The 72,089-nt window shown below is 37.5% G+C and overlaps 1 long non-coding RNA gene across 2 annotated transcripts; it reads left to right on the plus strand.

Annotated features, from left to right (window-relative positions):
• Positions 1-12,636: 12,636 nt before the first annotated feature.
• On the plus strand, positions 12,637-38,639 carry LOC116229697 (uncharacterized). Of its 2 annotated transcripts, none has more exons than XR_016471094.1 (5): positions 12,637-12,709; positions 23,330-23,385; positions 23,956-23,999; positions 26,011-26,067; positions 37,821-38,639. It is a non-coding gene; the product is annotated as an uncharacterized LOC116229697 (long non-coding RNA). The 2 variants fall into 2 exon arrangements; XR_004167071.2 differs by lacking the exon at positions 37,821-38,639 and adding an exon at positions 33,179-33,483.
• The last annotated feature ends 33,450 nt before the right edge of the window (positions 38,640-72,089 follow it).

Here is a 72,089-nt window from a genome sequence, read left to right on the forward strand (position 1 = left end):
AGTTAGTGGGGTGGTGCAGTGCTTACTCACCTGTACAAGTAGATCTCATGTCACTAACAGGAAATGTAGATCAAGGTATACATATATTAAGAGTGATTTCAATATGTATCTGTTACACTAAAGAAAGCTGGACAGTCATGAAGGAATATCAGTGCCAGCATCCTGAGGAGAAGAATTCAGACGTGTTTTGTGTAGGGAAGATCTGGCATTTAATGACTCGGAATATTCTTACTTGAAGTGGAGCATCATTTATAGCCTCCCTTTCCCCCAAGCAGTGCAGTTATGGAAAGTACTGACATACAAGCTTATAGTGACCTGCCATTGCAGCAGGTATTTTGCTACTTCCAGTTGCTTATTAAAAGTTTTAGAAAAGCACTTTTGTTCTAGCTGCTGTTGCATCAAAAGATGTAATGCACCATGGCATTGCACTAAGTTGCCTAATAAGAAATGACAAAACTTGTCGTGTCAGGAATTTAACAAAGAATCACTTCTCTCTCCCATATTGTACCTGTTAAAAATATATACATTTCATTTTAAAGACTTCATGTTGTATAAAAATGTACAAGATTCTGCAATATCACTTTAGAGTTGCATTTCTATGTAAGTGGCAGTCAAAAATATACATGGAATATTTGACATAAAGGAAATGAAAACAGTTAATTGAATTTGCTATGCCTCTATTCCTTGCTGTACAAGTTTTCTATTTTTCTTCTTTATGCCAGCTTTCTGTCCTGATGGAGAAAAGACTGTTTTGAGAAACTAAAATGAAGATAAAGGTTTCTGACTGAGTGGCTTGCTTTCTATTAATTTAGCACAATTCATTAGCTTGGAGGGAAAAGGGGAGGTATAAATCAGACCTTGGTGCTTGGAAACTCAGGTACATTAAGAGGTCTGTTCTTTATGAAGAAAATCTGCTAAGAGTAAGAGTAAATTTTTATTTCCCTCTTTGTTATATTGGGAGTTACAAGAGCTGTACTTTGGGCTTTTTAACAGACTTCTCAGTATTTTTTGGTACTCTTTTTGCTACAAGCTTGCTAGGTTTTTGCTCTTATCTCATCACTCCTTCTGAGAAACTCTTAAATGCAGCCCTAAGCCTAGCAGATTTATGAAGGTATGACTCACATCTACTGTGAGAACGTCCTTTACCTGCTAGAAGCATCAGCTTTGTGTCACCAAGGAAACAACCCAACTCTCCAAGTCCTCAATTCCTTAGGACAACTTCTAATAAAAGAAGAAAGGCAATTCAAATCAATTTTGGAAATTATTTTGTCAAATCAGTACTTATTAGTTGAAGAACATTCTCTATGTAGAGCTATCATTGAGCTTTTTCAACCTGAATGTGAGAGTGCTCTGGTGGGATTCATTTCATGCAGCTTAAAATAGCTGAAATGTGCTGTAAAACTAGCTGCTCAGGCTCTATTTGTAATCACCTTCATCAGAGGAGGAGAATGATTCCACTCTTTTACATCTGGAGATATTGAAGCTATGCTGCCTGATGACAAGCTACTACTAACTATTGCAAAGAAGCCACCACAGAGCTCCAGTAACCAGTTACTAAACTTGCTGTTGAGTCTGCAGATTTGAGGATAAAAGATAAAGTATTGCCTTAAGGACCCACTTTTAATGATGAATAAACTGAGTTGGATATACCTTCCAAAGCATATGACAGATAGAACTCAAAGATGGCACGCATCAGCTTATTGTAACTGCATTTGTCTCTTTAAATGAGGTATTTTAATCAATTGCTGCAGTAGACAGCATAGAGTGTTACAAGCAATAAAACAGCTCAAAGTTGAAAGCTGGTCACAGCAAATGACAAGATGCGTCCAGTCTTCATATCAAGAGATGAGTAATCTGTGGCAGCAGAACAGGATTTAGTATAAACAGGATAATGCTAGGAGGTTTAAGAGCTCACATCATGGAGAAATACACATATCACAGCTGGTCATGACTGAAGTGAGTCAGGGAGTATATCTTATAGCTAGCTGTGAATCCCTAAGGACATGCATAAAACATTACAAGTCATGTAGAATTATGGACTGATAGTGGAAAGGGATTGTCTGATCCCATAAAATTCTGTCCTAACTCTGAGTCCAATCTTTTTACTCTTTGTTCTCTTTAATGATGGAAACTATGTTTCGGAACATTACCTCTCCCATTTCTGGGAGATGAATTGTCACTCAGACATGTGCTATGATTAGAAAGCTGAAAGTGTGTGTTGCAATATAAGAGGCAGCTGACACTGAATTTGTAGACGATGATCTACAGTTCACTGAAGCAGAATTTAAATGGTTCAGCACCATTGTGGCATTAAGATGACTTCCTTTGAGCAAGCACCCACAAAGCAACGGGAGGAGAAGGTTGTCTGCAAAAAGCAACAGATATCTAATGGAAATGGTAAAATTGGAAGAAAGTCCTACTACCTTGTTGGACCCCTTCTGTCTTTAGATACAGGAGATTGAAATCTGGCATAAACTGGCACATAGGTGCATGAGTAAGGTCTTCCTCAGAGGAACAGCTTCATTTAGCATGGATTCCTGGCCATCACAAGCGTGGCAGAAAATCCAGGTTTTCTGAGAGATTTAGTTTGGGACTAAAAAAGCAACAGAATTATGTACAGAAAGACCTAAACCATAAGGGACTCAGAACTGTAATGAACATAAATTTGACAGTGACTGTGAAGTCCTGTTGGACTGCTTGTACACCCAAATAGAGCTGATCTCAGGACTGGAATAAGTTTCAGCCTTCAGTTATTTTAAAGCAAATATGGGAAATGTACACAATGCAACTTTCAAATTCTAATCAAGAATGCAAATTCCAGATAAGTGTTCAAGTCGGATGTTACCTGAATTTTAAGTAGGATGCCTATCTATGATGTTGTAATTTCAAACTTCAAATAATGAATTAGTACAGAATAATTTTTGTTTAAACAAACACATGAAAATTGTCGACAGTTATGTAAATATAGGAAAGACATCACGGTGTGTATGCACTTATATTTGTATAAATGTCACAAATGGAATTGCACTGGAAAGTATTGGAATGGTCTCATGATAGTAATACGTGTCAGATAACACCACTAATAGGTTGTGATACTGAAAATCCAGTAGTGGATAATAGTATAATGATTTCTTTATTTTATCTGAATTTGTTCCCTCTCTGATCTTTTGTTTTCAGAGCATCAGAACTGCAAATATAACAGAAAACAAGGGGAGAAGATGACTGGGAATATGATGGTTGCTTTTTCTCCTTTTGATGTATACATGTACACACACAATTTTTCAGTCTTATTATAAACAATTTCTGATTCATGGCAGTATGGAACAGTTAACCTGTGACTATAATCTTTGACAAATATAAATGTGAATATAATCTTACTAAGCCGGGGTTTATTTCCTTCTGACTGTCACTCTGAATTCATACTTTTGGAGGAAAAAAATGAAAGATTCATAAGTAACCTTACTTTTATAAAAGGTCTTTTTGTTCCATTGGATAATACAGTTTACATGGTGGAAATATGACTATTTCACTACTAATTTTTTCATACAGTGTTCATTCGAGAATAAAGATGATTGCTGTAATAAATAGTGCTAAAATCATCATTCAATTCTCTCTTTCCAGGCCTGATATTAAATATTAACCATTTCCAAAGTTTGAAAACATCTTTATGTACCACAGTACTGTTACATGCAATTTAAAAAGGTTTCAATAAAATGTACCTGTGTTGTATGGTTGATCAACACCACTTTTAGTTTGCACTTTTAGTTTGGAGAGATGAGGAAAAAGATGTGTTTTAAGAAAAAAAGTAATGAAAGAATGTCTGTTTTGATGTTGTCTGTTTGTGAAAGCAGTTTCTAGCTGACATAAAACTGATAAAAGCTACCTTTAAAAAACAAAATGCATGGCTGTGTTTTGAAGATAACCTTCAATGTGGCTCTCAATTATGTTTTTGTTTTTCCTCAAATTTGATCTTTTTATAACTGAAATGGGAATTAACAGGTTATGTGTTATGTGTCAGCCATTTTTAGTATATGAATGAACTTGTGTAGATATAAAGTATGCACAAATATAAATATATGCATTATATAAACAGAGAAGTATAAATATATTTTAACAAACTGAGATTGAATAGGAACCTGTTCTTTAAATAGCCTTGTTACATCACGAGAGCTATTTTAAGAATTGTGTCACAAAATGACTTCTTCTGTGCCTGCTACATGCAATATGTGATGGATTACAGCTAACAATTAAACTAGGAGATAATAGGATTTTAGCATTTCTCAGCAAGTATTGGAGCAGAATCTGGACATCTTATCATGGAAAGGCTCCGCAGCTGATGTGCAAGGGATCCACATGAAGAGACCCAGAAGGAAAACCACTGGGTCTTGCACTGGGTCCAGATCTTCCAAGGCACACAGAGGCCAGGGCTTTGCACTACAAATGCAAATCTTACTGCGGCACGATTCTTTTGCTCTCACAAAAGAGAACTGTGCTTGCTGGTTCATTTTTGAGCTCCAGTTAAACAAGTTAATGACATGGAAAACCCATAAGATGCACAGTCCTATGGAGAGAGGGAGATGCTTCTGACTGCATGACTGTATTATCTTCTGATAACTGCCTTTTGGCTAGGTGATAAAATACATTTCTTCTGCTCAGTGAGCACACTGGCTCTCTAAGAGCAAGTATAACAATGGTGCAGAACATAAAATGCAGTGGGAAACTGCGAGGGTGCAGCAGTACAGCAACAAATATCATGGTGTGCTAGCAAGACTAGTTTGGAAAAAGTAGCATGGGAAACAATGCAAGAGCAAAATTTGTGTGCTTGTTCTCTGATGCTTGTGTTATTTCTTGAACTGGGAGGTTTACTTAGCAAAATCATCTGGTTTCAAAGCTTGCTGTCTCTCTGTTAGAGAATCATCAAAGAAATATCTGGTGCTATCTTCATATCATTTCATACTCTGAGATTTCTTTAGAACTAATTTCATGAAAATAAATATAGGTTGACTTTATTTCTGAAAGTGTATTGCCATGTCTTTGCAATAGGTAGCTGCTGATAACCATTTTTCCCATTAAATACTAGCTTTCGCCCACCACTTTATATTTAGGAGACAGAGACAGTAAAGGATGCTTTTCCTTGAATTTAATTCACATATATTATAAAACACTTTTTTTTTTTTTTAAAAAAAAAGGTGATGATATAATCTCTGTTTTACTTGACTGAGGAGAAAATGAAGGAAAAAGTAATAGCATGTAGTTCTGTAAATTTGTGTATTGGCATCTGCAAATAAAATTCTCTCATACAGCTCTCAAGGTATTCAATACACAATAACAATTATCTGATTTTTGTCTTTTTGTTTGGAAATTGCTTTTTGTTTTGGAAATAGTTGCTGGAAATGATATTTGTATTAATGAAACATACAACTTTTGTTATTAGTGCCCCTCCCTCACCCATTTTTATGTGTAAGTGGAAAATCTGGTGCATTATTTAGAAGTGGAATGTTGAACATCTCTACCATCTTTAGAAAGAGAATGTATGTTGGCACAGGTGAGTGAAAAACAGATATTAAGGGTTTTGAGAATGTATATTAAACATATTGTAGACTATAGAATGCAAGTCTTGAGATTGGGAAGAAATTTTTTTAAAGGGTGCAGGTCTGATTTGCTTGCTTTTTCTAGTATAAAAAAAACATTTAACAAGATACTCCAGAAGTGATCTGGAATGAGTGGTATTCATATTGTTTAAAAAATTGTTTAACAAAAAGAGAACTTAATGATCTTACAGGTAGAGAATATATTTAAATCACCTATTTGGGAGACATGTCAGTACTGATTCTGTAGGTGTTTGCATCTGATGTTGTGTGACTTATAGTAAAAGAGCACCAGAGGCCTGAAGGTAACTGGAACTCCTGTCTCTTCCATCTATCAGACATGTTAAAAGCTAAATTGGCATGGTTTGATTTGCAAAGCATGAGTGACTCCAAAACGTGTTAAGTCCTACATTCTCTAGTTCCTTACGAATGTTTGTACCTCAGTATCACGTATTGAAATTAAGACATCTTGTCTTTTGCATTCCTAAAGTCAAGTAACAATGCTTAAATTGTTGCTAGAATGGATAATTGAGGAATGTTTTAAGCTTAAATGAATTGTGCCTTATACAGCCAGGTCTACACACTGTATCAGAAACAATTTGAGTTTTTTAATCCGTGTCTTAAAAAGTGATGGGTGACCTTTTAGTGCAGGGAGATCAATTATGCCTTTCAGTAGAACTAGAAGTTAACCTAACTTCAAGTAAGAACGTTGAAATCTGTCAGAAAAAACTCAGGTGAATACACACAACAAGGAGAAGTATTTATAGGAAACAGAAACAGGTGTTTGCTGCTTACCATTAAAGTGTATCAGAAAGAAATAGCTGCAAAGCTGTCAGATTTCTGTCATGGTTCTCTGGTGCTTCTTTTCATGTTTTTGTTTTCTGTGGTCAACAGAGTTCATGAGAACCTGTTTTCATTTTCAGTTAAAATGGCTTCCAACCTCTGTTTAAAGAAAACCTTGGAAATATGAAAGGAGGACAACCTGTTAAGCAAGGCTCAGAAAAGCAGGAGGCAGGGGAGAGGCTTACATTTATTCTTCAGATGAAGACTCAAAGTCTCAAGTCTTTTAAAGGAATATTAGGATTCTTTCAGTTAATCAAAACAGGTTTTTTTTGTTTTTTTTGTTTTTTTTTTCCTCAATGTTTTTGCTTGGAAAAGCACATTCTGGTAGTAAATGATGCAGTGTGCAATTCTCCTGGCAGTTTTGGTCTGCATGAGAGAACATCACCTTTTCAAAAAGCAATGATGATCATGCAAGAGCACAGACTGATTTTAAAAGTAATAAGGTGTGCATGCAAAGCTCTTTTGTTATTCGCACTTCTATAGATCTAGTGGATATCAGTGTTGATTTACCTGTATAAAAACTATGATCTTTATTAAAAATGACTGTTTTACAAGTATAAGTGATCTTAAGAATGCAACCAAGTTTCAGCAGGCAAACTTTGACTTGTGTTGATTGCATTGTTTAGTTTCAGATTTTTAACAGTAGAAGGAAAAACTGTGATGCTTGTCACATGTTTATTTTGACACAACAGAAAGTTTTGCTTTCTTATATGAGGACATAAAGATTTATCTTCCTAGGAACCAGTGGGCTTCTACTAGCTGTAATACAAATGAATGGAAACCCCAGATGTGTTGTTTCTCTTTGCAATTCATTATGCTTCATTTTTGTGTGATCTTCTAGCAAATGCACTTTGGAATTACTTCATATCGTTAGTAAATCACTTCTTCCCAGCTGTATGTTTGCCAACTAGTTATTGCAACATAAACATGAAGCACAAAGTGCATTGGAATAGCTTGAGATGTCCTTTCTACTGAGGGATTCATTAACTCTAAACAGTAGATTTTCTGCAGATTTTAAGCATTTCATTCATAGATGTTCAGAGTTATTTGGTGTTGAATAATATCCTGCAATATCATGCTTGATATTGCAGGAAAAAAAAACCAACAAAAAAAAACAGGAGAGGGGAGCAAACTGTCTTACTGTACAATTATGCACTTGGATTTCCTGTGTAGTACCTTCCTGTACCCGAGATAAAGTAAATCTTAACCATATGTCTGAATGATTTTTCAGTAACGGAGAAAATAGGCTTGAAATTTTCAAGATCAGCAAGGACTTATTGAAGAGTTGTTCTAATGCCTGACTAGTGAAAGCTTTATCCCAAGGCATAAAATAGCTTCTTTTCCAGTGTTTGCAAGCTGAACGATATTGAATCAGCTGAGGAAAAGTATTTTTAATGACTATGGAAATGTAATTCATTTTGGCTAAAAGCTGGAAAGCTGCACAATATAACTCTAAAAAGTCAATTTTGTAGCAGGATAGAGATGCTTGATTTCATTTTCAGACCTTTTTTTTTTTTTTTTTTCCCCATTTACGTTTGATATGGCTTTTTTCTAAATGGAAAATCATCTATAGGCAAGAGGTGTCAAAATAAAGTATGATAACGTTTCTGTGTGCTCCTGTAATCATTTGAAGTTGATTATTTTAAAGAAAATAGGCTGAATTCTCTTACAAACTTCAGTGTCTGTTGTAAGCCTGGAAAGTTCCTGAGCCACCATGTCTTCTTTTCTCACGTCCTCAGTCTGGACTCTTTTCTTAAATGGTATTTATGAACACTGGAAAACTTTTCTTCCCTAAGAATCTGTATGAATTTTCATATCTTTTGATGATTTCTGCTGATAAATCAAGGGCTTCTATTTTAAGACTTTTTAAATGTGAAAACTCTATCTCCAATATCTTCGTTGTGTCCCATACTTCATTATGGATGTCTTGCTTGCAATCTGCATTTCTTAACTGATTATTTTACACACATAGCTGTACTAAAGGTTATAAACATGAGCAGAGTGTGAATATGTGAAATTCAAGTAGACCTAGATTAGCAAGAGATTTCTGTGTCTAATTGAAACAGGTATGTAAAAATCAACATAAAAATCATAGTTATCTAAACCTAGTACTGAATGCATTTGTGCTTATATCTCTCACATCCCTTGTTTGCTAGGTAATTTTGGAAGTGCCAAGGTCTTAATGCTGCTGACCTGCTCAATGCCGGGTCATTGAGGATATACCAAGATCAATGACATGAGGTACTTTTCGCAGCAAAACTTGCCGTGCTGTTTTAGGGATAACACCCTGGCTGCAGCTCTGGCAATTTAAGGTGCATGACTTTTCTGTTACAGATTTACCCTGCGACTCCACCTTGTGCTTGCAAGTAAACCACATGGACTCCAGCACTGGTGCTTTCCACACAGACTTACTTTTAGTGAATTCAAGACCAGAGCTGCATGCTGAGGTGCCATCCAGATCACCCTGATTAAAATGCGCATACGAAGCCCTCTGGCAGTTAGCTCTCCAGACACGCACAGTGCCTGTTTAGGGTCAACTGGCACAAATCTTATTGCTGGCAAAAGCTTTTATGTTCCTGTTTAGATATATATCTCTTCTCTGGATCATACAGAAGAGCTACTAGTGCCTAAAAATAACGCACTCACAATTTTCCAGTCATTTTGGGATCTCAGTTCCAAGAACTTTGCTCATTCAATTCTATTCAACTTATACGCCCTCACACAAACAGTAGTAATTATGGTACTTTAAGGATGTACAATGTCATTGTAATTTGTCAGTGGGGTGCTACCACTGACTGTTGTCAAGGGAAATTTATATTAGCAGCATTTTAAAGTACGATGTTTACTGGTTCCTTAGTGAACTGCAGCAAACTGCCACTGTACCTTGTATGCTGCTTAATAGAGAGCATAGCAATAGTGAGAGGCTTCACTGTACCATGAAAAAACAACACTGAAAACATGCTGTATCTCTTGCACCTTTTAGTCATTTTTCTTAATATTACAGGTGCTTGCATTTACAACATAAAAATGCAGTTTCTTAAGTTTAAATCACAGCTGTGTTGCATGTATCCATATTAACTTTACCTCCATCATTCTGAAGGCAGACACACACACACAAGTACTTAGAAGATATGTGTCAGGTGTTCATTTCACTCCAGAGGAAAAGGCTGTGACTGAGATCTAGGTGGTCAGACCTGCTGAGTGCTGCAGCCTGAAATAAGGGGAAGTACAGAGTCCTTTGCTTGAAGAAAATATACTCTCCAAAGCTAAGGGCTAGTTTCTAAGAAAATCAGTGAAAGTCTCCTTACTTTAATGGTCTGGATCAAATAATAGAAACTGCTGATGGTGTACATTTGCTATATAGCTTTCAAAGCAAACAACCTTTTTGCATTTAAAATTTGCAAATATTGCTGGGGAGACAATTTTCAATTCTTGTTCTGTTGGTATAGAATCATAAAGTCTTTGAAGTTGGAAGGGACTCTCACAGCACAGAGTAGAGGGGCAAAATCACTTCCCTGATCTGCTGACAACGCTTCTGTTGATGCAGCCCAGGATACAGTTGGCTTTCTGGACTGTGAGGGCACATTACTGGTTCATGTCCAGCTTCCCATTTGCTCTATCAAGTGGTGTTATTGTGCTCTTCATATCTGTTCTAGTTTTCAGGAAAATAAATGAGATGCATTACTTTCAGCTCAACATACAAATATTGGCTGATTAGAGACAGCAAAGGAGGAGGGTGAAACGTTGGGAATCAGTATTTAAGTACTGAGAATGAATAACAGCAGATACAAAAGTAAAGTATTCCATGGCAAAAACAGTCCATGAGAGTAGACTGGATGAAACTGAAGGCCATTCACCAATGAGGAAAACCCTAGATAAATCTATAAGTGAATCCCACATCACCCTGAATCCCATCACTGCAGACAGGTAATTGCTTGGAAAGTGGGAAAGTGGCAAAGTGAGGTTCATAAATTTTGGCTGCAAGAGCACTGTGCCTCCTTGTGGGATAATGTTAGAACTGATTTTGAGTTTGCTCCTATGTGTAAGGCCACAGGAGCTGTAGGGTGCTCCCAGTTGCAGAGCAACCTATTTTGTGCCCTGAGAGTCCATTGAACTGGCTGGTCAGCATCTCTTCTGTGAAAAAGAGAAGCATAGGCCTTACACTGATGTAACATTTCCATTGAAATATAAGAAACTCTGGAGTCAGGCTGAGAAAGGCAGGACACACAACAATTATTTTCAACTTAACAAGGTTTAAAAATAATGAAATTAGTGATTGAATACAAATGTAATAATTACAAAATGGAGATCTGTAGTACTGCATGTTCCTTGGAAAGGAAGATATGTATTAGCAGGATAATATGAGCTCTGTATTAGTAAGTCCCTGTAAGAAAGTCTGTCACTCAGTTTTCCATTTTTAAATTGGAAATGGATCACCTATAATTTACTTATTCTTTTAGTGTTGTGAACCATGTACAATTCTGAAAGCATCAGGTGCAAAGTGCTGGTTTGAAATAACATTAATATTGTGATACATGGTTAATATAATTTCAGTATTTATAGCATTTTCTTAGAATATTTTTCACAAAGGTTCAGCAGAATGCAATTATGTATAATGTGTGAGATGAAGTCATGAAGTACTATAACATTTAATGAAAATAAACGTAACAGGAAGTAGCAACTCTTTTTGAGGTGTTTTCAACTGTTGATACTAAACATGATTATTAAATTGTCAATAGCAAAGTCTATGGCAGCAGCATCTAAATTCATCTGTGAGTTATTATGTTTCTAGTTTTTTTTTTTTTCTCTCCTCAAAGGTATTTTGCTAACAGGAACCTAAGGCAGTCAAAACTCACTATTTACTTCTTCTCTCTTAGACATTCAATTTATAAGATTGGTTTAAAATATAATGAGATTTAAAAAATACAAGGAATATGTATTACTTTTTATGTACATTTTAGTTTTTGACCAGACAGATATTAAACATTCATTAAAGAAAAGCTGGAAAAAAAAACCTCAGATTTAGGAATTCAGGAACCAGAGAAGCAACTATGTGGCTTGCAATCTATCATTATTTAACACAATCTTCTGAACTGATGAACTTGATATCTGGCTGCACCAGTCAGCTAAAATATTGAGTGGAAGAAACCTGACTCTGTTGTAGTCCAGAAAAGTTTATGAAGCTTTAAGCACTAGTTTAAAAGACAAAACTGTTAAATATGTCAATTAATGAAAGTAAAATAATTCTTGGATACAGTGCCTTAGTGCTTAGCGCTTGTTTGGTTGTGCTTAGGCTGTGTGGTCACTAATGATGAGGCAAGCAAGTAGTGGCAGACAGTTGGAGAAACATTTGAAAGCATGCTGCTTAATGCAGGTTAAATTCTGTCTCAAGGTATGCAAGATCAGCTTGAGTCTCATTTATTTATTTGGCAACTTAATCTTCTGTAAGTGTTCTGCTTTTTCAAGGAGGATGCTATTGAGTTAGTAAATATTTATCAATGCTACAATCTTTTTAAAACTGCATCCTTATCTTCATTGTTTAAAGATAACACTTACTGGCCTGGAGGAGAGAGACATGAGGGAACTGATTGTGTTCTTTTATTTCTCCCAACAGTCAAGCAGGAATTATTTATAATATATTTCCTAGCTCTTGCTGTTACAGAGAGGTCTTTCAGCCTCCTGAAAATGATATTTGGATGTGTAATTAAATTTGGTGTAGCTACAATGTTCTCCCAAAGTTTGCAAAATAGTCCTTCAGCACCTTGATGCACATTATATAATATAGCTATTAAACATGAATTATCTTTTGGAGGAGAGGCAAAGATTAATGACTCAAACTAAAATGATGAATTAGTTGCGTGTGATGAGATGCAGTCTCACAGCAATGTAGGAAATAGAACCAGAAAAGACAAAAACTCTGAAATGAGATTAATAGAGCCACAAGCTTAAGTTTAAAACAAAACAAAAATAAGGAGAAAAAAAAAAAATACATCTACCTTTTCTGCACAGAGGTGAGAAAATAAATGCCTCTCTTGCACATATTAAATAGGCATATGTAAGGGAGCCCTTATGCCTGAACTGATGACTGGGCACCTGGTGAAGGGGTGGCTGGCCCACGAAGCACAGGTGCAAGGAATTCAACTGTGCTTCCCACATGAGCAGAAGGGCAGACCCTGGGCCCTCCTCTCCCTGGCTCATTTAAAGGCTCACCTCCAGAGGGAGAGCTTTTTCTGGATGAAGGCTCTTCCTGAGAGGGAGTGTTGTATATCAATGGTTGGGTGAGTCAATGTCTTTATGTATGTAACTATTGATATTTCTGATGATGTTTTGTATGGTGTTGCAAAGAAATTGCCGGAAGCAATTTCACTTTTTCTAAGGACCAAGAGCCTCTAATGAGCTCCTAGAGAAACCTGGCTGGTGATTATCCTCAGCATTTTTGTAGAAAGCCTACCTGCCACCTTGGCAAAACAGTCTTCGTGTGAAGAGAGCTTGCAAAAATTGTTCTGCAGAGTATTCCTGAGAATTCTCAAAATAAGAGTAGACAGATGTAAGCTTTCTTGGCATAGTTTACCTATAGGGCTGAATTAATTTACAGGTGTGGTGTGTGGAAGGCATTTTGCTCCCCAGTCACTGTGGTGATGTTTGTTGGTTTTTATTTTGTCTTCCTGTATAGATTTTCAGTCCTCTTTCTGAGATAACTGGAGCACTTGTTCAATGGAGTCCTATCCTTCTGGGCAGTGCATGAAGGACAATCCCTCCTTTATGGCTGTGGGAGATGGAGCCCATCTGGGGTCCTTATAGGAGCAGCAGCAGGTGCTCCCAGCTGCTCGTATAACTCACTTCAGGAGGAGACAGGGCCCTGGATTTTTTGTGTGTGATTGAGCCTAGGTTGCAAATGCTGGATGACGAGTGCTGCAAGAGACTCATACTTTTGTGCTAGCTGTACTGCCTGAGCAGCTGTTTTCAGTTTGTTTGTGTGCTGGGGCAACAGAGTAGAACTGGGCCCCCAGCAGGGTTGCTGGCCGAACTGCTGGCAGTGTGTGGTGCAAAGAGACAGCTTTTTCACAAGTTGTTCACATCTGATGTACCTGCAGACTTCTAGAAATCTAGACTTATGTTGGTGCCTTTATGGAAGGTAACCTCCTCCCTCCTTGTGAGCAGTATATTATGATGAGTCCCTTTATATCTCACAGCTACAGAAGATGCTTTATCTTAAATGTGATGCTTATGGTCATCAACTTGTGCTCTTCTTCAATGAAATATTTGTTTGTTTCTCTTTAAGGAAGAGCTACAGGAAGGCAAGCAGATTTTTATCTATAACTGGTTTTTTTTGTGTAACTGATATTTCTGTTGGTACTATCTTGAATGGAAAAAAGATACATTCATTTCTTCATTGGTTGAAAACAAATTGTAGTGTACATCCATAGCATAGATACAGATTAAGATGCGTTCATCCTTAGATGAATCAAGTTGTAATCAGGGCTTCTGTGCACCTGGAAGAGTAACTGTTCTGTAGGTGCTTACGAAAAGAGCTCCTGGGAATACTCCTGAAGGCTCCCAGTAAATGGATAGTTTTTAACAGTGGATGGTAGTGAACTGATTTAGCATTTGTTCCTTGATTGAATTAGTTTAATCTGAGAGTACTTGCACAAGCAGCATCTGCAAGCAGCTGATTTGCTGAGGAGTGTCCTATTACTAGGGAAATGCTGCTAAGTAGACAAGTATTGCAAGTTTTCCCACTGGGTTAGCTAGATCTGGATTAGGGTATTGCAGCGTCTGAAGGCACGGACTCAGATATGTGACTGATCCAAAGTCTCTATTGCAGGTTCTAACGTCTCTTATGTACATCTCCAAGCTCCCTCCTATAGTTTTCCATCCCCCTGCATGTCAACGGAAGACTTAGTGACTCTCCTTCCAATCTAGATGTAAACTGCCCATGCAATTGCTCATCCCCTCAGAGCCACAGGTTGCTTCTATTCACATGCTTCTCCAGTAAGGATCGCCATCACACGGGGATTATGCGCCCTATTTGATTTCTGCTCTTCTCCTGCAGACAGCTTTTGTTCTCAGTGCTCTTCTTCCACACCTTGTCAAACTTGTTTTTCAGCCTCTATTCTGAACGTTGTCTTGAACCCCCACAGGTTATGTTTGCAAAAGTTCTGTTTCCCTCTCACTTCTTCTATTGGGAATGTTGTCCTTATAAATATTATCCCTTTTTTTTGGAATCAGGCTAACAGTATTGGTACCCTTGTGGTGGCCTCTCTTTAAGTAGAGGATAGGCTTTTCTTGTTCACATGCATCTTCATTGTGCTCCCTCCGTGTCATATGAGCAGTGGTGGTATTACAATATATGTTAGAATCCTGTGCATATAAAAGCTGCAGTGAATAAGTAAAGGTAATTCTCCTAATATTTTTCTATAGCTTGTTGGCATAGACATAAATGGTGTGGAGATTTTTCGAGAACACATCGTTTAGCAAACTAGTATTTTTTTTTTTCTTAGCTGAGGATTGAGACCTATTTTAGGGTTGTGGAAAGATCAGCAGTTTGGTTCCATTAAGATGTGGGAGTAAGTAAATACTTGCAGGCAGTAATTACAGCCTGTTTCTGTTCCCCTGCCCAGGAGAAATAGAGGTGCTGATGCCAGGGGAGGAGGAGGGCTGGAAGGAATGGAAGGGTGGCAGGAAGACTGATGAGGCAAAAGGGGCTGCATCTTAAAAATGTTTGAAAAACGTTGTCATAAGTGGTTATACAAAGTTCAATGCTAGTTTGTGGTAGAGGAAAAACAGCACAGAACTGTTCAGTGATTGATGATTCAATCAAGATTCAGTAAGGAAAAAAAAAAACATCTTTAAATAAACTGAGATGCTCTGTGTAGGAGGCTTCCTTATTCTTGAAATATTCCTGAATTCCATGTGCTGTTCCTGTTTGGGATGTGATTGCTCTGAAAAGCTGGTTGCTTCTGGCCGTTTGTTTCTGACTAGGAGTGATTGGTCCAAAATTGCTATGTTGTCCTGGAATGAGAATATATGAACTTCATGTGTAGCCAGAAGGGTGCTTAGTTTTACTGTTTGAGAGTAATGCATTGGCCATCTGCACTATTTGCTCCTGCAGCTTGAATACAGCTTTTGCCTAATGGTTTCCTCTCTGGAAGAGCTTAATAAAATCTGCAGTAGATGAAGCAGAGGCTCACAGTTGCACAATTTAGCACATACTGTGCCTACCTCACAGTCAGTAGGATGCCTTAGTCTGGAATAAGATCTGGTTGAATATGACTATAATCCATTATATTTTAATACAGAACTCATGTTGCTTACAGTGAGATTTCCCTTTAAAGGATGATGGCAGAATGCGTACTGTACTTTGAAACATCCTTTTAAAAAAAAAAACAAAAAACAAAACCTGGATGCCAAATGTTTTGTTTCATATTAAGTGCTCACTTCTGAAAGAGGGCGCTGGACTCACTCCAGCAAAGCACTCAAATGCAGACTAAACTATCGGCACACAAATAGCTTTTGTTCGTGGAGCATGGCTCGGCTTGAGTCCAAAGATTAAATACCTGCCCACAGAGGGTCTTTGTAGAAACTACTGAAGTCAGTAGGAATGTCAGTGTGCTTAATGGTAAACACGTGGGAAAGGCTCAGCTCAAAGTTTTTGATACCTTCAGAAGAGATTTTTCTGTTCACTGAACTGTCTCTGCTTTCCCAAAGGGAATGGTTATCTGTCACCTGCATGGAAAGATGTTCAGGAAGCTGGCTTCAGCAGTGTCATCCTATTCATCTGTGCTGTAACTGATGAGTTTTGCAGTTGAAATTTGACTTAAACCTTAAAGAAATGAGAGTTGATTAAAAATATGTATTTTCATGATCCTGTACATGTTTATATATAGGCCTAGTGAGTAAAGAAGAGACCAGGAAAATCACAGTTCTGTTGCTGACTTGCCTGCTAACCTGTATGTTGATGGAGGATGGGGTGATTTATCTCCTTTGTGGATCAGTGCTACTTGGGGTGTAACGAGGGTTATGATGCCTTCTGAGCAGTACAGTCCAGTCTGAACATCTGCACTGCTGATAAGTGGTAATACCTTTGAACAGTGTTTATCACAGCTGTATGATAGGTGGGTCTGAACCGTGATTTTTATGTGGCTGTCTGTTTGAAGTGGGTGTTATGAAATATTGAGAGAAAAGCATCAAGTCTTTGTGTTTTTTTTTTCTTTTTTGTCAGGAAGGAGAAGAGGGATGTGGATTTTAGCAGTTAAGTGTAAGCATTCTGAAGATTCCAACTGGCTTATAGATTGTTGAATTTTTTCTGAATTGGTGTTTTTTTTAATCAAAATGCAGCCAAATAAAACTAAATAAAAACACACACAAGAAGTCCCCAAAATACCTCTCCCCCTCCAGCTGCTAAAAAGTACATCTGGATGCACTCAGTGATTGTGTGTAATTGCCAGGATGTCTGGAGTGAGTAGAAATTTAGTGAAGAAAGTCTCTTGTAGCAACAGCTACATCTGGGAAATTATTATGAAGAGTACTTTGAATACAGATTTCTACTCATAATTAATAATTCAAAGTAAATTTGCTAACAGGAGATACATTTTCTTGTTTTTTGCTGCTGCTCTGTGCCTTACAGACAAGTTCTGAGCTGTAGTGTAGCTGACAAAGAACGAAAAAAATCATTTTTAAAGATGCTTGCAAATTTAATAGAAAAGATAGACCAAAAAATAAGCTATCTCCATTTTACAGGTGAAATTATTAAGCTTAAGCTTGTTTAGAACTACACAGAATGCTAATGGTTCTAGTGAACCAATCTTGAGATCTAGCTTTTTTTTTAATATCCTGCAGGTTGTGCAACCTGGTTATGATGTATTTCCAAATCCCCTCTCAGTAAGCCAAATTAAGACAGTTTGCTGGAGAACATAACCTGTTTCCCACCCAATGTAGTGGTAGTATTACAGCTCATTGGAATTTATGGTCAGCCTGACTTGCTTCATCACTTAATCCCAGTGAGTGTCACCTCCAGGATGCAGGCTTCCAAATGTGCTTCCCTCATTTTTTCAGACAATTCCCTTCAAGGTTTATTGTCCAGCTAAATGATTCCTGTGGTGCATCAAATCAAATGTGCAAGATTGCTAAACTTTGTGTGAATGCTCTTTTCAGAACTGTTTAGCAAAACCTCTTTGAGGGTATTCCAGCTTCAGGAATGTGTCTCAGAGGAGAAGCAGATGGCAGTTTGCCATTGCTGTTTTGTGGTGTGTCTGCCTGTGGAGGAAGAGGGAATCCCTCCAGGAGCTTGAATCACAATGTTGATGTAACTGAAAAATGTGAAGCCCTGCTGTGGAATTTTTGGCTTGTTGAATTCTATCATAGGTTGCTGCTGGCTTGGGTGTTGTACTGGAGCTGGCTTTCACCTGCATCTTGGAGAAAACTGTTTCTTTTAAAGTAGCTGCTGTGACATATGAATACTTGCATGAGATATCAATAATTCCAGTTCTCACTATAACAGAATTAAGCATAGGACTGACAGTTGTCTGGAATTGATCAGAACCTTGTGAATTGTTTGTATGGAGCCTCACAGGGTGGGTTTCTGACCTATGACTTTGAAAACAATATGTAATTTTCTTGAAGAGAAGTGATGATGGGGACCGGCTTACCACGAATGCTGTTTATCTGTCCCACGGTTTGTTTCATATATTGTTTCCCTTCATTTTATAGCACAAATGGTAAATGGATAAGTGATTCCCACAGCAATTGCATTTTTTAAACAAGTTTATTAACATACACCTCTTATATGTGTATATGCAAGTCTGTTGATGTTACTGGAACTTGTATTTTGCCAAGTTTATCCTTGTTCTTACCTCAGGATAGAGTTGCAATGAGTTGAATGTCCACAAAGACTTTTTAAAAAGACTTAAAGTGTTCTTTTGAAATAGAAATTAGATTTTCACAGTATCACAGAGCATACTTGGCTGCAATTCAGCAATTCAGTGTCTGAGTTCACTAAAGGGTGAACTTGGTTTGAGATCCCTTTTTGTCCCATAATCTCAATTACTGTTAGTAAAATAGTTGCTTCTACTTCATCAATCCCTCTACAAAGTGATTCTGTGCAGTCTGGAGTTGAAATAATTAACAGGCTCATATGGAAACAGTCTTACAGAGCTAAGGGCATAATAACATATGCCAAGACAAGCAGCCTGGAAGACAAACAACTGATAAATTATCTGGATAGCACCTCTTCAAATGGAGATGTTGTGGAAGGAACCCTACTATGGCAACACAGCTGTACAGCCATGAGTTATAAGATGAGTGCCTATTTGCATACTTGCACTGTGCAGTAAGTACAGGTGTTTTCTCTCTTAATGAAGACAACCAATTTAACTAGTGCAAATGAGAAAATTCACCTACTAGTTTAATTTTGGCTTACCCTACTGTGATCTGAAAGGGTATCTACCTCTTCGGTTTAAATGCTTTAATTGATTTCTCCAAGACCACATCTATCAGGCCAGACTTGGATCTTATGTGTATTTCTCATTTCAGACTAATAAAGACTTTTGTATATGTTGTTAATAACCAGTGGAGAATTTTGCTGTGTCACATTCTCTGCTTTGTATTCCAGTGAAGGGGATGTGGAATTCTGGATCTGTTCCTTCTGCAGCTTATTACCATATGTTGCTTTTTTTAAAGTGGCAATATATGAACTAAAACTAAGAGCAACTGAGCAAGAGTTACTTTCACAGCTGTAGGGAGTAGAGGTGAGAAGTGTTTTACTGCCTATATTCTCTTCCATTGTCCTTATTGTGTGATCAAGCATGTTAGTTAAAAAACAAACACTGTTCTAGTTTTTCAGAAAGGTTTTTGTTATGTACCTGCACTCATCTGTAGCATCCTAAACTTGCTGACAAGTTATGAGGGATTGCTAGTGTTCTCATCACTAAGCACTCTGCTCAGATCAAGCAATTATAGACAGTACAATGTCTCCTTGTGGTTAATGAAATCTTATGTTTTGGACCATGAAGTATTTGTGTTTCAGAACCACCATGCTGCATACAGACTCTTCGGGAGTTTTACAATCTTATTAGCTTCTTAATAGTTGAATATCTTTTCACATTGTCGTAAAAGCAGTTGAGAAAAGCACTTAGCTGTTTTATATCTTCCAGTGTGTAGATAGTCTGGTGAGGCTTCCTGTGCTCTTGCATTTGTGCATGTTTAAGATGGAATGAGTCTGAAGTTGGATTTCTTGAAAATGTCCTTTAATGAGAGACATAACCTGTCTGAGCTAAAAGCAAAGTAACAGTAAGGTTGTGGGAATAATGAGTGCTATGTCTTGCATCTGATATCTTAAAGGCACGGATAGTCAAGATCTCTCACTGAGGGCATGATGAAAGTGAAAGAAAATCAGACTTCAGTTGTTTGGTTGAAGGAGAAAGTGGGAGATAGAAGTGAGAGCATTGTTTTGGATGCATCCAGCTTTAGTCTGTCTTTCTCTCACAGTCACTGGCATGAGGAAGCTCAGGCAGTTCTTATGCATGCCACCTGAAATCCCAAATGCTAACATGGCTTTTTATTTCCTCACCCTTTTCAGAAAAAACAAATCTTTAACTTGATATCTTTCATTCACAAAGACAGATTAAAAATAGCCAGAGGGCAGTAAGCCTGCTTTGGGTGACGTACACAGGAGCCTGCCAATTACATTAATAATCATTCCTGCAAATAACAAACCAAAAAAGAATTGGTTATTTTTGGACAGGAATGAATACTGAATATTTAAAAACCGCTGTCTAAAACTAATTGGAGCTGTGTTTCTCCCCTGTAAACAGGGACAAAATCTGTTTGGAACAAAATTAGTAATAAGTAATTTATTTGTTGTCATGGCCATGTATCATTTTACATACTGCATGTGAATAATGCAGATGAGCAGATAACTGAAGAGCCTGCTTACATTGAGTTAAAGCAGTTTAGATCTTTCTAGTTGTCCTTCGTGAATACTTTTAGACACCTTTGTGGAAAAGCCACAAAAATATGACATGAGAAGATTGTATCCTTTGAGTGTCTGCCATCTCTCTAGTTTGTAATGAATAGTTAAAAGAAAAAAAGCACAAACAAAAAAAAAACCCTGATGTTTTCCTATGAAGTGTTCAGTGAGCTGGTTCTTATTCATCTAGTCATGTTTTTCCCTCTCCTTTGAAGTGCTATTGCTCTTTGAGCTTGACAAACAGCAATTGAGTTATTCTGCTCTGCTTTTAAAACATTTTAGTGTCTTTAAAAATGTTTTGCCTTTCCAGAATGTTGTATCTGCACAGGGATGCATTGGCATTATTTTTCAGCCTTAGAAAAATTGGAGGCTTGTGTCAAAGAACAAAAGAGTATTTGTTGAGGGGGCTGCTCCTGCTATCTTGGATTTGGTGACTGTATTGTTCTGTTACAAAACCAGAAAAAGGCTTCCTGTCCCTTCAATTACAAATGTTTACATTTATAAGTATATCTTTGCTTTCAGAGCTAAAGGCTTCTACTAAAAAAAATTGTTGAATGCTCTTTTAAATTGGGGAAAAAATGTAACAATCCATATCCTATTATTTTAAATAATCTTGTTAAGGTACTAATCTTTTGATTGCATTAAGCAGATGGCTCGGAGTAAGAAATCATTTCAATGGAATGGTTAAGCTCATATCAGATTTTCAAAATCTATTGAAAATTAATCATTGGAAGAAAAGTAATTTGGTGATCATCGAAAGGAAATAATAGTTTATCTGAGTCTGAACACAGATTAATTAATGGGATATTATAGTCTGCAATGTTAGAACTTCCTAGTGCTACTCCACCTGTACTGTTGATGTATCAGTGCCATATAGACTAACCAGGGAAAAAGTGGTAAATCGCAACAACTGTGTGAGAGAATAAAATATTTTTTGCTGCTATTTTTTTTCCTAGGGTTTATCTGTATTTTTTCCTGCTCTTAATTTCCAGCTTCATCCAATAGTAACAGCTTTTCTCATATGAAAAGAAAGTAATTAAATCAATGATCTGCTCAATTAAATTGTCAGGTTACTTGGAATTAGTATCTCAGAGAAAGGGAAGATGCTAACTAATACAATAAATTGTTCTAATTTCTATCTCTTAAACAGATCACATTGTTGCTATTGTGAATAAGATGTGAATTATTGAAATACTATTGTTTGAAAAACATAAAGCGCAAGCTTAATGATATCCTGAAGACTATACTGAATCCATAGCTGAAGATTCATATTGTCCATTATAGGCATGACTAGTTTTCAGTAAGAGTGCAGGAAGCTCCACCTCTTCTTGCAATTCCTCTTCTTGGATATTTTCAGTGGTTTTAATCTGACATCCATTTTTCATGTGCAGAAACCACATTTATGTGCAGCTTAGAAATAACCAAGAAAATGTGCCCTCAATCCTGAGTCCCAAGGCGTTGTGCCTGCGCTGCCAATGCTGGCAGAGGATGATGTGTGCATATATTTGTGCTGACCTGGCACCCTTTTTTCCCTCCCTCCATCCCCCTGCTTTCTTGATTTCTTGCCTAGCTTGACAAACTTCCCTCAAACTGTCAAAATTTCTGTAATAGGTAAGAAAAGTCTGGGTACTGCATGTAACAGATTTTTGCCTTTGGGGCATGTGACATTAACCTTTCTCTGCCATTCAGATGAGTTAGGACACTGTCCTGCTTTAATAGGGCCAGATGTTTCAAAGTAGCAATTGAGGTTCTGCCTAAACAGCATGATTTAGATGACAAAGCAGTCCCAGCTTCTGTACTTCTGCATTGCCAAGTCAATTAAGAAGATACAGCTCTTCCATCATGCCAGGCTATAATCTGTCAGCCAAGTAAAGGAATGACTACAGATAGGAAAGAGGAAAGATTATGGTGTTTGTGCTTGGATTTTGCTTTGAGGGAAGAAGGGGCTGGGAGCTAAGCTAGAAGCATGTCTTGTTCTTCCAGATCATGGAGAAATGCCTCTGTTTGGACAGTTGCCATATAGACAGTTCTGGCTTATGCAACTGAAGATTCAGCATCAAAATCTCTGAACTGTGTGGTACACCAAAGTATTTTGGTACAAATATTACTTCATTTTTTTTAACCTGAAACCTTGTAAATCAGCAGAAGGACACTGATATTAGTCTTGTCCAATTAAAGAGCATCCTTGAGGTGCAACTTCTGTTTATTTTAGTAGGATAACATTATTTTGTTATTCCTTGACATCAATTCATAAATCTTTTCCTGAATAAACCCTCTTATTGTCTAGAATGTAACTATGCTTCCTGGGCAGTCATTGAACATGTTTTGGATGATTTTAGCTCCTACTAATCCTTATTTATCCCAGATGCTGAAAGAGAAATAATGAGCTTCATCCACCAGGCTCTGTGAAGGAAGCAAATAAGTGATCATCTTCCAGGACCTGACATGTTGATGCAGGTTTTGAGTTCTGCTGTTGTGTTGGTGGTTTTTTTTTTTTAGATTTGTTTTCCCAGGAGTTTGAAAAGATGTGGATATTTTTTTTGGCTTTTTTGAAGTTGTTTAAAGACGAGGTAAATATATCTATATGCTCATAAAGTCTGTGCATGGCTGTATATAGTATAAGTGTAACTGAAATCCCCAAACATGGGGCTTAAAAAGTTGCTTGGGAAAGATTGTGAATCTTAGATATGGGTACAGATGTGGATTTTCTGTGTCCAAGGTACAATTTCTGCAGAGTTTATCCAGTCTGAGAATGGATTTTTGCATAGCTGCCTCATCCGTGCATTGCTTAGATTCTGCCTGGAGGCTTTATCATTTTTCCCTTATGTTTTTGTGGTATGGTAATTACTGAGCAAGTGCATTACTCTTTTTATCTGAAACTAGTTCCCCTAAGGTGAGACAATGCTGACCTATGGTCACTTTGGTTTTATAGCAGAGTGGTGGAGAAAACAAACATAACTAGAGAAGCTGGAAATCTTCATGAGAGAGGTGTGTACAGTGTTTTTATAAAACTGAATAATCTTGTTTGCATAATACTTGAGGTTTTTATTGCAAATTACTATACCTTGCCTTTACAAAGTAGCTGAATACATGTTAATTACTTGGGGGAACCTGCAAATCAGATGTTCTGTCTCACTACAGCTGTGTTGATGATGATGTCAACTCATCCTTCATTCCTCTTTGTTTTTGCCTTGCTGATGGAGTTGTGGGCATGATTCAAAGTTGGCTATTAAGCATAATTTCACTGTATGTTTATGTTAGTGGCTTTGTGTTCATAGTGTGCAGCACAACTGTACTTCCAGTCATGCTGACTTCATTGCATGAAAATAGCAATTTTAACATTAACTGACTGAATACAGGTACACAGTTAATAATTCATACAATCCAGATTGCATTCTGTATGACTGAACTGTGACAGGATGGTCATTTAGATTCCAACAAAGTAGTTTCAGACTTAGGTTTCTTGCTTTTCTAGATAGCACACCTGGCTGATAAAATGAACAAAGAGCAGAACTGTATGACTGAAGAAGCAGAATGATTCTTTGTTCTTTCTGTCAGGTAACTGAAGAAGGCCAGCAGATGGAGATTTTTGTGTGACTATTGTAAGTTGGAACGTCTGTTTAAAAAGTGCTTTTTAACAACTCTAGTATAGCAACAATATATTCATTATTCATTTAAATGGCATACTTAATGACTTCACCTAAAGCCATTGGTTGCACAAAATGGGCTATTAGAAACTGAAGTAGATGCCATAAAGCCAAAGTCTGAAAACAACTTAATCAACTATTGAAACTAAATGGAATGCAGAATGCTCAGTGTGTGATTGCTGCTTTAAGTATCTGAATAGTGTCATCATGATAGTGAGGTAAATCCGAAATAAAACTTTAAATGGACACACTCACTTTTACTTAATAATTTTAAGAAGTATGTGTGATCTCCAACTTTTAACTTAATTTCTGGTGTCTAACTTAATAAAAACTGTCATGCATGTGGGGCTCATTTGGTCTTTCCATTTTTGGTTGGTATTTTATGGAAGTGGAACATCCATGAAACATCCAGTCTTACTCTGAAGGCTGTCTGTGCATGTATTACTTTGGGTAGTCCTTTTTGATGCCACTGAACTCCTTTCTCGTAGACTGTGGTACTTGCAGGAAAATATTTTGTTCTGTGTGCCATGTAAAGCTTTATGCATTCAGGTTGGTTATTTAGTGCAGTATGAGGGTACTCAGAAGTGCCTGATTAGTAATATAAATGCTCAGTTTCTAAGATGTTTATTTCTAAACCCTCTACATCTGAACTCAAATTTGTTTGGGAAAGTTCCATTACAAACACCCAGCTAGATCCACAACTTACAGCATAAGAATGTGAAGAGAAGAGCATTTTCTGCTATTCAGAAAATGGGTGTGTGTATTACATAAGTCTAAAAGCCTCTTTTAAAACATCAGGCTCAGTAGGAGGCATGAGTAATCTGCACTCTGCCTTGTTTGAAGCAATTGGTTTTGAAAGAAGAAGCTATGCAAACTTGAAAATACCTGTTTGTGAGAGTCTGGCGTTGTGTTCATTTTCTCTGTATCAGGGGGACAAGAACAGAGGTACTGTTAACTTACCCTAACTTTTGAAGTGATGAGGAATGAAATCTTTTTACATATGGGATTACTGACTGTTTTAAGTTAAATAAACTATTCTTTCAATAATACAGTATCCCCAGGTGTTGATTGACGCACAGGTTCTGTATTACTGGCTCTTCAACATGCTTTAGATTCCTTAATGGCATTGCTTTTTAGTGCTTTAATAAAGAGGGAATCTTCTTTTATTTCCAAAACTAGCACATATATTTAGAAGTCAGACCAACCTGTTTAATTAGCTTGTTCATAAGTTTCACTGAAATGCCACAATAATATTGTTTGGGCAAGAAATTTTTGATGTCATCCAGTTTTCCTCACCTGTTTTTTGAGATATCTGCCTGACATACATTAAATTTATGCAAGAAAACCTTCCAAAGATTAGACTATGATGTGTGGATGTAAAAAAAAATTAATAGGGGCCCTGCATTTCTCAGCGGGAGTTTAGGATAGCTTCACAAGTGGATGTGCTTAAGGTGGTTAGGAGTTATGTATCTGTTAGGCTGCTGGATTCATGTAATAATTTTCATGGGAAACTGCTGTGATTTCAAGGATGCAAGACCATTAAGGAGAAGTAGTATCTTTTTCTTCTAAAGTAAGAAGTGAAAGATGAACCTCTACATATTACCAAATGTTCTTAGGGAAAAAAGAAAGTAAAAATTAGACTTACTAAGTACTCTAAAGGGACTTGTCACGTACAATTTTCTTTATTCAATCCATAATATGCTGTGAGCCTTTGAAAAATCACTATGCTATGACATAAGCCGCAGGATAAGCCTGAAAGACAAGTATGCCATTATGGACATGCAGGTATTTCCTGTTAGTCTTTCAGTGTAGAGTAATTCCAGTAAATGTTGACTTTTTGACCAGCTATCATTCTAGAAGGAATTTCCTTTCTGTTGCTAAATATCTAAATGGTAAAGTGATCATTAAGCAATTCCCACAAACATTTTTTATCCTGTTCACGTTGTTCTGTTCATTTTCATTGCAGTGTCGTCATCTGTATCATGTAGGTGTGGCCATTCATGGATTTTGAAGTTGTACTGAGGTATTTTCTAAGGATCTCTATATTGTCTAATATATTAATGTATGGGACAATACATCTACTTCTATTAAAGTTCTATCTATTATGCAACAGGACAAGACAAAAAAAAAATTTGCAGTAGAATAAACAACTACATAGATTTGTTTTGCCCCTCAGTCCTACTGTATAGTCTCAACAAGATACAGGGTCATGGATCTTTGTCTTTTGTTGCTGTTATTCCTAAAATTGTTCATCCTTCTAGAAATTTGTCTTTGTAAGACAGATTCTCTGCTATCATTAAAAGTGCAGTGTTGATCCATCACTGCCTGATACTGTTCTTTCAAGTGCTTTCCTAGGTTTCTGTATTTCTATAAGTTAAAATCTGTGTAGTAGGAAGTGAGAACTCAGAGCACAAAAAACACAGACTTCAATGTCATAAGGGATAAATAGAAGATAATGAGGACTTGCTGCAAACTCTTCTATTTTTGCAATGAAACCAGAGGAGGAGGAATTCTTGTTCTCATGAGACTTGATGGGGTTCTAAATCTTCCTTCTGTCTCACAAGCCTGTTAATATGCTGTAATCTGTGTTTTTACTACAGATACAAGAATGTCTACCTGGTTAAATGTAATGCCGTATGTGCTGTAGCATTCTTTTTCAAGCAATGTCCAGAACCAAATCTATTAAAGATGAGCAGAAATAGCCTGACAGATTGCCCCCAGCGAGTTATTGTTTTAGGCTGATTTCTGCTTTGAAACAGATTTTGAATAACATGAACCAATTTTATGTGGAAACAGGAAGGCATAAAAAGCACTACTGAGACAAAAGTTTGCAGCACAGTTTAGGAGAGACAGATAGTATTGCTGCAATAACATGATTACGCAAATTCTTCATATCATTATTGCTTTGCTTCTGTACTTTCACCATGATCCACGGGAATCAGGGCATAGCAACTCAAGTAACAGCATGTCTGCATTGTGAACAATGGGAATTCTGGCTGTAAAAGATGATAGATGTTGCTCAGTAAATGGGAAACTCGGTAATTCACGGAGTGACTGAATCAGAATGACTGAAAAGAAGAAAATTTTGAAGTGAAGAAGAAACAAAATATGAGAAACAAAAGTTTGTGGTGAAAATAATGGAGAGTAGTATAGCCATTATTTTGATGATTCATCACCAAACTTTAGTACAGAATCATTTATTAATGAATTTTGTACCAAGTGTAAATGGAAGCCAACGAAGAAGAAATATGAAAATAAAAAGTCCCTATCATGTTTTCCAGATGTCAGTATACAACAGGCTATATACTCTGCCAGTAGTCTAAATGGTTGGAGAACTGGGATCAATCTGGAAACCTGAGTATTTTTTTGAGGGACTTTTTGCTGCCTGTTGCTTTCAAGAAGCTGAAAGGCAAATTAGGTAAAAGCTTTTTGGACTATAAACAGAGCTGGCTAGAACTTGAATATTTGAGGGAATCCTTGCAGTCCCACACCATCTGCTGTTTAAGGCACTGAGAAAGTGCTGTTATTCCTGCTGGAACAGATGTGCATACAGTCATGTTTATTGTATCTCTTGTTTCCATCTCTAATTACTGCCCATATATTTTTGCTTTGTCTATCCTATGTGCATTCCCTTGAGTTATTTGGTGTAATAGTAGCTGTTCAGACTTCATTCTTAAAATTACAGCTAGTCTTCAAGTAACTTCATATAGAAATTCCCTAGGAAAAATTCTTGTCTCAGTGCTTCCTTTTTGATCATACTTTAAAAAACAAACAAAAGACTAAATTTCATAGCTGGTATTGTCTTGTTTTGTCATGTTTTGTTGCTGTGTGGCCCAGAGTTTCAAGTACAAGTTGGATCTTCATTAGGAGAACCTTCCAGAAAGGTTATTTTCATAGAAGACATGAAATTAATGCTCTGTATGATGGAAATTTTTTCCCCAATGTTTTTGTTACATATTTAGATGTTCTTTGACTGTGGGAACAGGCAATATCCATTAAAAAATTAACTCATTTTCTTGACCCGAGGTCTGAAATGTAACTTGTCTAACAGTAAATTTGTCATGGTGAACTAATAGAAATATGCTGGCCCGGCCGGTCTCTTGTGCTTTTTCAGAGGTGTTTTCCTTTCTACTCTCAAAGGTACCATGAACATAACTTATCATTTTATGAAGAAATAAGCTTTCGATGTGAAAGGTGACAAGATGTGAATCTTTTGTAGAGATGTGCAAGAACAGAAGTTAACAATACAGGCTGGACTTCTCTGCCCTCACTGTGATATTTGAGAGAGAAAAGGGATGCATTAGCAGTGCCATGAAGGAATATGGCATTTCCAGTTTAGATTGTTGTGCGTGAACTATGTGCAAAAAGGGCTGAGACCTCTGACATCTTATACTGATCTGAGAGAATAGATCTTAAAATTTATCTGTCCTGTGGACAGCTAAATACTGTTTAGCTTACTTATTATCTATGGAGTCTAATTGGCTTTTTTCTTTTGATCCAATAACTTGACTTTCTTATGATATGTGCTTTGGCCTACACTGTGATTGAGGGTGCAAGACTCCCTACTGAAGGGGATGAAAAATTTCTCCCCCCAGCCTGTGAACCACAGAGGAACCTCAGATTCTTAATACATTCCCCATTGATAGCCACCATAGAAGGATAAGTAGGAATTAAGATTCAGGTAGTCTCAGTGAAAAATGAATGCAGGACTGTGTTGTGAGGAATTATGGTTTATATTTTATTCCTTCAATATTTTAACATTCTCTGTATGTTTTAATTGTTCTGCTTTATAGAACTGGTTTAAAACTTCATTTACAGTTTCATTTGTAGCAAAGTTTTCAAGTTCTTCTATTTTAGTTGAGATGATGAAGAAATGAGTACTTACTGACCATTTAGAACTCTAGAATGAGAATCTATATACTCACGAAAATAGCTAATACAAGTTGTATATATTATGTCAGCAGTTGGCTTTTGCCTATGATTCTAACAATTCAGTATTGTGAATTTTATTGTCCGCTTAAGAAATAATCTGAAAAATTGCACAAAAGTGGCTTGTTCTAAAGCAGAGAGTAACTAAGACTATTATGAAATGTTCATGAGAGTTCTAAGGAGTATGGTGACTTCAGTGCAAGCAAGTAGCTTTTACATCTTCCTGTCAATGAGAACACAAAAGGAATATCTAATCAGCTCTGAAACTACTTTGAAATAGCTGGTAGAGGTTCAGTGCATTTCTTTCTTGTTTTTCTGATTGATGCTGCATATTGAAATTAAATCAGTATTGCTTATCATTTAGATATTTGCCCATGCCCCCTCTATGATTGACAGAGGTGAGATCTGAATGTCAAAGCTGATTTTACATTCTGACCTTCATCATATGGATTACTGATATTTTTCTTAAGATCTTCTTTTGCCTTTTTTATACCTCTTTTTTTTTGTTTGCCATTACTCCTTTTTCTATAAATATCATTCTGTATTGGAGGGGAGAAGTACGCTTGTTTTTCACATCTCTTATTTTCATTAGTTGTATGTATTTCACTACAGAAAATACTTACATCTCTGGAACTATTTAAAAAGAAAACAATAATCTGAAAAATGCAATAATGATGGCTTACATCTGTATTTAAACATTCTGCTTTGATAATTAAATGATAAGAACTGTTCTGTTTATTTCAATGGACATTGGTCACCTGTTTTATCTGTAAGGATTTTATTAAAATATGTGGTTATGTCGCTTAATTGTAAAGCATATTATGCAATGAGAATCACAGCACCAAAAGACAGCCTATGCATATGCTCTGAGATGCAGCTCATCAAATGAGTGTTAAAATCAGCCAAAAACTACTGTATTCTCCCTGAATGTGAGAATGCTGGAGGTTTGTCTTAAGCTATTTCAGAGAATATTAATAACATTAGAAGCAGTACTAAATATTTTCCTTACTTTTAGCAGCAACACTTCCAGGAAAAATCCAGTTCTAATTACAAACCATACACATCCTATCTGATCTTCCTTTATTTTGCTGTTCCACTGATGCCTCGCCATTACTTTTCCTTTATCCTCTGATCCTTTTCAAGCTGTCATTCTGGCCCTGGCCTTTATATCAGTTTTTTTTATATTGGTGTCTTTGGATTCTATTTCACTTTTTGCTCAAAGGACCTTCATTGTGAACTAGAAAGGTGGGAGGAGAATGAGGAGAGATTTTCTTTCAAACAAGCTTATTTTACCATTCTCCATAGTTAGTTTTCTGCTGTTCTGATCTCACTAATCTCTTTCTCTCTTTTTTTTCCCCCATTGTGCACATCTATCAAATGGATGAAGAATCTGTTTTCCTTATTTGCCATTACTCCATTTTCCTGGAAGTTCTTTTTTGGTTTGAGGAGTGTTTTTGTGCTAAACAGTCCAGTATCTTTGCAAGTACTTTGGGCATGGCAGCCATGTACCCTGGGTTACACAAAGTGTCCCAGAGGACTGAAGGAAGGAAAAAGAATCATCTGTGTGCCTTTCTCAGCGTGAAATCTGACTCATTCTTTCCTCTATCCTGATGATGTGCTTGAAACTACGGTTTCTGAAACTCTTTTCCCTTCCACAGGGAACCTTGCTACCTGAGGCAGACAGATTTGTGCAGTACCTGGAAAATTAATAGGGATGAGATGATAGCAATGGGAAAATATCATGTTACCTATTATTTCCTATGCTTTTTCCTCCCTTACTCTACAGTTCCTCTGGGATTGAGTTAAAGACATGCAGATGCATACACTTGTATGTGTTTGTTTCAGGAAGATATGGAGAATAAATATAGGGGGCAGAACAATAAGTAAGATTAAAAAAATTAAATGTAGCCACATTATGGCTTGCTAATTAACAAGACAGCACTTGCAATTTAATAAACGAGCTGATGACTTCTGGCATTACTGCAGTATTTCCTAAAGACATATTGTGGAGAAAAATCATACTTGTTTTTTCTCTTGCTGCTGCTTTTTTCCCTTTACAAGTCATCACAAGCTAATTACCCACAAGGATTAGCTTTTTCAGCAGGTTATTCTCACAGTGTGTTGTTTTGAGCTGAACTCCAACTTGGAACAAATGAAATCATTGAGAAGAGGAAGCGGAGATTAATCAGCTAATATTGAAGGAAACTTGATTACACTGAACTTGCTGAGCATATAACCCCTTGCATTTGCAACCCAAAAAATATTAATTAAAATAATTAAGATTAAAGAGTAGTGACAGTAAAGAGCTTTGTTTCCCATCCCATTTATATTACAGAAATGTCTTGCTTTAAGAGACTCTTGAAATACGTGGTTGACCTTACCCTGATTTCCAATGTCCTTAGCCCCTGTAAATTGTTCAACCAGGACTTGTTTTTTCCTCACATTTTCAGTTATACAGGGATTTGAGTTGTACTATGTAATGGGAAATGCTCCAGGTGAGAATACATGCTTCCTGTGGATCAGAAAATGAAACAATTATGTTCAGTTTAAAAAGTATTTAAAAATCCCTCTCCATTTCTCCACTGTTGTTAGCTGTTCCTTCTCCCTTCTTCATGTAAGGAACAGGTGGAAAGTGAATTGCCTATCACACAAAAGCAGGACCTAACCTTATCACCCTGGGGTGAAGAAATACTTGTTCAAAAGGTGATGCTTGAAAAGGTAGAGAGAGGGGAAAGCCCTGCATATCAGAAGGAGAACAGAACAAAGGCAGTCAGGCTTTCACAGTGTTTTCCTGACTGCAGCCTGAATTCTGCAGTTGTCTGCTGGTACTCCAGTGCTGACAAGCAGAGAGCAGGTCTGAGTAACTGAACAGCACAAAGCAATGTGCTGTGTAAACCTGGTGAGGCCAAAGAGGTTGAAAGAAGAGTTTTTCCTCAACATGGGTGTTTGTTTTTTTTTTTTCCACTCAGGAGCCTTAAATACCCTTATGAAGAGGATAATACAGATTTCAGTTAAGTTTGCAGGAATGGAAAATAAAATCCTAAATTCTGCGTGTGTCAGTTTTGCACAAGTGATGGTACAGATGCTTTTCTGACATATCAGTTTAAATGCATTCATGGTTTCTGTAAAGAGATGTAGTCCAAACTCCATTTTTTTTTGTTTCAAGGTGTATCTTTGATATTACTTGAAAATGTCCTAAAATTGAATCTCGTAGGAGAATGAAAGTAAAATTTTCTTCATAGATGATACATTTTCTGTCTTTCTCTTTTCAAAACTACTGCTGCCTTCAGTGTACCTTTTTGTGCAGTGGATCCCTAATTTTTATCTCTAGTTGTGGAGACTAGCAATGTTTGCAAAGTTTTTTGAAGGCAAGAAGTACGGTTTCTGTGGTTGTAAATATGGTCAATTAATGAAATTTCTTGCACCAATTAAGCTATAAATTCTGCTTTCTACTGAGGGCAGGAATATTGCTTTTGTTGTTAACAGATATTGCTTTGTTCATCCTGAGTGCTTCTCAGCACTAATTAACTATTAATTCCTGTTATAAGCACAGAAATCAGTTACTTTCGTTTTTCTGATTTGGGTGGAAATTCATTCCAGTTAGGCTCTTCTTTTTCCAAAATGGATTTCCAACAGATAGCAAGAACAGCCTTGTAAAACTGCGTAGAATTTAGCATATTTATGTGTTGCAGCTGAAAAGGGGAGAAAAAGTTTTGCCCCATTTTGTTTTCTTCTGACTCCTGAAGAGAACTAGCATGAATCAGGAGTTCTTTCCTTGCTGCAGTGACTTATCCAATGACACCATACAGGAACGAGGTGACCCCTCAAACTCCTTTTAGTCAGACCTGAGGAAAAAAAAGACCACGTTTTTTGGTGAAAGAAAGCATCGTGATTTTGGTCAGTGGAGACTTTGCTTTCTGAAATCTGTTTTGTTGTTTAGCCCAGAAACTAGTTAGAAATGTGTGATCTGAAGAGTTAAAACCATGGCAACTCTGTGCTAAATAAAACAGGACAGGTTAACAGAAGTGATAATGAACATACTTGCAGGGAGCAGTCAGGTAGCAAGAAGAATGCTGAGCTTTTGTTCAATGTGGGGGATGCTACAGATAGAATATATTGGGATTTGAATGTATAGCTTATGCTATGGGTACAGAAAGGTGGTAATTTATACCTGTGGTTTGTATTAACCTCAATTTCTTACACAGATTTTCTTATCTGGGAAGGTGATCTTCCATTTGAGCACAAAGGATAAAGTTGTTTCTTCTCACATGCTGAAACTGCTAAAGATTGCTCCAGTTATTGTACTGCTCAGTACCTCTCAATGCGACGAATGGGTGAAAAGGACAAAGTTTCTCTTCAGAGGAACAGAAAGCAGCAATGCAAAACTCCTTTCTGCAGATGTTCAAAACCTAAATCTATGTTTAAATGTTCTTCATCTTTGTTTGCTCCCCATTGGAGCCCTAGCTTGGAGTGAACCTAAATCTAAATAAACTCTCAGGTGTTTGATCCATTCTTGGGTTACCTAGAGGCCCCTTTTCAGCTGTATTTTTGGTTTGGTTTTGTTTTTTAATATCTTTACTGCTGTCACCTATGTTTGTCCTTACCTTACTGATTTTTTTTTTCCTGTACAAGTTGTCAAATTGACAATTCAAACAGTAAAAAACCTACAAAGTCTCTACAGAAATTTTGAATATGCATTATTACCAAATACCTTAAATTTAGCTTCACTGGAGTGAAGAAATAACAAGAACTAAAATTTTACTGATTGTGAAGAAAGAGAACATGTTGGACAGTACTAAAACAGGAATTATAACTAATGGATTAAAAAAGAAACAAAACAGTTTGGTGATTACATTGAGCTAAATCCATATCCTCTTCTGATTGACCATCTCTAGTCTCACAGCTGGGTAAGCAAATACTGATCAGCAGTATATGTTCTTGCTGTACTTGAGGCTGTAGCAGAATATATCAGCATGCCTTTGGACCTAGATAGCGCCGTTATGGAAAAAAGAGCCTCTAAAACATGGGAATTGCTTATTTGGTGTACAGTAGCAGAGGTCACCATCCACACTCCAGTATGTTCTGGTAGCAGTGTTCTAGCATCCTTTTTTAATGCAACGAGACTTCAAAATTGCATTCAAATGTTTGCCATTTAAGTTGTCTTTCTCTCACCCTCTTTTTATTCAACTGTTGACAGTGAACAGTAGAGACTGGACCAAGTTAAATGATCTGCTGGATGTCAGCCTGCAGAAATGTGGTGGTTTTTTTTTTTTTTTTTACCCTTAAGCTATGGAATATGGGTTTTTGCTTAGGTCTCTGTAGACCCATTGTCTGATCCTGCTGCAGTTTCAGAGGTATCTCTGCAGTTCTGCAAATTCCAGACTTTTAATAAAATTCTCACTTGCTGCAACCTGCTAAAGATTGAGAATTCATGGATTTTGAATGACTAGGATCACTCTGAACATTTGTTAAGGATTTTGATCCGTTTCCAGCTGAGCTGTCTTTGGCTTGGAGGTCTGGTTGTCTTGCTGACTGGGTCATGTGTATTTTTTCCTCTGTCCTGACAAGCTGTCAGTTTTGTGTTGATATCTCTATGTGGTCTCTTTCTGATTTCTTTTTTTTAGAATATGGTTAGTTTCTCCTGCTTGCTGTTTTATCTCAATTTAAACTAGCCAGTGTGTTTCTTTTACTGCAAGACATAACAAAACAATATTATAGGATATATGCAGCTGAATTTTTTTCTGTATCTTAGTTGGGTTATGCTAATAACACATTTAGCACTTCTATACAGCTTGAAATGATTGCACAGAGAGGCAAATGGAGGAAGAATTATCATTTTGTCTTTTAAGTGGTGAGAACTGAAGCAACTCACTCAAGCTCTATAGTGTGTTGGCATAATATACCTTCTTTTATTTTGAGAAATGCACTTATGTCTTCCAAGTAACAAAAGTAACAGCATCACTTTATCATCAGTAAAAATCAAAAGTCCCTTCTGGTAAAATCTGTGAGTACTCAGTGCTTCAAAAAGGTACCTTACAAACCACGAAGATCCTCTGTGATGTGAAGGAAAGTCAGATTGTTTTAACGCTGATTGTATCATCAGTAATTTGCATATATTATCATTTAATTCCATTTTCTAACATTTTTATATATTATTTATATTTTCACAGCCACTACTGCAAAAATTTAAAATAAAATCGAATAGTGAAGTATGCTTTGGAAAAACACTTTAACCTAGGATGTTGGAAGAGATCTCAAAGTGGAAGGAAGGGTATATGATAGGTTCTAAAATAATACTAGCTTCCTCTGAGTTCACTTTCTGTGGCTGCTACTTCAGGATTGTAGGACCATTTGATAAATGTTGAATGATAAAGGATGATATCATGTGAATAAGTAAGGAAAAGCAAAAGTTTTACTGAGATTTTGCTTGAGGGCCTAAAGTCAAGTCAACATTTAGCAATTATTCTACACTGTTGTTTTGCTGCAGCATAATGTTTTGGACATCTTCCTAACCATTTTGGCTTCTTTCTAGCACCTTTTTTTTTTTTAGTCTGTTTGGACTCAGTGATTTGTAATCTTTGTATGAGTTAACATTAAGTGTGTTCTCCACTGTATCATTCTGGTTATTATTGAAAGTATGTATAGGACTGGATTTAGAATAGATTCCTCTAGTTCATTTTCAATTGGCAGCAAACGGTTGGTTACTGTACTTATAAAGTTTTGCGCCCCGTCTTCTGTTGTCTTCACTGAAACCAGCTTTCCTAGTTTACTCATGAGTGTCCTAAGGGACAGCACCAAGTGCATTACTGAAGTCAAGACAGATTGTCTCTAATGCCTTCTCCTTATCTGCTAGGCCTATTATCCTGTCACAGAAGGCAATTGGATCATTTTGATGCCATTTGTTCTTGACAGATCCATGTTGGCTGCTTTTTATCACCTTTATTATCCTGTAGGTACTCTTAAATTGACTCTTAAGTGATTTGTTCTAGTATCTTTTTGAACACTGAAGGTAGACTGGCTGATCTACCTTCCAGGACCTCTTCCTCATTTTGGAAATATTCATAAAGTCTGCCCTTCGTCAGACCTTTAGAACTTCTCTTTACATGTTAGGCTCTAAAAGGTAGTCATTACAGATTCACAGATTTAATTGGCTAGAGTGTACTGAGTACCCTGGGGGTGAATTGAATCAGGTCCTGTCAACTTGGATGCATCTAATTTATCCAAATGTTTTTTTTTACTACTTTTTTCCCTTTTATTCCAGCACTGGGGTCTAATTGTAGTTCATTCTGCTCTGATGCACAACTTTTAACCAAATGACTGAAACTCTTTTAGAGGTTTACATGCATGTATTATAAGCATCCTGCTATATATCCCGTTTCAACTCTCCAGTGAGCTTAACATCTTTACAAGACAGTTGGGTGTATTTCAAATCTTACAGTTATGCTCTGGAACAAATAAGTATATTAGTGGTGAAATTTTATTTCCTGAAATTCACGTGTGATCCAGTAGTAGCTGCCAATACACTTTTAAAAAGATGTGCAAGTAGAAAGATGATATACTCTTCATTCCCAAAGCCTTTTCATGAATAAACATGAATCTGCCACGTGATCTTTTCTAATGAAACTCCCCAAAAAAATAGCTTTTAGGTCTAAATCTTTCTCTGATTGTAAGGATGGATTTTCTTTGAAAATTTGATTTTTTTTCCCCTCAGGCAGAATTTATGATTTTAAGTTTTGGTATGCTTCTTATTTTGAAGAGTAAATAAGCTGTGAATCCACTGTAATGCATTCTTTTGTGTTTTGCTTTTTCTATATGCATAAGGTATTTCTATCATTGTATATATCTATGTATCTTTATGTCAGATGCCTTTTATATTACTCAGTTTAAATAAATTGTTGGTATGGATTTTCCAGATTGCTCAATTTTCTACTCTTGTTTGAGAGTCACCTCTCAAGCTTAGCCAATTTTTCAGTATTTTTACATTCATTATGCAATACATCCATTCATTTAATGGTAGAAAGTAGAATATGTGGTGTTCTTCACAGTTGCAGAGAGACTTTGCAAAACAATCAAAGTCCTCAAGGACAATTTGTGTGCAGCTGATACTGAGTCAGTGAAGTTCAATGCCTTTTTTAAAAAATATGTAATCACTGCATGTTCTGAGTATGTTTGCTTGTATAATGGTTTGTAAATACACCACAGTTCAAGGAAAATGCTTTTGTTTTTGAGGTTTTCAAAACAGGTACATAGCCTGGGATGCAGAATTGATGCGTGACTTTTAGTTACTTTGACAACCAGTGTAAAAGTATTGCTTCTGTATGTGTGTGTTTAGAGATGAAAGGTTCTTGCTCTCATTTGATTATGGAGTACTTGAGGAGTTGGAAAAAGAGTTTAATGCAGCTCAGAAAAGTCCAAAAGTTAATGTGAAGAAAAATCAATGCAACCATCTCTTCCCTTGCTGCCTTTTGTCTCTGAGTGGTAGAAAACTGAGCAGCACTATCTTGCCCAAGCTGTGGATAAATTAGCTCTACTCACTGCAGTGCTGCAGTTGAAGATTTTAGTAGGCAAATTCTCTCGAGTCTTTGAAGGCTGTATATGGGACTAACATTTAATTAGATGTGAATAGTTATAATGGATCGTTGCTCTTGACTATCTTCAATGACTAATCTACATTATATCCTGGAATACATACCTAAAACTGTGAATACATGCCTTGTGATTTTTTTTTTTTACTGCAACTTTTATGTGCTGTAGGTGGATAAAGCAAAGGCCATAGGTTAGTCTGAACCCCTTGTGCTCTAAGTAAATGACACCCAAAGTCATTTATCGCCTTTATTTCACTTTTAGGTTGTTAACTGGTTATACTAGGATGTGATCATACTAAGAAAATGGAGTTCTGTTGTGCAGCATCTTCTGGAGCTTAACAGTTTTCTATTGGCACTCCACTGGAAAGGAGCTTCTGAACATTCTTGGTATGAAAATGGTGGCTGGCTGAAAATAGCTAAGGGTGCCAAATGGCTGTAGATGTGAGAGGCAGATTTCAGTCCTGACTTTAAAGATCTGGAATAGGATGCTCTGGCTGAAATACAGCAGAGTATTTCATCAATGTAATTCTAAATCAGGATGAAATGTAATTCTAAATAATCAACTTGAACTTCACTTTCACCCAGTCAAGGCTGTGTTTCATCTTGTACAGTGTCTTTCTTCCATTTTTGCCCAGCAATCTGTATGTGCTATGAAACAAATGTTTTGGCTTCAGTGAAATTTCATTTTGACAGAGATGGTTCTGTCAGTATTTCCTCTTTATTTGGCCATAGTTCTGCATTCTAGGGGGAATCCTAGCTACGGAAGCACTGATCAGCTAGGGGATACTGCAGTCTTTATTGGACAGTTACTGTACTCTTATTTTCACATTTTCCTGAGAAGTTTTGCAGTCAATTCTTAAAGGCCCATGTCATGAATTAAAATATTGAGAACAACAAGTGTTTTTGGATGTGCTTGCAGAAAATGAAACTGAGTATCTGAGTTTCTGATGAAAAATCTTTCAGCTTACTAAACTATTACTTCATTTAAATATTCATATTTTAAATATCATTTCATATTATAATCTCCTAGGAAATGTTAAATTAGGTATGAGTGTTGTAATTTTAAGTACTGTATACTTTATTGACTACTTGTGAGATTCATTTGTTTTGTTAATTTGTCTCAAATGTTAACTCAAATACCAAATTACTTTGTTCAAAAAGGTGATCTTTTCTACCCTCGTGTTAGAAGAGAACTGTATTTCATGGAAAGTTTGTTTTCTGCTGAGAGTGTTCATTTTTCTCAACTAATTAGAAGCTCATTCAGGGATATGTAACATGAGTGACTTGAATGTTGTACTCATTCTGCCATGCTGATTATGTAGAGAATTGTTGAGTAAGATGTCAGGTGACAGGGCTGCTGTGACTTTTTGGAAGGGTTAATAGAGTAAGAACTTCTATAGTAAGCTAGTTATCATACAGAGCATAATTTCTAGTTAAGATACTATGACTATCCAATGCGTTTTATAAATACAAGGATTTTTTTGGTATTGAAATACCTGGATTTAACACTTCATAAATATTAACTGTTAATTTTTAATATTTGTTATGTAATGAATATTTCAGTAAGATAACAGCTGGAAACATCGTTCAGACTGTACGTTGAGGATATGGAGGTATGGAAAATTCCCATTTCTTCCAGAAAATATGAATGATGTTCTTATTTGGTTGGAATGCAAAGAGGAGCAATTTCTGGGTTGCCCAGGTTTTCTACACTGTTTCTTCTATACAGCCATCTTGAAAGTGTTGTATTTGTGCAGAAGTAAGGAGTATTGCCCAAGCTGAGTGCTGGTATAATCAAAGTGACTCATTAATGTATTTCTCTGTAAGGGGGGAGATTCATATGCCCAATGTTGTTTTAAACTAAACACTTTGTTTCCCATCTCGTCTACCTGCTTACAGATGTATTATATTAGTAGGATCCTTAAGCAAGAAATATCTTGCTAAGCAACAACCTCATAAAAACAAATAAAATGTTACTAGCCTTGTCTTCAATTGCAGCTCTTCACACACTATCCAATTTCAATCTGTCTAATAACTGATCTTTATTCTTTTCAGTACTGTCCTATTTCCAGAATGAGCCCTTGGCCAGGAATTTTCCAATAGCAATTTCAGAAAAAGAAGTTCACAAGGTGTTTGAAAATGCGGGTATATCTTTAAGTGAGAACTAACTTGGATCATTAACTGTGTAAATGTATTTCTCAAAGTTAGTATGGAGATCCTAAATCACTTAGTGCTTTTTTGATGTACTGTTTTCTTTCTAATATTTGAACGTTCTTTCTTTTGATATGAAGCACAATATCTACTAATTGGCTTATTTTGACATTTAAATATTTTTACTTTTTAAACTAACAAAGATTTCAACAGAGTGGGATTTGAGACTTTTCGTTTATAATATGATTTAATTATGAATATGACTGTTAGGGAAGTCAGCTTTTGAAAATAGGAAGGTGTTACTGAAATATGTTGAAAAAACAGTATTAACTGTGAAGGACTTTGCAGGAATATCAATGAGGCAAGTTTGTGTTAGGTAACAGAAGCCCACAGGCAGAAGTTGATATATTACAAAAGACAGCATTTATGGCTCATTAGATAAAGTCACAATTCAACCCAGTGTTCAACATGAGGCTGATGGGGGAGGGGGAAGCATGTAATTAATCAGGTGGTGTAGAAGAAGGAAGACAGTTGAAGGAGAGGTCCATTTTTAAAGTGAAATGTGTAAAAACTTGGCAGTGGAAGAACTGGCTTGCTCATGTTCTCTTTTGAGAGGAGCTTGGCATGTAAAAATCGCAGGATGCAGGAGTAATACTTCAAAACACTTCAACATGGTAATAGTGAAGTACGGTATCACAGAAGAGTTGATGTTCCTGGTGTTTTTATAGTTCTGCCTTATGTCCCATAGACCTTTCTGAGCAAAGTACTTTTTACAGCGGTTATAAAATACTCGAAGAATACTCCCATTTAAGTGGCCAAGAGGTTAAAGGGGCACAAGGCTACCCTGGCTAGGTAATGGACCAGAACAGCAGCCAAGGAAGTTGTAAACTTCAGACTGTAGATCCTCATATCAGTTATCTTGGCAACCGGTACGTAACTGCCTTGTTTGTCTTACTCGCGAGCTGACAGGCTGCCTGGTGCAGGCCGTGCTCTGACTGTGCGGTCCTTTGAGCTTCAAACTTCTGCCTGGGATCTGTTCAGAAGAAGTGAGGGAAGTGCACGGTTTGATGTAGGAATTCCTGGGGAAAAACTGCTTTCTGGCAGCTGCGCTTTATATCAAGTATTTATTAATGCTGCAGCCTTATTCTTTTTCATGACTGTCATGTTTGTGCTTGTTGTCGAGGTTATTTTTGAACATTAATTGGCAGTTAAAGTAACCTTGTCCAATGCTCTTTTGCTGCTGCTTTTCCCTTGGTTGCTTTTCTCTTCTCATTCTCTACACTTCTAATAAATATTTTAAATTCAGTTGTTGCTTTTTATTGCACTTTGGTCACAGAAGATGGAGAGCTTGGCTTAATCTGTACTCTGGAAAGTAGATAAGCAGAAAAAATGGGAGCAGAGAATTCCTGGGTCAGTGGACTTGGAAACCATCACACAAATGTAATGCTACAAAAATTCTTCTATAACTCTAACTTCAGTGAAGCTGCAGTTCTAAATTTTAATTCCAACGTATGGATTTATATTTAAAAAAAAGACAACAGAAATATCAGAGGATGCAGGCAACTGTGCTGTAGTTCAAAGGAGAATATGAGGTTTACTTTTCAAAAACGCACCTTTTTTGAGTTGGCTCAATATTTTATAAAGTCACTTCTGGCCTTCTTTTAGATTATTGTTGGATAATTATGAAATGAAGCTCACACCTTTGTTAGAAAGGGGTAAAAAATTAATGCATGGAGAGGTGGAATTGAGAACATGGGTGAGTTCAGTGGTTAGTGCTCCAGTCTAGGATTTGTAGTAGGCGTGGCGAGGAGACGGTGTGTGACGGGGTCAGGTTCCCTATGCTCAGGGCTTGCCAGGTGCTGTCCCATAATAGGACAGCGTGTATGCAAGGGGTGTAGACAAAGCAGGACGAGAATATTTAAGTGCCTGCTACATTTTAATAAACGCCATTTTGCTTCACCTATACTTGGGGTCTGTGTGAGCATTTGGCCCCGACCTGGTATGGGGTCGGTTTCGCTGGCAAAGCAGCATCTTATGGGGTGGAAAACAAATGTTGCAGAGAGAGCGGCAACAAGTGGTGACCCCGACGTGATCTACCCTGTGAGTAGTAGCTGCCCGGCGTGCCCGTAAGGCGGTGGAACCTGTGGGGTATTGGCAGGTCGCCTACGGAAGACACACTGCGGTGGAACCTGTGGGGTATTGGCAGGTCGCGTGTGTAACTATGGATCAAGTAATTAAGGTACTTTTATATTTTTGTAAAAGTTATTGCGGTAAAACCGTTCCTTCTAAGAAGGAGATTGCGGCCGTGTTATCGCGGCTAGAAAAGGAGGGTGAGCTGGACTCCCCTCAACAGGTGCTCGATTCAAATCGGTGGGACTCACTTACTTCGGCGCTGTGCCAGCGCGCCATGTCCGACCAAAAAGCCTCAGAGCTTAAAACGTGGGGCTTGATACTTGGGGCTCTTAAAGCGGCAAAGGCAGAAGGAGGGTTCGGGGAGGACCGGAGCGTGACGGGGGCTGCCGGGAGCGGGTCTTTGCTTTCTTATAGATCCAGCGAGGCAAAGATGGCGGCGACGGCGGAGAGCGGAGGCGGAGAGACGGAGAAGAAGGAGTCGCCGAGTCAGTCATGTGAGCCGACAGCCCCGCCCTCGCCTTACCCTGCTCCGTCTTTATGCCCTTCTTTGGACAAAACGTCTCAGCCAGAACCGCCCCTTGAAGAACGCGATAGGGCGGTAGGCGGAGCGGGGCGGGGGAGCCCGCGGCTGGGAGGGAGCCCGCGCCGGCGGGGGAGCCTGGTTACTGACTGGGCTAAAGTTAAAGAGAAAGCGAAAGAAAAGGGCCTAGCGAATCCAGCCGCGTTTATAGTTAACCCTACAAACACGGGCGCTTTCTCTATCGCATTGGGTTATTGCGGAATCCGATTGGCCCTCTACATGGCCTACAGGGGCGGCACAGATGATAGCGGGAGTGGGAGGAACAACGCCCACCCGGAGGTCCGCCCAGATGGTTGAGATTATCGTAATCAGCAGGGATGGTTCCCTGGAAAGGCCTGTTCTGCTACAGCAGAACAGGGGCAGCACGCATAACAATTTATAGTGGGGGCCACGATCTGTCAATTGTCAGCGCAGTATGCGATCCCACTGCGCTGGAGACAGGAAGTGCGACCTGTCTGGGTGGATCAGTGGTCCTTACCGACAGAAAAGCTTGTAGCGCTTCACGCATTAGTACAGCAAGAGCTTCGCTTAGGTCATATAGAACCCTCTCTTAGTCAATAGAACACTCCTGTATTTGTGATAAAGAAGCGGTCAGGATCTTATCGCTTGCTGCATGACTTGCGCGCAGTTAACGCTCAGTTAGTGCCTTTTGGTGTAGTTCAGCAGGGTGCGCCCGTACTATCCGCCGTGCCTGCAGGCTGGGGGGTTGTTGTTATCGATTTGAAGGATTGCTTTTTCTCCATACCCCTGGCTGAGCAAGACAGGGAGGCTTTTGCCTTTACGGTTCCTGTCCGTAATAACCAAGGCCCGGCTCGTCGGTATCACTGGCGAGTGCTCCCACAAGGGATGGCGTGCTCTCCCACGATCTGTCAGATAGTGATTGACAGAGTCCTGAGTCCGGTCCGACAGTCCCCTAGGCAGTTCCTCCTGCTGCACTATATGGATGATCTACTGCTATCATCCCCGACCCCATCGGGGCTCCAGTCATTAGAAGCCCAAGTGGTGACGCTCCTGACATCAGCCGGCTTCACTATTTCTGCTGAAAAGATCCAGAGAGGATCGGGGGTCCAGTTTTTAGGATATCGGCTGGGAGACAAAACTGTCCACCCAGTCGGGGTTGACATCAAACCCCGGATACGCACGCTATGGGATGTGCAGAAGCTAGTAGGAGCCCTACAATGGATTCGAGGGGCACTGGGGATCCCTCCTCGCCTCATGCAGCCATTTTATGAGCAGCTTAAGGGCTCGGATCCGAACGAGGCGCGTTCCATCACGCCCGAAATGGCAGAGGCATGGAAGGAAATAACAGAATCCTGTTGTCAATCGGCTCTGTCTCGATATGATCCTGGAAAGGAGCTAGAAGTGGCTGCCTGTAAATGCGAGAGTGGGGCGGCTGCTGTTATAGGCCATGACTTGGGAGCCAAACCGCAACCATTGTGGTGGCATTTTTCCATTCAGCCCACGCGTGCGTACTCCTCCTGGCTGGAAATATTGGCTAGGCTTCTTCGTAAGTGCCGTCATACAGCTGTCAGAACCTTTGGACAAGAACCTTCTATTATCTATCTCCCTACATCATTTCGTGATTCTTTACCACTCCCAGAGCCCATCTTGCTTGCTTTGGAAGGGACGTCAGCTTCCCTCACATTTGCGGACTCGCCCCCTATTTTCGAACTGGCGAGACCATTGCAGCTGTCGTTACGGTGCAGGGTGCAAGACTCGCCCGTGGAAGGGCCTACCCTGTTTACCGATGCATCATCATCAACAGGGCAAGGGGCAGTAGTGTGGGAAACAAATGGTCGCTGGGATTCCATAATCTTCACAGATCCGGGCGCCAGCGTTCAGATGCTCGAGGTCAGGGCTGTTGCGATGGCGATTGTTTATTGGCCCTCCCTTCCCTGTAACATAGTCACAGATTCTGCTTTTGCAGCTAAGCTCGCTTTGAAAATGGGCCAAGAAGGCATCCCTAGTACGGAAGCAGCGCTTATCTTAGAAGATGCTTTGTGCACCCGAGTAGAGCCTATAGCAATTTTACATGTAAGAAGTCATTCGGATGTACCAGGATTCTTTTCAGAGGGCAACGCAGCCGCAGATGCGGCTGCAGGGTCCCGTGTCCTGACGAGCCGGAAGGCCAGAGACCTCCACTCCACGCTTCACATAGGCGCCCGGGCACTCGCTCGAGCCTGTGGTATTTCCATTACAGCTGCAAGGGATGTGGTGCAGGCCTGCCCTCACTGTAATTCAGCTCCTGCTATTGGGGCGGGGGTCAACCCCCGCGGCTTAGGGCCGCTGCAAATATGGCAGACGGACTTTACGTGGGAGCCGCGAAGGTCACCTCGGTCGTGGTTGGCAGTTACTGTTGACACAGCCTCCACGATGATCGTGGCTACCCAACACGGAAAAGCTAATTCTACCTCGGCCCAGGCCCACTGGGCTGTAGCTATTGCGGTCCTTGGCTTGCCAGTGCAGATTAAAATGGACAACGGCTCATGTTTTACATCACGGTCCACCAAGGATTGGTTAGAGGCCTGGGGAATTCAGCATACTACGGGTATTCCGGGAAACTCACAAGGACAGGCCATTGTTGAAAGAGCTAACCGCCTCCTCAAAGAAAAGATCTATGTTCTTGGGGAGGGGGAGGGATATAACAACAGAATCCCAATAGCAAGACAAGGAGAGATACTGGCCAAAGCTCAGTTTGCCTTAAATCACTATGAAAGAGGGGATGCCAGCAGGGCACCAGTAGAAAAGCATTGGCGACCCAGAATTCTAGAGGAAGGCCCTCTAGTCAAAATAAGAACGGAGGCAGGAATATGGGAGCCAGGATGGAGGATTCTAGTATGGGGTAGAGGGTATGCTGCTGTAAAACATGTCAATACGGGAAGTGTCATGTGGATCCCGGCGAGAAAGGTCAAACCAGATCTGATGAAAGAGAACAGTAACGAGGGACTCTGAGTTTTGCAGGTATGGCTCCTGTGAACGCCGAAGAAGGAGACAGCCCAGGAACCCCAAAAGAAGGCCGGGAGAAGCGTGGAGGAAACTCAACCGTTGCTGCCAACGAGAAAACGCGTTTCTAACAGGCAAATGCTATGTTTAGTGTGTGTGGTGGTTATTGCTTTATCACAGGGAGCGAGGGAATTCACCTTTTGTCACTGTCAGGGAATTTACGGGTTACTTAGGTAAATAAGACGAGCCAAAACGACTTTTGCTTTAGCTTGCAATCGGCAACCTCACTCTTTTGCACTTGCCTAATGGGCATCCCTCAATACGCGTTAGAAGCCTTTGCGAGGTACACTACAAACCATTCCAGCTGCCGTAACAACACCGATCTAGCTAGCCAAACGGCATGTTTGATAAAATCTCTGAACGACCCTGGGGTTGCTGCAGCACAGAGCTTGGCTCAGATAGAACGCCTAGTATGTTGGTCAGTTAAGCAGGTGAATTTAACAACATTAGTATTGAATGCGATGCTAGAGGACACAAACAGCATTCGGCATGCGGTGCTGCAAAACAAAGCAGCCATCTACTTCTTGCTCCTGGCACAGGGGCATGAATGTGAAGACCTAGAAGGAATGTGTTGCTTCAATCTTAGCGACCACAGCGTATCCATCCATAAAGCGCTGAAAGCCCTGCGAGACCATACGGAGAGGATCCAGGTGGACGACGACCCCATCGGAGACTGGTTCAAGAAGACGTTTGGCAACTTCGGGAGTTGGATTGCGAAGATCGTTAAGGGCATAGTATTAGCACTCTTAGTAATTGTGTGTATTGCTGCTATTCTGCCGTGTGTGATTATGTGCTTTCAGAATTGCTTGCTAAGGATTATGTAGTAGCTTATGGACCAATGCATAGAGTATAGAGTATCACAGGTATCGGGAACAATTGTAGCGTTTGCGTTCGCGCTGTTACGGGATATTACTGAGCATAGGGAGGGGGAGATGTAGTAGGCGTGGCGAGGAGACGGTGTGTGACGGGGTCAGGTTCCCTATGCTCAGGGCTTGCCAGGTGCTGTCCCATAATAGGACAGCGTGTATGCAAGGGGTGTAGACAAAGCAGGACGAGAATATTTAAGTGCCTGCTACATTTTAATAAACGCCATTTTGCTTCACCTATACTTGGGGTCTGTGTGAGCATTTGGCCCCGACCTGGTATGGGGTCGGTTTCGCTGGCAAAGCAGCATCTTATGGGGTGGAAAACAAATGTTGCAGAGAGAGCGGCAACAAGGATTCTTGTGTGTGTGGGATATTGCACACAAGGCTAGCTGAAAGGTATGCTGTAGAGCAGCAGAGCTGTTGTAATGTCAGCAATGCAGAACAATGTAGAAACACCGTTATTCCATCTCTTCCTAAACTTTCTTTTAATCTTAAGTACTTCTCTATGCTCCAGTACAATTGCTCTTTTTAGTATTGCAAACACAGTTCCTCGACTGGCCTTATTAAACAAGTGGTATTTTTCTTTCATCCATTTCCTCACATTCCTGTTTCCTCAGACACATTTTAACATGAACACCAAACAAATATTACACCATTAAAATCTGTAGACTAGAGATCAATCTTACATTTTAAATGACTTCTTAGTTCTCAGTTTTATCATCTTTTACAATATTTTACAGTTTGATAATATATTTGCAGTTTAACATCTGCATAAATAATTTTAAACTGCAATTCATAAAAATACTTGGAGGCAATTCCTGCATATTGCATCTAAGAACAACTGTAAGTTCTTTGGAATGCACAGTAAACTGAGGAGTGGTGCAATAAATCACTAAACAATAGCTCATGATATATTTAGTAAGGTGATGCTGCTGTGATTATCATCTAATTTATTTACGTCTCAAAGAATGCACTGAACATTTCGGTCCCAGGCAGAAACTGATTTTGTGGGTTCCAGTGTAAAGGAAAGACAGTTCCTCCTGTTTTAAAAGTTCTACAGTATGTAAATGAAATAATTCTTGTAGTATTCAGGAAATGGTAATGAAGTATATTTATGCAGATTAATACAAAGCAGAAGAAAAGATAATTGCAGGTTCAGTCTTGAAGAGGTGTGTGGAGATTCAATCAGCTTACAGTGGCATGGAGGAAATTTTTTTCTGACTTCACTTGAATCTTGTACACACAGCTTCACATTTTACAGTCTCAAAGGACCTTCTTGTGAAAGCCATTGATACTTGGATACTCTATTGTGATGCTATTGTCATGTACTTCTCTCTTCAATGGATAATTAGCATTAAACCTTGGTTTGGACAGGCTGGTGTTGGAGTGGTTAGTAGCAGTGAATCAATACTCAAATTCCTTTTAGAATTACTGAATTTTAAGAATACTTTTTTAAAGCTCCATTTAATCTAGAAACAGGCTGAAAACCTACTGGTTAAAACTATGTGCCAGCTGGGATGTGCAGCTGTTTGTCTTCATTTTTACATAGGCTTCTCTTGGTAGGTTTCTCTTCAGAGAGGGAAGGCTTGTAAACAGCTGTATGCTCATTGACTATGCCAGATGTGCCCTGCTATAATGTCCTGCTATATCTGGCAGTTGAATTGACTCAGGTGAAAGTTGATGTTAATGCATTCTTTCAAATAGGTAGAATGCAGCTGTCTTTTAATGGGTTTTATTATGTGGACTGTACTCCAAAAGGGAAAGATGCATGTTCTGATGAGCTATGAGCACTCACACAGTTAATTTGCTTTTGATCAAGAATATTCCTTTGCCTTGTATTTGTACACTTCCATCCCATATTGATGAAATGTGGACTCTGAAGATGAATCTGACTCTTCTATAAGACTCAAGCAAAGTCTAGGTCTGAGTGCTTTTAAATTATATCACTCTATCTCAGTAGGCTTCTTCAGCAGTAAGATACATGCTGTGATTTTTTTCATGGTTAAAAATGGAGAATACCATTCTTTTGCTTTTATAAAGTTTTTATTCTGCTTTCTCACTGATTCTCAAGATGGGAGTGTAACAATTTGCTGTCAGTTTTTTCGTTGATGTTTTTTCTTTGGTCACTTAAACCTCTAAAGCTTGTTTATTTTCTGTTCTCTAGCTGCTTATTAATAGATGAAATGTATTACTTGCTCTGTATCCCCAGATCCAGACTTCTCAGGGGAAGTTCACAACTGAGTGGAAGTGTAAGCCAAGTTCGTTTAATGTTTTCTGTTATCCTACTTGGCACTGTGGCATGATGACCCTGTTTTGCATACGTTGAAGGAGCTGAGTCTCTCCTATTATTTAGATCTGAAACCTGTGATGCTAATATAGACGAATATAGATGGTCAGAGTAGCATTTAATCTCTTGTCATGTGGAAGTGCTGTTTGATTCAGACTCCCAACTTTCTGTAAGTATTTTTGTGAGTCATCTTTCATCATACTGTTAAATGAATGAAAAAAAGTAAAAAGAGACCCTTAGCAAGTCAGTAGTCCAGCTGTGGATGTAGGATTCTAAGATGCTTGTGTTATAGTGCAAGTCATTTCCTGGGGATCATCTGATGTTTGTTATTTTCAAGCAAAGTAATATACTGTATTTCCAGCATGATCTCTTGTAAGTCAGTTGCAATCACCTCGTGGTGACAGATTGCACAGACAGAATTTCCTTTCGTTCTTTGATGAGAAGAGGGATTAAGACAGCACTAGCACTTGTGTCTGAGGCAGAAACCTTGGTATTGTGTTGAATGGTTGCTGGGTGTCGCCAAAAGAAATACTGTGCTGTGAAACCGGGGGGAAGCCTTCCAGATAGCATCAATGTAAAGAAAATCTCAACTGTATGTGGTTCAAATGAGATCACTGATGTAGTGTAATGGAAAGCTTGGTATGGTACAACTGTGTGAAAATAAGCTCAATCTGCTGTGACATGAATGATGACTCAGTGTCATAGCTATATCTGGGAAATGATTAGGCTGCTTTGCAGTTGTGAACAAAGACTGGCAAATGCTGTGAGAATGAAGGCAAAGCCTCTGGGTGTGAAAATATAAAACAGTTAAAAAGTAAGGAAATACCAGGATACGTTTAAAAATGTTATTTTAATGCATGGGAAACATTTTAAAAATAATTGTCACTCTTTGGTATGATTGCTGACTCCACAACATCATAAATAATAAAGCTGGAATCAAAGGAGCTTACTTGACTTATCAGACAAAGAATCACCATGAGTTTATTTGCATTAGTTACAAGATTAAATATCCTCTGTCTAGTGATCTTCAATCTAAATCATAGAATCATAGAGTAGCTTAGGTTAGAAGAGACCTTAAATATCATCTAGCTCCAATCCCCTGCTCTTGGGCAGAGCTGAATCCTTTAACTTGAAAGAAACATTTTCATAGAATAAGTAAAAAATGTTCTAATGAATAAGTGGTGGGCTGAAGAGAAGGAATTTTGCCTATTTTCTTTCTTCAACTTCAAAGGTGTTTTTTTATCTATGTGCAAACTGGAAAATAATTAAAAAGAATTATATTTTCTTATTGTCTGTTTAATAATGTATCAACACTATAAGGAGTCAAGATGAAGCTCTGTGAAGTTTTGATCAACTCTGTAAGAGTCTAGGAATTAGATATAAACTATTTTGAAGATGTTGGGATGAATCTGTGATCAGTCCAAGACAAAGGCAGGGTCCTTCTCCCTCTACTGTGTTCTTCAGATCCGTATTCAATCATTGATGTTACATTCTGATGTTTTGTAAACAAATTGTTAGTTTAGACTTGGAGCTCTTCCTTACCATCATGACAACTCAATTGTGTATGAAATCACTTCATTTTGCCTAGGTTCAATCCTTGTTCAGAATTGGAAAAGGATGTTCATTAACCTAGATGTCTGAAGTCAAAACATGGTGCTTTGTTCTACAGTTTCTACCCTTAAGTGTTTAGTTGCACTGCTGCATTATGTTAATTTGGCTAGATACCAGGAAGCCTTTACTCAAAACTTGGGCAAATTATTTCTGCTTACTTGCCTTTCTCTCTGCATTTGTGTTCTCACCTTTGCAAATTCTGGATTTTAATTTTACCACCATCAATTGAAGTCTACAGCAACAGTTCCTAAATAGATATACTGAAGTGTGCTAGAGATACTGCTGCAGACTGTTTTGAGAACACTGTTGGTGTTCTGAACTTTGAGTTTTCAGTGTATGTATGCAGCGCAACAGAATCATTGTTATTTTAGGCTTTCTTGTCTCCTGCTGGCTACAATAATAAAATTAGGAAAGAGATTCTGCAGGCAGCTTGGAATGGTGCTAAGCGTTTTTAACTCCTTTTGAAAGAGGAAGAAAAGAGCAATGATGTGTTATGAAAAGTGAAACCTCCATGAGCAGGATTCTGTCTTCCAGATGGAAAAATCCACAGCAGTGCACAAGTCTGGAGGCATTCCGTTGGCTTGTGCTTAATTCCAAAAGTAAAGCTAAGAGCCCAAGAACAGCAAGCAGGCTTACCTAGCTGTCATTATCTGGAAAAAATCCCTTTGTATTCTGTTCTTCTTACTTGAAGAGGACAGTGTTTTACAGTGACAAACAGTAGAAAGGTGCTTTCAAGTCACTTTCACATCCAAATAGAAGTTTCTTGGGCGTATCGGCATAAAGTGGGGCAGGGATCATTTCTTATTCCTTTTGTACTTATACAGAATGCAAGCTTTCTCTGCTTATGTTTTGACATCATTTGATTTTTTTTTTTCCCTTATTTTTGGAGAAGGCTTTCTTCACTGTCTTCACATGTCTTGCAGCAGAAATGGCGATGATGTGAGCAGTCACTTAGTAGGGAACAGCCAGCGTCACGTGTTGCATTCTCAAATTTAAAATTTAGGCATAACAGATTGGTACTTCTCTAGTATTTCACTTCCGACAAGGCCTGAATATTGTTTTATTCAACTTGTTAAGTAAGCACTTCCATCACCCTTTAAATTAATGTTTGGATTTAAAAACACGAAGATAGATGATACAGCTAATTGAGAACTGTGGATAAAAACTGCTATTGCCTTCTTAGAGATCATGGAACTGTAAAGAGAGAAATAAAGCAAGCTAGAATGAGAGTCGTACAGACGCAAAGAATCATTGCTATCTAGGACAGACATTTCTGAATTTATCAGAAGATAACATTTAACAGTCTGAGACTTAGGAAGACTTTTCTAGCATCTGGGAAATGATGAAGGCAGTTGAAAAACTGTTGACTTCACATGTTTGTCTATATCAAATAAAAAAACAAACAAAAAACAAACCTTATACCTACTGGATTCTAATTATCTCTTTCTTAAGCAACAAGACTTGAATTGTAAAGGTACAGTTTATAAATAACATGGTTTAAGAATGAAAGTCAAATGCCATTGACACTATTACATTGTCGTTCAAGATCTGAAGCAACCTTTGGTTACAGAGAGGAATGAAGGGTATTCTCATCAATGTCACTTCATTTAAACAAAAAAAGACGAAGGAAAAAAACAGTACGCATAGAATCATAGAATCGTTTGAGTTGGAAGGGACCATTAAAGGTCATCAAGTCCAATTCTGCTGTGATGCTCAGGGACATCTACAGCTCGATCAGGTGGAAAAATGCATATGCAAAAATGCACTGTAATGCATCCTCTTGCACTACAGGAATAAAGTTCATTTCTGTTTCTGAAAATCAAGTTAAACAGAGCCTCAGGAATTCTTGTGTTTCTGGAGGTCATCAGCTAACACTTTTCATTTAAACAACATTGTTCAATTATTCCTAATAATAAAGAATTAACAGAAAAACATTCAGAATTAGAGCTACAAATGAAAACATGTGTTTCTTCAGTAAAATTTTAGTTTCTCTGTATTAATAAGTAGACAGGCCTAAGAACAATAAAACAGCAAGGTATGTAGTTAATATCAGACAAGTATCTAAAAGATCTACATATGAATAGTGATGAACTTCTATATTACAAATGTTTTTTACTGCTGTACTGGAAGTGGAATCTATATTATGTAAGTTCAACTAGAAAATACATAGAAGTTTACATAAACAAAGTTACTGTATGCATGAGAATGCCAGGCAGTTTTACATACACTTGTGTCCCTTGTTTGTATCTATTTTTATAGTGACTGAGTATTTAACTTTGCTGACTATCAACCTCCTGCACTTCCATCTTCCTCTGCTACAAACTTGTTCAATAAATGTCTTCTGTGCACATAGTAAGTTTCAAATGCTTTTACTAGAACTGATATATTCACTTATGAATCTGGAGAGGGTAAAGGAAAGAGAAACCTGAAGAGAAACAGTGAGTAAAATTGCAATCTGGTTCTAGGACAATGCCCAAGGAAACAAACCTGGAATCAGAAAATATAAGACCATTCTACATGTTTTTTTTGTTCTTTGAGTGATTCCTTCTTCATTAAACCGCATTTTCTCTAAGTATAGCATGACTTTAATTTTAAAATATTTTGAATTCTAATGGAAAATTGTGTGTTTTTTAATAAGTCATATCTCTAAGGCCAGCAAAACGTTGTTTCTTACATTTTTACTGTTAAATATTTAGGTTCTTATATGCTTAAGTCCCAAGGCTTGTGTCATAGTGTTATGTCTTTGCTAAAAGGGAAATGGTCCATATCTGCAGTTCGCCTTTATGGGATGAAACATTTTAAAACATTTCTTTAGCAAGTCCCAGAACCAAATCTTGACTTCTAGTAAGCAATCTCAGAGGTGTATTAAATGATAAACATTGAAAGTATGCGGAAGTATTATTTGCTAAGGAAATTAATTCTTATGGAAATAGGAAAAAAAAGTATCAGTGTAAGTTTCTGTTATGGACTTCTTCATCTGCCAAATCTTTGAAATATGGTTTTTGCATTCAGCAAAACTTATCTTTTAAAGAATAAAGCTGTCCTTCGGTTCGCTACTGATATAAACATGACAGAAACAAAAGTTATGTACAGTGTAAGATAAGTCAATGACAGTGACAATGGGAACATGATCATACTCTACATATCTACATATTTCTATCTCATGGTTTTTGATAATACTTTCTTCCACAAAAGTGTACTTTTTACCTCCCAAGGGTAAATCTAGGAGACTGTAACAATTGCTTGTTATCTTTTGACTTTTTATTATATTCACCTAGTCATATGAAAATGAATATAGTATAAAACAGTAACTCAGATCATTAAACACACCTTGATCTGTTTTTCAGATCATTTTGGTCAAGTCCACATTCTCCTTTAAAAACTGCACTGTTTCTGACTGTTAGAATTAACTCTTCCATAAGTAGAAATTATATGGGGAGACTTCTCTGAGATAAAAGCTTTTGGTGGAGCAGTTAATATTGTTTAAAAGCCGATATTACAAATGACTGTTCTAATTGCCACAGAGATCTGAGAACTTAGTGGGAAGTGTGCTCTTTTAGGAGGTGCAGAGTGGTGTTGCACATTGAGACATGGTTGTTTAGTCTGTAGAGGCTTGTAGCTCATCATTTACTCTTCTCAGGTAAAAATGACATCCCTAAATTAGAGAACTTGTTTCTCATTTCAAATCTTTGAGTTGGGTTTAATAGACTTTGGTTATAGGAGGACCTATATTTTGTCCAGTAGTCATGTGGATTTATGTGTCTGCAGCTGGTAACTGTCAGATGCCATCACCACAGCAATTGGTAAGAAATGTAAATTTGCAGAGGTATGTTTATGATGGGTATACAAAAAAAAAAAAGCTTTAAATTCTGTTTTTCTCCAATCGTCTGCCAGAGGGCAGAACAGCAGCTGCTTTATGATTTAAAACTTCTTTACCTGTTGCATGGCTTCTGTATTAGGGACAGCTGCTTTTTTTCATTTGGAACTCTGAATGTGGAAATGAGTGAACACTTGATTAAAAACACCTCACTGTTCTCGCTTGGAGTGTTCAAGAAGTAAGCAATTTCTCTGTAGAGCTCAGAGAATGGAAAAATCCCATTCACCTTTTGTCAATAACTTAGCCTATAGGTTTTGATTTGAAATATTTGAGGTATGTGTTTCATTATTTTGCTTATTCTGTGAGAGAAAATGCCTCACAAATTCAGACACTTCAAATAAAGTTTATTAAATTACTTCAAGTATTTTTTTCATTTCCATCTGTTTTCTGGTCCTTTCTTGATTATGTTCAAAACATTCTCTTCTCTTGTGAGTTCCCTTTCTGGCTCTTATGTCTCCCTTTTGGTTCACTGGTCCAGGTATTAATAGATTTAATGAACTGCTTTGAGTTCTTGCATCTTCCTTCATTTTGCATTCTGAGCTGGATTGTGTCCTCCAGAGTTGTTTGAAAATTCAATCATCCTCCATTTGATTTAAGGAACAGTGAATCTCCTGTGCCTCTTCTTTTGTTGATGTTTTGAAAGCATTTTTCAAATGTTTATAATGAAGCTTGATTTCCTCCCTCTATTTGAAATAAGTATTACTTCAGTCCTTCTTCAGGTAGAACCTCAAGTTAGCCATAGGAAACATCAGTGAATTTTCCTTTTTTACTTGAATAACTTGTGTCAACTTCATACTGACCTGTGTAACAATAAGGATGTGCCTGGTGAAGGTTTAAAACAACCAAAAGGAAGATTAACTGTAGACTCTAAACAAACAAAAAAAAAAACCAAAACACATAAACAAACAAAAAAAAACTTTGTAGGTAAAAATGTCTCCAGCAAATTCATACTCTTTCTTAAAGTGTTTGACAATAGCCAGTGGTCCACGAAATCTTACGCATCTCTTAAAAATAAGAGATAGCAAAAGATTTTAACCAAGAATTTTTTCTTCTTGCAATAGTATTTGAGTAATAACTGCAGTAAGGACAGAGCAAGCACCTGAATGCAAATGTTGTGTAACTTTTCTGTGCTCAGTGAAATTACTGAGTTGCATGTTTGGCTTGAGATTAGAAGTGTAGTCCTTCAATGTGTTTATAAAAATGAAGTGCTTACACATCTGTGCTGGAGGCTCTAGCCTGAGCATTCCATGTATTTAGGCTTTGGATGTTACGGTTAGTAAGTGGCACTTAATGTAATCTGTATGACGGAAATCCTTGCTGCGTTGATTTTACTGAACTGTGGGTTTCATTTTAAAAGTCTTATTTGCCAACAAATAGAAGCATTCTATTTTCTGTGTAGAAGGAAGAGAGAATAGAAGGCATTAAGGAAGTCTTAATAATCCATAGAAATTAAATATTAATAAAGTGGCAAGAATCTTTATTCTGTTAAGGATCACCCCACACACAAAAAGATGAAAGTGTAGATAAAAGAGTAGAACAGAAGTTCTTGAAGGAGGTCTGTTTTGGTCAGGACTACTCATAAAACTCATCTGTGGTATGTGACTTTGATCAGAAGTTTTCTCTTTTTGACATGTTTGTTTCTTTTGTGAATTTCTGTCCCTTTATAGATGTGCCAAGGGATATTAGCAGTCCTTTATATTAATTTTAAGTAAAAACAAAGCAAAAATATATTTTACCTAATTAAAACAACTTGGAAAAAATTACAAAAACCAACAGAATGCAAGATTATTTGTGGCTCTAACTTTGAAACACAGTTACTGTGTAATCACAATGGAAGCATTTCCAAATGTTTTTCATGTAAGCATTGTGTTGTACAGATAGAGCAGATATCCTGTAGCAGAAGGATGGAGGTTTCCAATTATGTCAATTAACAAAGTACCTGAATTTAAGAGGTTAATGCAGTGTCAAGGGGAAATAGATCTAGGCTGAAATTGCTAATGGTTGTAAGGAAAAATAATGTTGCTTTATGAATTTTTACTTTGGTACTCCCTATGGATTTGGCTTTTGAAGATGTATGCCAGCTCCTCAGTTCTATCAATATGTACTTTAAAAAAGCACATAATCAAAGTAAAGCTGCACAATCTCTTTTTCCTGGGGCATAACAGCCATTATGTTTGAGAAGGTCAGAGCTGTATGGTTTGATTTGTGCCCCATCACTTCAGTGTTTAACACACACAACCCTTAACCCAGCATTTGCACTTCTGAATTTTAGTCTGCTTGGAGTTCAAAGGAACTTCATCAGCACAAAGTTGTGCAGAGTGCCTTGGAAATAATGATAGCTTGAACTAAAAAGGAAGAAAAGCAATTGGAACTAAATGACATGATGTAAAGCAAAATAAAGCCCTCAAAGAAAAGCACTTCAGAAGTAGCCATTTAATTAGCCTACCTTTTTACTCCTTTAGTTTTTGATGCTGCAGGTGTCAGTACCTTAATGTGTAGATAAGTATACAGCACTTTTTCTGCTTTGTTTTATACATGGCAATAGGACAGATAGTCCCAGAGGATTCCTTTCTATTACAGATTATTCCCAATGTATGCCCTGGCTGTAAGCATTCTATGACAGCAAGGTTATTGTAAAATGGCTTTTTTTGCCCTTTGAAGTAGAGCTATAACACCGAGAATAACTTTTATGAGGCCTTGTGGGAATCTTGTTCTTTATGAAATGCAGTGATTATGTTCAGAGGATGGAATAAATGTTCCTGTGAACTTTTTAAAAATAAAAGGAAGGAAGAAAAGAAATGAGAGCATTTGTAGCTTCAGGGGCCGTGCACTCTACCACAGGCAGTTTACTGGATTTCCTGCCCTAGCTTTCACCCTAAAGTGAGGTTAGACACACCTAGAGACTGCTCTAAAGAGCAGAAGTTAACTGACACTCTGTGCCAGTGGGGAATTACCAAGATAGTTTCAGTCATTTGCTCTATTCTGTAGTGGATGATGAAGGCAGAGCAATGAAAATCTAAAGAGGATTCTTTCCAAGCCATTCAAAAGAGAACTGAGTAGTTTATTTTTTCATTTTTTTTATTCATAAAAAGAGTAGAATGAATGCCATGATCCTGCCTTAATTGATTTCAGGATGTCAGGTAGGAAATGTTGAACAGCAAATAAAAGGCTGAGAAATTCATCTCTTATTACTTCAAATTATAACTTTATTTAGTGTTTGCAGATCTAAGTTTTAACTTCATGCCTATAAGGGTGCGGAAGCAAAGAACATTGGTGCTGTGCTTCTTCTTGGTCTGGTATGAAGCAGCTTCAGGAAAGCTTGTGGTCCCAAATGCACAGGATGCGTAAGGCAAGTCCTCAGCTGAGGCCCTGGCAGCATTCATGAACTGCAGTTCTGGTCCTTCTGTGTATTCTCTGTGTTTCTCAGATCCTAAAGAGGACTTTTGGCTTCTCTCAGAACGTGAGTATTTGTTTTCTGTGGCATGTGCTGAAATTCTCTCTCGTCTTATATACGTGAGCTGCTAATAAAGCCTTTGTGTAGTAAAGGAGAATTTTCTCTGGTAGATGGAACAAATGCATCTCAATCTGAGTCCTTAATGCTGTCTGTCCCTGTCGTTCACCAAAGGAGAATACTAATAAAACATGTCAGAAAGGAAAGCCATGCATTACATAAGAGCAATGTAGGAAGAGCCTTTGAGACTGGTGTGGCAGAAGGGAGAGATGTGCGGAGAAGATGCAGTGATTTCCATGTCATGCAAGTTACCAGCCCCTCTCCACTGCTGTGCCTAAAAGAAATTTTATCCTCTTTGTACCCCTCCATTCTCTGTGAATGTAGGAAATCCCTTAAGTGGAGGATGATATAAGCATTGAAAATGCTAGTTTCAAATTCTTTTAGTGTTCACAGAAATTAGTTGACAGGACATACAGCCAGAAAAAGTGTGAAAACCTGTAAAGCAGTCTTCAGAAAAATAAATTAGTTAGGGAGCAATAAGACTTTGTCTCCCGATTAAATAGTACATTTGAAAAAGTATTAGGAAGGAGCTGAAGGGGGGGGGGGGGGAAAGCCGTTTATGCTGAAAATCTTTTAAACTTGTCATGCATCCTTTTTTTCTGACGTTGGTGGAAAATAAAATATTTGCTGAGCTGAGCAACATCAACTGAGTTCAACACTGAAAGAATGCTGACGAGTCACCCAGTTACAGAGCTGCAAAGGTAGGATAGTTAAACACCCAGTGGAGCGTGTTTTCAGAATCCACAATTATTTGTTGGTTTGCATTTGCATGGGAAGCCTTAAAAAGGAGTGATTGTTAATGCTAACTGTCAGAAAAATTAAAGGTGATTTTAGTTTTTATGAGAAGCAATTGCTCTTGTTTTAAAATAGAACTCAAGTAGCAGGTATTGCCATCCTTGAAAGTCAGTGCCAGCAGTTAGGGCCTGGACAGACCACTCAACACATATTTGGTTGTTAAGAGTCAGTCATGATGTTTCTTTAAAATAGGTGTTCCTGTGCAGTGAGGGTCTCATTAGAGTAGGAGGTGTGCAGAACAAGTTTGTGTTTTAATACAAAGGGAGCAATTGAAGTGATGGAAGATTAGAATAGAACTCTGAATTGCTTTTGGATGCAGGAGTTCATCCCATCAGGCCTTGAAATCTAAGATTTCTCACTCTTTATCTTTCATGATTTTTTCTCTCATGACTTGACAGAAAATTCATAGGCGTTTCTGTGCTTCTGACTAAGATTGTGAGAACAACAGCTTTTAATTGCATGTTCTGAAGAAAATTACTACCAGTTCCTCATGCTGGAATCTTCCTTTCTAGTATGGTAGATGAGATCCCTTTGCTGTGCAGAGTTCAGTTAGGTGACTGTTGCTTCTTTAGGGAGGTACAGATCTTATTTGAGGTTTCTTATTGCTTTCTGCAGCAAAGAACAATGTTAATTTTCTGTATCTTTGCAACCCTTCTATTTTTCTCCATCTAGAAGTTCTGTCTCGGTTGAGATGACACTTCTCAGAGTCCTGAGACTCTCCTCCCTCATCTACCTTTTTACATGCGAGTTAACAAGGCAGTTGGCAGTTATAGTACAACTAGGAGTAGAAAAAAACATACAGATCTTTGCATTGTGGCTTGGAAAACGATAGTAGGATATACTTTCATAGTGTCTTTTTCTCTAGCTAATGTTGAAGCTACTAATAGCTATGTTTTACAATCCACATTTCAAAAACACCCCCTCAATAGCAAGCATTCAATCTGACCTTTAATTTTTCTTCTATCAGCAGCAAAGGACCGTTCCAGAAATATTTAGCCCAGTGGCATTCATCTTGTATTAGCCCTCTTTCATTCAAGCTTCTTGAGCACGTCTGGAGGGTCCTTAAACAAATTTTTTGACGCTATTGATGGAACCTTTCCGATAGCTCATTAGGCAAATGGCAGAGAATTCATGAGCTTTTCCAAACATGCCTAGAGACTTGTGTTCGTCAGAGTTCAGCGCTAGCTAACAAATTGCTACAGATCTAATTAAAATGTAAAGTAATTCTAAGCACACAACCTTTGGTAAATCAAATGCACCAACTGATTAAAAAAAATTGTTTCAATCATAGTAATAGTTTACCAAAAGAGAATATTATGTTTGCACTTAATGAAAATGAGGAACAATTTTATATCAGAGTAGCTAAAAGCCGAACAGAAAAGGGCCATTTTAAACAAGTGACAGTGTATAAGAGAGACTCCTTGTTGTGATGAAGAGATTAAGGCACATTTTTAACAGAAACTGCCATGATCTCTGTAGTACAGACAAATGGAATTTCTAATGAAACACACATTATATCCTTCTGACAATATTATTGTTGTTAATAGTGTTTCAGTGGAAACTCGAAGTACAGTGATAATTGCAATGCTTCTTTGGGATGAGACTTCCAAATTGGAATACTCAAGATTCCTCCTGATATCTTTATTTCTCCTCAATATCTTGTATAGCTGAATGTTTCTTATCCAGTAGAAGTAGAATAGAGTATAATTTTGATGTTATCTTATACCAAGATGGCTGCTATGTAAATGTTCCCTCAAAAATGTTGAAGCAAACACAGTACCAACATAGACTTCTCAGGAAAGATTTATAAATTGTAGAATATGGCAGTCTTCTCGTTGACAGCAGTAATAAACTCATACTCACAGCATGGGTAAAGTATTCACTTGCATTCCCCAAATCACATACAGTGAGTAACTGTGCAGAACTCCACATAAGTACCTCCCTGTGACTTGCATAGTTTTTAATGCAAATTCTGTTGATATTTAAAATATATGCAAAAAAAGGCATAATGGAGAATAAGCTTTTATTACCCATAAGCAACAAAACGTAAAAGTACAAGTTGGAAACATGTCTCAGGTGTCCATCATTAAAACAGCTTGAACTTGAAATCTATCTCAGTACTGACTTACTGAGGAGGTACATGCATAAGACTGATTACTTCTTACAAGTTGTAACCCATATTAAGAAAGGGTTGTTGCAAGTTCTTGCTTTTGACAAACTGCAAAAATGCATTGCATATTTAGAATCTAAATTTTGGGTATTCTAAGTTAAGGATACTTATAGTTTGTCTTCCTTGACTGTTCCTGTTTCCTTTATCTTTCTCCAGTAGTGTACTCTCACAAGATTGGTACTGCCAAGCAAGCACCAGAATTTAGACTCTTTCTGCACCAGTGACTCTGTCTCTTGAGGACTCAATGAATTAGGGCCTCATCAGCTTGGAAATAGGAAGATGCAGAGGGAGACTAATGATGCATTGCTTGAAAGCTTGCAGCAGCACTTGTTAGCAGCTGACATGGAGAACAGTTTTGCCTTATGACAGCTGTAATGAAATCTACAGTATTAGGCTTCTGTGTGTCTTTTCTGCAAAGTTTAATTGTCCAAACTTCTCTCTCATATGTATGTGCCAATGAACACGCAGCAGAGCACTGTCTTCCCTTCTAAAGCTCATGATACAGTGACTTCCAGCTAGGGAGCTGCTCTTACATTGTTAATGCATGGCACAAGTGCCAGCTGCTCAGCAGTTACAGACTAGAGAAATCGCTGTACTTAGTCTTGCACCAAATGAAGAAGGTGACAAAGAAATGGACTGTGTTGCTTGGATTGGGCAGAGGAAACAAATGTTTCTCTAGGTATGTCATCTGCATATAAAACTACCTTCCTGAAACTTATAATGAATAATCGCCTTCCTTTTAATAAAAAATGTGGGAATTTAGAAGCACATTACTTACACTAGAGAAATTGATGAGAGTCTACAGTTAGCTAGTGATTCAGGCTATCTGTGTCACAGCTGCATCCTTATAGCATTAAAGTACATCATTCCTTTTGTAGTAATCAATTCACTATCTGAACTATAGATCAGTAGTACAGTCTATGCACAGATATCCAAATGCTTCTGACTGTACGTGTTTTGTATGCAGATATGCACAGAGAGGAGAACAGTTGTCTTGCCTATTTTTTCTTTAGAAGAAAATTCACCACGAGGAAATGCTTCTGGCATTGATGGAGCTTGTACCTCTTGAACAGAATAAAATTTTAGTATATTTGAAATTGAATATTTAACTATAAAGTACATTGTTATATGTGTGGATTCTTAGAAATAAGCCTAAGTATATGTATATTTCCAGTTTAAAATATACTGTATGCTAACATTCTTTGCTCTAACAGTTACAATGACAGCCTCTTACCTATAATAACAGTAGGTTTGTATGCAGGTTGGGAAAATTCCCTGTTTAATGTATACAGAAATGCAGACTAGAAAGATATTTTAGCCTTCTACAAATTATACTAAACAATGCTTTACATCAGAAGAGAACTGTTTTGCTTCGTTGTCTTTTCCAGGAAGATGTAAAGATAATATTTTTCTTTTATCTGAATGAGAGTGATGCTTGGCTGTGATGAATGACACGGACTTCCATAAGTGTTTGCATTTGGACTTGCTGCAGATCACCGGAATTTGTAACCCCACTGTGAAGATTATCTGTGCCATTGAGTTATTTCACTGCCTTATCTCATTCATTAGGAAAGTCCATGTGAGAGTACTGATTGCTCCTCTGTCTACAATATCATTTTTATAGTGTGACGTATAAAATGACGTCTAGTCATGTATATTTAAAAAAAAAAAAAAGGTAGAAAAGAAATATTCAAATCTAATGTTGCCTTCTGAAAAAGCTATAGAACTTGAGTTTCTGTTGCTACGTGATGTGGGTACCTGCAAGAGCCAATGTAAAGCAAATTTATATCATTTTGGTTTTGTGATGATTTAGTGTAGTGAGGTATAGCATGCAGAACCCTTGAATGACAGCCTTATAGACTATGCATTCTTTGTGTTGTCTGCTGTGCTCAGTTTAGGCTGAAAATGATATTTCTGAAGTGTCTGCCAATTTTACTAATGGATGTTCATCAGGACTAGTGTCACAGCACTGATTAATCTTCTGCTTTTATATTTCACACTAAAAAAGAGCATCACCCTCTGACTTCAGCCTCCTGCCCATACTCTTAGATATGCAAAACAAATTGAATTACCTTACATGGATTATCTGGTACAGTTTTACTGCACATAACAGGTACAGAAGGGTTTCAAAGGAGATTTAAATACAAAGGAGTATGAGAAGTGGAATATAATGTTGACAGTAAAAGCAATTACAGGGATATTCTGGAATATTTTAACTGCAGCATGGCTTTAAGGAAAATAATGACTGCATTCTTTTGCTCTGCCTCTCTCCCCCACCTTTCTTTTGATGTGGTGCAGATTGAGATTTTGTCCTTGAAAAAGATAAGGTGTGTGGGAGGGGGTGGCTTGCTTGTTAATGAAAGGGCATTAGCAGCACAGGCTATGTAGAGCTTAAAACTGACTGTAGGACTACCTGTGCTGGACTAAATCAAAGATCAACTTAATTCAATGCTCCCAAGAGTGACCCAGGCTTGAGGAGATGTAAAAGTGTCTGCCACTCACTTCCCTGATTGTCTAAGATACTAAACTGTCATATGGAACTTACTAATGCATAACTACAAACAGGTAATCTGTGGAAAGAGAAGTTATTAATTTCACTAGATGAGCTATTCAAAGTGAATATTCTTAAATCTAAGATAAAAGTTATGCTTAAACAAAATTTTCTGATCTTAATGATTTGTGACTATTAAAATGCCAATTGAGGAAAGCTAGGTGTAATGGATATCTCTGCTTATATCAAGTGTATCAGATTAACACATGGCCACAACTGGAAAAGCAAACCACCCTTACAATTGAAATATAGGTATGGGTAAAATATGCCATCTGGATCACAGAGGTATATTGGTTACATTACCAGGAATATTGAGACTGTGGCTGAAATAGTTGTTTGGGTACATAGAAAGTAAGGAATGAAACACGTTGTGCTGTCATCTGTTCCAGAGGTTTGATTTCTTGGACAGTGAATGAATCAAAGTGAGGATGCTAGAACATAAAGGACAGAAAGGTGTATAAGGTAGAAATCTTCAGTTTTAGATACGAAGATGTATTTGTTTTCAGTCCAAGCTGAATAATACAGGGCAACACACTTGATAAACAACCCATCTGTTTCTGCTTAAGCTGGAGATTCTGTTTTCTGTAGAAGAAAGATGTCTAGGTTGTATCTTATTTAATGGGAATTATTGACAGATGATTAAGTTTTTTAGTTTTTTTAAGATTTGTTTTCTTCTTGATGGAGGCTTTTGGACTTGTTAAGTTTAATCTTTAGATTAAAATGAGTGAATAACCTATTTTTTCTAGTTCCTGTTTCATTGCATTTTTGAGATCTATCCTATTTACGTGGTAGAATAGTGGTCATGCTGTGTGTCATCTTTTGTCAACACCCTCAAAACCATTGTGGCATCTAACCCAAGCAGTTTATCAGAATTAACAACAACAAAGAATTTAAACTATAAAAATAGCCTTTGAGGTAAATAACATGCCTTTATATTGTAAGTAAATAAGATTGCAATAATGAAACTTAATGTGTTCCAATAATTGTAGTTTTATAATCTACTGTAATATTTCAGTAGTATCTTCTAGTAATATTACAGTAGTATCTAGAAGAGTAAATACAGGTGGTAAATGCTGAGAAAGTTGTGTTCACCATATTACACATTTAATTTTCGTTACTGTAAAGGTGAAAGGATTTCTCTTTTACATTTAGAAGAGGGAAGGGAGTTGTAGCTAACAGATCACTTAGGTATGTCAGATATTTTTGTTATCCTTTGTGCAGAGCAAGTGTGGTATGCTGAAAAAAGGGAAAATACATCCTAAGATTTAGATACCAACTCTTCATACATTGAATCCCAATTAGAGTGCCCATTACCTCTAAATAGGATAAAGATTTAAGAAGGTAATGGTTGGTTTTCATTGACTATTGGAATGTGTTAACGTAAGACAATGTTCAGATAACTTTCCTGGACTGATGAATGCAACTGATAGTTATTACTGGGGAACCTAATGGCTTAAATGAGTAAGAACTGAAAAACATCATCTGCTCAAACAACTTTCTCTTAAATTCTTGATGTTCAGCTGTAACTATTGTTTACTCATTTCATAAAATTAATGACTAAAATCTGCTTTATTATAGTGCTGCTGCAGTTATAATTTTCAAAGCACAGCAAATTAAGGTAGTAAATATAGTCTCAGTAACTAAATAGTGCTGAAAGCTTTCTTTTGGAGGAAAAAAAAATCAACTATCAAGGAAGATATAGCTTATCTCCTCAGGGCAGTATCTCTTTCTTGTTCGAATATACTGTGGTTATACAACATTGGGCAATAGTTTCTGAAGATCAAATCAAGTATTTAGGATTATATTCTCAAAGTTCTCAACTCTCATTTGATTCATTAGCTGCATAATGAAGAACTGTGAAGCATTTATAAATGCAGTTCTAGTTGTTGCCAATTCTTAACTACTGCTGGATATGGAGAATAGTTACTGATCAGTGAAGATGGAAACACTACAGCCAGAATGCTGGAGGATACTTAGCTATTTACTGCCCATATGGCTTTTCTGATTAGGCCTTCTGGTTTCATCTTCCTTGGTGTATGTGACTGTGAAGCTAACGAGTGGCTTCAAAGTTTCTTGATTTCTGCTTGATATTGCAAACAAATATGGCTAAATAGCTCCAAAATTAGTAGTGCTTACTACTTAAATAGAGTATTTGAGCTGCCATCACTAAGGAATTTTATTCCATTCTCCACTGACAAGTCTAGAAAACTTCATTTTGTACTTCTGACAGTATGTAATGCATAGGCAATGTGTGCTGTGTTTATAAGAGATGCACATCATCACATGAAGTATTACCTGTTATGAGAGCCTTCATCAGTCACATCTGACTGACATGCATCAAATAGAATGAATCCCCATTTTTGGAATAGGAATTGTTTCTGCAAATGCACCATCGCATAAAAACTGTGTTGAAAATCATAGAAAAGTACTTAGTATTCGAAGCTATACTCATAAAACTGCAAATAAAACTGACAATAAACATCAATATAAAGAAGTATATGGCCTATGTTATTGCAGAAACCAGTAATATAAAATGATGTGACTTATTTAGTAACTAGTATTTTTTCAATATGAATCATGTAACAGACTTTTTTTTTTCCTATTTAAACACAAATCTCACAAAACTAAACATCAAAACAACATCAAAACATAGAGTTAATTTGACTGGCAATCTTAAGGTAATGCTACATATGCAATAATGGCTCACAAGGATGGATCTTCTTGGTAGCTTGATGATTCTCAGGAGATGGATAAGCAGATTTTAATTTTCTTGGTGTTTCTGGTGACATGACGATGATTTGAGCTGCATCTCAAATATAAGATTGTGATATTTGTGAGAAGTGCTATTTCAGCAGTGGCTCTGGCTAAGAAATTGAAAAGATTTTCTATGTTATTCAGAACAAAAACATTTATTTCAGGTATCTATGAATGTTGACTACTGTATGCTATGTTATCTAGACAATAAGTCCCCTCAGTGGAGATTTGAATATCCGCAGAACTGCAAAATTCACCTGCCTACCTAGATTTTGTTAAGCACCAAATGAGAGAGATGACTTCTGATGGAGATCCACTAATGGTTTTTCAGAGCAGTTTCAGATTTTACTCATCTATATTTTGCACAGAATTAGCCAATAATGTCAGTACTCATAAATCCTTCTCTTATGAACATTTTGATTTTGTGAATGTGATTCCATGAGTTATTGATATTTCTGTATTTTTGCAAAGAAGGTATCTCTGTGCTCTATTTAATCAAAAATCAATTAAATTATTGAATTATTTTCAGATGTGGCAAAAAATTTCTTGCAAAGACTGAAGTCTACTGTCAGTTATTTATGCAAGTATCGTGAATGACCTTTCCTACACAGATGAGTACAATTTGAGTGGAAGACCAGAATTCAAATAGGGTTAATTTATTTACTGTAAATATAAATAATATGGCAAGCATTTACATGTTCATTGAGCTACTTATTAACAAGTTCAAATGCAAATGTAGAAGCACTGACAGATAATTTACTGCAATGAGTTTATGCATATGAAAGTTAAAATCAACTGAAAATTATTGTAACAGATATGACATTTAGTGCAATAAAAACACTCTTAAGAACAATTTTATAAAAGGAAAACAAACTAAAATTACAGATAACAGGAGAACTAAAAAATGTTTATTTTGTACACTAAAGAATTTACATTACCCATGATAAAGGCTAAATTTTTGCTATCTTGATGTAATCAATTGTTTTGGAGGTGGTAACTAGTGAACGCCCATTCTTAAGTCTGTTTTAAGAGCAATAAAATATCTATCTTTTCTTCCAGCTCAGACTCCTGAGTTGGGAGATGGTAACAGGGAACAAGATGAAGAACTTATAATCCAGTGTGAAACTGTACATGACCTACTGTGTCATTTGAAGTTTCCTAAGTCATGATGAGGATGAGTTCATAATGAGGGTGGATAGGATTTATGTGAGGGTACTGAAGGAATTGGAGAAAGTGTTCACCAAGCCACTATTAATTTTTCAGGAGTTCTGGCTAACTGGAGAGGTCTTTACTGGCTTAACTGGAGAGGTAGATTAGGAAATGTGACTCCAATCTACAAGGAGGAGAGAAAGGAGGAGCCAATGAATTTCACACTTGTTTATCTGGCGTCTGTCATCTTCTTTCATATATATGATGATTGTGTGAACAGGTGCAGGCAGCATGTGTTCATGAAAAGCAGAGATTGCCTCACCAATCCAGTCTCCTCTTATCACGAGATGACCTGGTACATAAATGAGGAAAAGGCTATGGATATTGTTTACCCAAAGTTTAGTAGAGTTGTTTGATGCTGTTCCCTGTTGTATTCTTCTGGAGAAACTGACTGCTCGTGGCTTGGATAGATGTACCATTCTCTGGGTGAAAAGCTATCTGAATGGCAGGGCACAAAGTGTCGCAGTGAACGGAGTTCACTCCTTCCAATCACCAGTGGCATTCCCCCAGAGTTCGGTATCAGTGCTAGTTTTAATGTTTTTACGTGTACCTTCAGTAAGTTTATGGCTGATACCAAATTAGGTGAAAGTGTTGATCTGCTTCAGGGTATGAAGGCTTTGCAGAGGGATGTTGGCAGTCCAGATAAATGGGTCAAGTCTGATAGCCTGATATTCAACAAGACTTGGTACTGGATTCGGCACTTAGGTCATAGCAACCTCATAAGCTTGGGAAAGAGAGTCTAGAAAGTTACCCACCAGATAAGAACTCAGGTGTGCTGGTTGATAGCTTGTTGAATATGAGCCAGCAGTGTGCCCAGGTGGTCCAGAAAGCTAGTGGCATTCTGGTCTGCATAGTATCAGAGAAATCAGAAACTAGGGAATTGATTTTTCCCTCTGTATTCAGCACTGGTGAGACAGCACCTCGAGTACTATATAGTTCGAGGCAGTTCACTGCAAGAGGAGTATTGAGCAGCTTCAGCATGTGCAGGGGAGAGTGAAGGGGCTGGAAAATAAGAGTTCTGAGGACTGACTGAGAGAATGGTGTTTAGTTTGGAGTATTATCCAGGGAGACCTACCTCATTGCTCTCCACAACTACCTGGAAGGAAAGATATAGACAGGTAATAAGCTTTTCAAAAACTTGTTTTTTCTGTCAAAGTAGTGAACATATGTGGAGAAATGCCCTTTCGAGGAGAAAAATTTTGTTTGGCTGCAGATAGACCTGTGACTTTCTCCAATTGCATAGTTCTTAGCTTATAACTTGCATTAGATCTTTCTGTTTTTGCTTGTAAAGAAAAGCAGAACTAGTTAAATTTTTTTTAATGCTTTATTCTAGATTAAGAGAGGTGCACAGAAGAGCACAACATTCAGAGAAAAGTCCTTGGGCAATTTAAAATAGCAGTATAATGAATGCATCAGTGTTCTTTTAAGCTACAAGAGAGAAAGTTTGGAAACGATATGATAACTAGTAGGATAAATCACTGGTTCCCCAGATTCTTTCAGGGAAGTGGATGAAGGACAATGTGAAGCAGAGGAAGATGTGAAGGAATATGACATTGCAATGTGTGGTAACACCTGTAATTGGCTGCAGAAGCAGAGTGTAGCAGTACAAAGAATCTTTTAAGGAAACAACTGGTTGCTGCAGGTATTTTCTTCAAATGATTAAACTAAGCAACTTGTTAACCAGTGTTATGAGAAACTGAACTCCGTTCTTTGTATGTACACTGAGACAGCAGTCTGAAGCTATTTTATTACCTATGTATTGCTCTTCTAAAGAGGATCACAAGAAGGGATCCTAAAGTATCATATTAAGCTGAAAATAATACTACTGAATTTGATGAAAGGGCACTTTTTTTTTTTTTTTTTGTCATGGAGAGGGGGATAAGGAAAATGAACCAAAAAACCCACAGTTCTGGATTGGTTTGCAGTAAGGGATGACTGCAGTACTGGTAGGGTTGCCAGCAAAGGCCTTCAGAGGGTCAAGAAAGACGTAAGTTCAAGTAAGTGAAATACCAATATATTTCTTCATTTAAGAGATCCTTGTTGGATACAGGTTTAGCCTGGTCACTGGCTCTTACACAGAGCACTGCAGTAAATTCTTGATTTGAAGTTTTCAGAAACAAGAGAGATTTTCATATGTTCACTTACAAGAAGATGATGTCTCACAGAGTTGTAGCAGAAAATTAGAGGTGACACTAGCCATCAGTATTTTTAAGTAGAATTTTTATTACAGCTTTTTTTCTCCAAAGAATTACATCATAGGTACTAAATCTGTAATGAATGTTATCTTCCTGTTAGATTACACTACTGTTCATTTCTTGTGGTATCTATCAAACGTGAGTTGGTTGCAGTGTTTCTTTGGAAACATAGGAAGTGCTGTTGGGCGGTTGCTTGCCACGAAGTATTACCTTGTTTTATCTGCAGTGTTATTCACCAGTGAACAATTAATGAGTCCACAGATAGTAAAGATAAGTGTTTTATTAAATTCTGGCTCAAATTGAAATTTTAAAGCTACAAATCTCTTCCTTCACCTTGAACATACTTGAAGAACATGTCTAAATATGTAAGTATATGATAGAAGAAATTAATCAAAGTTTTTTAAACATCTGCTGTTGAGGCCCAAATGCTTTTTAACTTACGAAAACAAAGGCTCATTAACACTTTCATTTTTATGATTTGAATTCCATACTACTTAAAGAAGTAACTACAGCATGTGAAGATCAAATGAGCTTTGGTTTGGTATGTTAATCTTGCATACATCTGGACACATCAGTCCATTTAACAATCTGTTAGCTCTACTGTTTGTATTAGCTAAAAATAATTATAAACTAGATAAATTTAAAAACATTATGATCTTGGTTCAAAAAAAGCTTATAGATCAATGGCTGTGACAATGCTTTAAATGGAGATAAATGAACACCTCAATCCTCTTTTCCTCCTGGCAAGTATAAGCATTTGTTATTCCTTATTATCAATAACGGTAAAGGGAATTCCATGTCATGTTCTTGTTAAAGTGCTGGCAATTAATTGATTGATGTAATTAAGCAATCAGAGCATGACTCTATCTGCTGATGCCTTATGAGATGCCAGGCATCTAGAAAGGAGAGCATTACTTCATCTGATTTTACAACCTATTTGAGGTCTGAACACATTAAAATCAGCAAAAATTTCTTTTAATGAGATAACAGCAGCAGCATGGTTACAAAGCTCAGAATCCATTTCCTATGCATTATTTTCATAGAATATTGCTAACTTTCATATTGAGTAAGGTACTTCAATTAAAAAGAAAAAGCATCTTTTTTTCTAGACAAAATATGAGACTTTCTCTATTCTCAACATCTGCTTTATCTTAAGGTCTCAGAAGCCTTTAGGCAGCAATAAAGTTAGTTATGGCAGGTTGAGTATCACTTGCTTATTGTATACTAGACGTTAAAGTTGTTTCAGCATCACATCTGTCTATCTATTGACTGCTATTAAAAATGAGGCTTATGTTTAATTGCCTGAAATACTTAAAATTCTCAATTAAACAACACTTAATGCTAGAGTTAAAAAATAAAAAGTAAAACGTTGTTATAATGTGTTATAATGTGGCTTAGAATGCAGCTAAGTAAAACTCCAGATGCAAACCAATGTACGTAGCATGACAAGCAAGAGCTAGAAGTCATGGCTCAGTATGGAGCTACAACATCACTGGCAAAAGTGAAACCTGATGGGAAGAGTCCTGTGACAGGTGTGTCACAATGGATGGTTCTAGGCTCTTCAGAAGGCACAGGCACGGCATGTGATGGACAGAGCAGAGCTGTGTGTGAGGGAGTAGCTGGGCTGCATGGAGCTTTCTGACAATTATACGGTTGGGATCCTGAACGTAGCTATAATTTCTGAACTTCTGTCAGGAATCTCAGTCTAAGCCATTTGTCCTATGGTCATTTCTGGATGTACTGAGCAATCCATAAGGTTTCTGCATGCATCTCATCTGGTGTTCTGAGAAATAGTTGCTAGCATGAGGGTACTTTTCTTTTGTTCTAAGATAGACTTGTTAATGCGGCATGCTAATGTTTACCTGGTTTTCATTAGAAATTCTATTTTGCTCGTCTCTCTTCATTTAATTTCAACATTGCACTGTATTTCTATACTAAGTTATTAAAAATTAAGTAGCTAGTCTAAAAAGAAAAACTGCTTTGAAACATAGAAAGGAAATGACCTTTTATCCCTCTTGCTTACAATCCTCTGCAGTTGCTGTGCTGCAGAGATTCTACTGAAAGATATTGCTGGGATATAATATGATACACAGCACAGCAGGATGCAGTCTGCTTGCCATGCCAAATACATCTTGCAGCAGACAAGAGGTTTAAAGGATATACCCATGAGGGAATATTAAATGAATGTAACTGGAGAGGCAAGTACAGCAAAGAGCCTTATTCTAAAGATACAATGTAAACTAAACATACATAAGTAGCTGCTGACGTTAAGACAAGCAAAGAATAATTTAGTTTTGTATAGAATAGACAATATAATGAAAAGCTCTAAAAGATGGTGTCCATCATCACTGTTCAACAAATAAACTATTTCTTCAACTTCAAATATTCACTGACTTGGAAAAAGTTTCTGAAAGAGTGGAAAGAAAAACTGATTAAAGAATCCTGAAAACCTGTTCTGATTTTTTTTTTTAGTGGTTTTCAAAGAGATCTGAGGTTTCAGTTTAATATTAAGAGGACCACAGAATGCACCTGGAAAGTATAGGGATTAGTTGCATAGAGAATCACAGAATGTGCAACATCTGGTTTTTACTCCTTGATACAACATTGAATGTTATGTATATTAGTAGCTTCTGTTCTACTTTTTCTTTCTTGATGTTACAAGGGTGTTCAGAGTTAGGTTATAAAATGTCTTATGACAAGCAAATTCATGTAAGCACCCTTGTTACTTGAATTTAGCACTGCGTGGAAGGAGTCAGATTTGTTTATAGGAAGCAGAATAAAGGAGCTAATAACTGAGAGGAATATGAAAGTGAGGAAGCTGGTGAAGCTGGAGTTTGT

This window comes from Phasianus colchicus, chromosome 14 (assembly GCF_987193195.1).
Source record: "Phasianus colchicus chromosome 14, bPhaCol1.hap1.1, whole genome shotgun sequence".
NCBI lineage: Eukaryota > Metazoa > Chordata > Aves > Galliformes > Phasianidae > Phasianus > Phasianus colchicus.